Here is a 72089-nt window from a genome sequence, read left to right as displayed (position 1 = left end):
ATTTAATTCCCTGAAACAACAATACGAAGTTTTAAACCAACAACAACATAAAGAAGACCTTGTCATAAACGGTCTTCCAGAAACCGAATTCACAGAAAATCTCAGAGACGTAGTTCTAAAGTTAGGCCATGCAATTGACATCCCCTTACAGCATAATGATATTCAGACCATAAATCGGTTTCCCAGGAAGAACAGAAAACAAAGTTCGCCACGACCGGCACCAGTCATAGTTCGTCTGACAAGCAAGGCTAAAAGAGACAATCTCATAAAAGCCAGCAGACTGAAAAAACCAGTAGTCAAGGATTTAAATACATCGCAAGACAATACGTCAATCTTTCTATCTGAATAATTAACACCTTTCAATCAGAATCTTTTGTACCAAGCAAGAAAGGAAAAAACAGAAAAAAAGTATCAATTTTTATGGATCAAAGACGGCAATATATTCTTGAGAAAGTCACAGACTTCAAAGTCTATACAAATAAAAAGCTCGGAAGATATAGACAGGTTGCCAGAGTGAAACAAAAGACTCTAACTTAGTTCAATAAGATCTCAACACAACAAAAATGAATGTGAACCATCAGATAGATGTAATTACACCAGAATACATCAGTAATTGTACTTTCAAATCTCTTGATGCATGGAAACAAAACACAGTACAAACGATAGGTCTCTCAATCTTGCATATTAACATCAGAAGCATCCGAAAACATTGGTTATTATTACAGGCTTATCTGAGGAATTACACTGATATTATTGATATAATGATTCTTACAGAAGTATCCATAACTAATGAGGAAGCGACTGCTTTCCAAATTCCAGGCTTCCAACAACATAGATGATGCCGCGAAATAAAAAGGAGGGGGTGGAATACTAATATGCATGGGTATCTGATGTGATCTCACAAAAGAACCGTATGAGTTGTTGAAGGGTGTGGGGATGTAGAGAGTTGTTGTAGGTCGTGTTATACGATATGTGTCTCTGTTGTTTCGATAGATGATGTTGAAGTTTTCTTGTTAATGTCATGTAGTGTTTCAGGTTTTTCATGCTCAGAATTCTGTGTATCGCCATGTGCTTGTGGGATATTGGTTGTTACGTGTAAGGTGTCCAGATCACTGTTGACACGATTTTCCTGCGAAGTGTTTCTAATTTTGTTAGGTGGCCGTTTGATGTATTTGTATAGACTATTATTCCGTATCTGAGTAGGTATTCGCAGATACCGTGATATAGGAGCTTTTTTATGTTGGGTGGTATAATGTCTTTAACTTGGAAGAGTTTTGCTGCGATGATCCTGAGTTTGCTGTGTAGGTATTCTATATGTTTTGTCCATTTACAGGGTGTTCGGGATAAATTTGACATATTTATAATTAATTATATTTTTCCGTAAGTTACATGTATTAACACACACCTCTCTTCATTTAAAAGTTTGGACCCTTCTTCATTCATATACAAGATGTCAGAAAGGATGGATAGCTGGAACCCACCTGAATCATGGAAGAGAATAACTTGTATCATGATGATTCGTGCCCGCCATCAAAATAAGGATATTACGACTGCTGCCCAATGCTCCCTGAATACAGTAAAAACAATCAGGCATGAACTAGAGACTTGCAATGGTGACTACGAGGATGTAGCAAGAAGAAAGATCCCTAGCAGGCGATCTGATTGCGTTCGTACAGCAGAATTCCTCGCAAATCTGCAAGAACAGGTGTTGAAGAACCCTGGCATTGGAATTCGGGCTTTGTTCGTGGAGTTGCTAACTGTAGTCAAGCCCTGGATAACAAAGGTAGGCAATGGTAGGCCGTATGTATGGCAGCAGGATTCGGCCCCTTGCCACACCTCTGGGAAAAGTCAAAAATGGTTGTCTGAAAATTTCTACGACTTCACCAGTCCAAATGTTTGGCCTCCAAACTCCCCAGACCTTAACCCCATGGATTATTTTGTATGGGGCGCAGTTGAAAAAGACACCAATCGCACTTCCAGTAATACAAAAGCCCAGTTAATGGATAAAATTAAAACAGTTTTTGCGGCCCTTCCCAGGGAGACTGTAGCATCAGCTTGTTCGAGGTTCCGAAGCAGAATTGAAGCTGTGATCGATGCTAATGGTGGTTATTTTGAGTAAATCTTGTTGATAGTATTGTAATTAACTCTGCCTGTAATGTTTTTTTGTGAATTCATTAAATTTAATAGATACAAAGAAGATTTTCTTTTTCCTTACGAAACTGTCAAATTTATCCCGAACACCCTGTAAGGTGGGAATCTATATAGAGACCGATGTATTTTGCGTGTGTTACAGGTTTGATTTCAGAATATTGGCAGGTATTTTTGTTGTTAATGCAGAGGTATGTGTGACAATGTATCGATAGTGATGCGGGGAGTATGATTCTTGGGTTGTGTATTATCAACATCTGTGTTTTGGTGGAAGTATATTGTGACTTCGTTTAGGTCTTGTTGTGATTTCGTTTAGTTCCTGTTGTGCTTTGCAGAGAGCTGTGTTAATGTCTTTGTGGATTGCTAGTAGTGCAGAATCATCTGTATTGAAATATTTGACTTATTATGGATATGTTATGAACATCGTTAATGTTCATGTTGAATAGAGTTGGTGATAATATGGCACTTTGAGGTACACCGGGTTTTACTTGTATACTCCGAATGTGACATGTGCCTATTTTTGTTACTTGTGTTCTGTTCGAGAGGTAGTTCTCGAACAATGTACACAGTTTCCTCTTATACCTGTTGAGTATAGTTTGGTGAGTAGTATATATAATTTTCAAGTGTGTCAAATGCTTCGGTAAGGTCCAGCAGTATAAGGAAGGCGTACTTGTTTTTGTCGAGAGGCTTTGTTTATTGTGTCGGCGATGTCTTCTACTAAATTAATGGTGCTTTTTGTTTTTTGAAAGCCGTATTGGTTTTGTGATATGATGTCGTGCATCTGTAAATAGTTCTTTAGTCTGGTGTGTGTTATTTTTTCTAGACTTTTTGAGATGCCTGGTAGTGTAGCTAATGGTCTGTAGTTCTGAGTATCGTTTCTTTTGCCGTGTTTGTATATTGGCGTAATTACTGCAGTTTTTAGTTGTTGTGGAATAATGCCTGTGTCAAATATTATATTCACGAGTTTCAAAAGTATTGCATTTATTTGTTTGAAGTTTGTTATAAGGTCCGTGAGTCTAATTTTGTCTATTCCTGGAGTGGTCTTTGATTTTAGTTGTCGGATTGCTTCTTTCAGTTACTGTTTTGTTATGGGTGGAAAATACATCGTTTGTTGTTGGCTTTTTGTCGGGAGTTTTTTGTTTATCGTTGGTAGTTTGTCTTTTTTGAGTTGTGTGATGTTGTTTGTGAAAGCATGGTTGAATGAGTTTGCTAGTTCCTCTTAGTTTGTGTCCTGTACGAAATTGTTTGCAATAAAATCTTGTGCTGACGTTTTCTTTATTCGGGTTACTGATTCGTTGAGTGTAGCCCATGTTTGCTTAATGTTGTCGTTATATCCCATGAATTTATGGAAGTAGAAGCGTCTTTTTGCCCTACGAATTTTTGTTGTTAGTTGATTTCTTGTGTTTTTGTATAAGGTTTGTAAATGTGTGTTATTGGTTGACTTTTTATGTTTTTTCCATAGATTTTCTTTTACAGTAGTAGTATTTAGTATATCGTCATTTATCCATGGATTGTTGTCTGTTTGTCGCCTCGTTTGTGTAGGATTTGTTCCTTTTTTGTATATTTCTGTGAACTTTAGTTGGAAATTCTCGTATAATGTTACAGGATCGTTCATTTTATGTAGGGAATTCCAGTCTGTATCGACAATGCTCTTTAGTATGATCGAGTTTTGTCGACTTTTGTGGTGATGGGAGGGGGAGGGATAGGGAACATAATAAAACGAAGTTGAGACAAAGTAGTGATCGGCAATTTTTACGTTAATTACTGATGATGTATATGTATGGATGGGAGCCCGTATGTTGATATGATGAATACATAATTGTGTTAGTGAGTTATTGAGTATTTCTTCTCTTGTTGGGGAGTTAATGGTAGGGTTTATGTTGTACTGGCTTAGTATATCAAGATATGTGTTAGTGGTTGAAGAAGCGTGGTCAAGTGTATTTATGTTAATGTCTCCTATTAGGATGAGCCTGTGTGTTGTACGCAGTTCGATGCCGCTTAGCCATATTTCTAACTCGTGAAGAAAACTGATTGGATTATTATTTGTGGGTCTGTATATTGTGTTTATTGTGTATTTGATACTATTCTAGCTATTTGTGATTTCCAAAATTAGTGTTTCCGCATGTTCGAAGTGAGTTTATTTTTCTGTCACATGCTACGATGTCACCTCCAATTTTGTTTGGTCTACGTAAGTTGTAGGTATGATAATTATTTATGTTGTATGCGTAAATTTCTGTGTCGTTTATTGCAACTTCGGTCAGTATTAGCGCATCTATGTTTATCATGGTATAATTGAGCTATGTTATCAATGTTAGCCAGTGTTTTTTATACCTCTTATGTTTATGTGTATGATAGTGAAGTTGGTACTGGTGGAAATGTTGTTTGACCATTTCTTCAAAGAGTGAAAGAACTTGAAGTTTATGTTGTCTGACTGGATATGTTCACCTATATTTGAGATCTCCATTATATAGTTTTTAAATGAGTTCTAATCGTATTCTTAAGGATGTAAAGAGTTAGTGTTTTATATTGGTGGGCTGTGTAAGTCGGATTCACTCGTAATTATGTATACTCGAGTGTTTTCATTCTTTCTCAAAAATATCTGGGAATTCTTTGTCCACAGGAACTTATAGTTTTTCTCTGTTTTTGTCTTCTTGCTTGGTATAGAAGATTTTTGAAGTATGGAGTCCAGTGTTCCATTATATAGATTGGTGTTGGGTGTTTTCTATCAGTTAGGATCGTTGTTGTCGGCCTTGTTTTCTTGCTTGCTGTAAGAATGGAGTCGCTCAGATTTCTGTTTGTAAAACGAGCGATGATTGGTGGCGGGCTCTCTTTATATTTTTGTGGGTGGTTGTAGGAGTTAACGAATTTTCTGGTCTGTTTGTTAATTCACTTCTTTGCGATTTACAACTAACACCCTGCTTATTGGAATCCAGAAATAGTTTTAAGAAATATGCTGCATCTCCAAATCAGAAACTGTATGCAATATGAAAACACCATTTGTAAGGTGGGATTAACACGAAATGATTATGGAAGACGGTCAACATTATGATTGTGAACAAAAAGAGTTTTCAAAAATAGAAAACGTTCCTCACGATGTTCCTCCTATAACTCTGGTACAAGTGGCGGAACGCGGGCGGTCAACACAGTTCCTGGCTACTCCGCAATTTGTACAGATTCCGAAGAAAAGACACTCATGCGAAAGTAAATATAAATAATCAAATACTGGAAACTAAATAAATAACTACAAATGGCGAAAGTCAGGCCAAAAGAGTAAAATTTTGATATTTTTTTGAATAAACAAATCAAGATAATTATTATTTTAACTGTGATCTATTTAAAGCGAAACAATTTTATAACTAACTTCTGTTTAGTATTTATTTAATTTTCAAATAATAATAAAAATATTATATAAGTTATTATATAAATAATTATATATATTATAAATAAGTTACCAAGGAAAAGCATTCCAGAAGACTACAAAGCTTTCAGGTTACAAAAACTAAACGAAGCAGTGCAGGAAAAACATCCCTCAAACAAATAGAGAAAGACTTAAATTTTAAACAGTCAATTACACTTGCTTTACAGGATCAAAATGGAGAAAAACATACTAATAGAAAAAGGATAGAAGAAATTGTGCAGAATTTTATAATGATCTTTTTTGCAACTAAGTGTCAAGTCTCAGAACCTATCATTCCATAACCAAGCAATATACCAGATGTACTTCCAGAAGAAATAGAACATGTCCTTAAGTAAAGGTGAAGCCTCGAAAGTTTATCATGATAAGGCTGAAGAAATCCAACAAGGTGGACCAACTATATTCAAAGCCTTGCCTACCAGATTCACGTGGTACTTCAAAGAAAGAAGGATTCTAGAGCAATGGAAGACCTCAAAATATCCTACTTCTATTCAAAAAATAAAACAAGAACGACATAAAAAAATTATCGACCAATCTGTCTACTCTCTCAAATATATCAACTCATGAACAGAATAATACTAACAAGAAACCAAAACACTCACCAAGACAACTCCAGTAGAGAGCAGACAGGATTCAGTATACACAATTCTCTACAATAGTCATATCCAGGTCATTTCATAACTAAAAGAAAAATGCAGAGAATACCGAATCCCCTCAATGTTTCCCCTTTATTGATTTTAAAAAAGCATTTGATATCATAGAACACAATGCACTCACCTTACTTACATCCACATGATAAAAGAAATCGACAAAAATCAGACCACACAAATAACCCTATTTGATCAACCTATAAATATAGATATAAAGAGAGGGGTCTGCCAAGGCGATGTAATCTCCCCCAAATCTATTTCCCAGCACTTTAGAATATATTATGAAAAAAAAAATACTAAATGGGGAACAAGCACAGATGGTGAAAAACTACTAATCCTTATGTTTGCCGATGATCTAGTACTGATAACTCACAACACAAAATATCTAGAAGAAAGGAGTGAAAAGATATACACAAACAGCAGTAAAATAGGCTTAGAAATGAATCTAGAAAAAACAAAATGGATTAAAAACATCTACAAAAGTGACAGTTACCTATGTATTGATAACATCCCTATAGAACAAGTTGACTCATACAAGTACTTAGGACAAACAATAAAAATGAATAACAATTTATCTGAAGATCTAGCAAAAAGAAAGAAAGCTGCATGGCTATCATTGAACAGACTAAAAGAAACGCTTACTGATCCAAACCTTGACATCTCTGCGAAAGCAAAACTATTTAATAGTGACATTCTTCCATCCCTCATATATGAATCAGATACACGGAACACGACAAGAAAAGAAGAAGATGCTCTCAGAATAACTCAGCGTGCAATAGAACGTAGAATTTGTTAGAAACACGGAACTAAGAAAGAGATCAGGCATTAAAGATATAGTAACGAAAGTATACGAAAGCAGGGATGGGCAGGTCACTTAGCCAGACTAAGGGAAACCAAGAATAAAAAGAAAACCAGGAAGACAAGATGGAAATATCCATTTGTGAAATGCATGGGTATAACATGGAAGAGAGAGAGAGACTCAAGATCGAGATCGTTGGAAGCATCTTTGTGACCTGCACTCATGGAGAATTACTGAGTGAAACACAGGTCCCTCAGAGTAATCAAGGCAATAATAAAAAATAATAATATCATAATCAATAATTAAAAAATTAAATGAACTAACGTGATCTGTTTAATCATAAATACACAGAAATACAAAATTGATTGTGGAGTTTTAACTACTAAATTAAATGCTTCAAAATGCTATCCATAACTTACTGCAAACGAATTCAAAACCCTTGCAAACCTTCCATATACAAAATATGACTCAATGACAAGAACAATAAACAAATGTAATCTTCATATTTCTTGTCAGATCTTGCTAAGATAAAATGAATAGACACCAACATGTTCAACAAAGTGCCTGCTTATGTTAATTAAGTACTCCCTTTCAAATGACCATCTATCCCGTTTGAAAAAAATAAAATATTACTTCCTACAAAATGAAATGGATTAATATTATTATCAATAACATGCACATTCGTGAAAACGAAAATTCTCTTTATTTTTTACTTATTTATTTTTTACAGGTTATATAAAAAAGCGGGGATTGTTTTAATTATATTAATTTGCAGCTGATATAATTTTCTGAATCTTCCGGTTTTTGCGCGCCGGAAATCGCTAATTAGCCTAACCATGGGCTGCATAAAGCAGGCAGCACACTTCCTGTGTTTTTTTTTATTTTATTTTTTAACTGCAATCACTTTAAAAAAAAGAAACGGAAGTATGAATTAGTAAGTAATATATTTTACTTCATCTACGTTAATAACTGATGGCAATTATTTATATAAATATACAATATATAAATATATATGTGTGTGTGTGTGTGTGTGTCAAACGATTTTTACCTTGGGGATAATATATATTAAGGATACCTAGTAATTTTATAAACTTGGTTTTTTTTATTCCTTTTCCCAAGTAAGCAAATCAGTTAACTTTGCGCCTGAACGTACTTCAAGTCTAAAGGTAGTGCAACACCAGGGCAACTCGTTGTAAAGGTGGATAAAGATCTTATCACTATTCTTAGTATTTCCCATAATGTAAAACACATCTCACTAAGAGATGTATACTGTTATACATCTCTTAGTGATGTATAACATCTCTTAGTGATGTATAACTCCACCCATAATGTACTGTTGTACATTATGGGTGGAGGTCACTACCCACACCGGTTTCAACCTTTTTTTGAGGTCTCCTCAGTGAGTAGCTAGACCCTGAAATACCAACATTTTAGTAAAACCAACTATTTAAAAAAAAAAAAAACCAAGTTTATAAAATTACTTGGTATCCTTAATATATATATATAAGCCGAAATTTAAAAAGTTGTGTGTGTGTGTGTGTGTGTGTGTGTGTGTGTAATATTTATGATTCTGCTTATAAACCTAGAAACAGGTTATATTCTAACACCTTTAATTCTAAAAAGGAAGTATATGTGAATCTTTCAGAGCAACAAGAATTTTTTTCGATATGAATAAGAAATCAGTTTCATGCACAGACGTCCACAAACGTTGATTTCATAAGACTGCACACTTTGAAGAGTTAGGTAGACAGCTTCTGCTATTTCCTACACCTAAATCTAATTGGTATATTTTTAGCTAATCCAATTCAAGTTCTGCATCCTGTTTGCTAGTGTCAGCCTTGTAATGTGGCAAAATGGCTTATCCTTACATGTGAAATCAGTTTCTTCAAGCACAACCCACCAATATAATACGACATTAGATATCTAATCATATCAATGTGAATGGCTTTACATTTATTGATATTGATATTGAACTGATATCTATATTCATGTATCTACAATTCTAGCCGACTCAAATCACACTGGAAGTACTGCATAACAGTAGGATTCCTGATTATCCTACTTACCCTACTACTCGTATCTTTGTATGATCGGCAAATAGCTGGATGTCGCCTGTCAAATTCTACCTACTATTATTAATATACAGATCGAATAACTGTGCCAGAAGGATTGATGTTTGTGATATACACCACTTTTTACCTTAAATCTTACATACCGACATCTCCCGTATACCTCTTTTGATACCATCCTCTTACACAAGTCAACAATCACTCAACCATCCTCTTACACAAGCTAATATTTATATCTTACATACCGACATCTCCCGTATACCTCTTTTGATACCATCCTCTTACACAAGTCAACAATCACTCAACCATCCTCTTACACAAGCTAATATTTATATCTTACATACCGACATCTCCCGTATACCTCTTTTGATATCTATCAGTCAACCATCCTCTTACACAAGCTAATATTTATAACCCAAACTCATATTCTCCAATTCATGCAAGAGTCTACCCATGAAGTATTCTGTCAAAAGCTTTATCAAAATCCAAAAGTATCATGGTGTATCCATTCCCCATATCGAGTTCAATTATATTATATTATAAACACTATTATAGTATGTGAACATGACCTTCACTTAATAAACCAATACTTTTCATTGAAAAGTAGAGATTCACTGTCAACCCATTTCTATATGAGAGCGTAATCAATTTTTCCAAAATCTTTACCACCACTCCTGACGTACTGATAAGTTAATAGTTTGATACAGCGGTCATTGCAACACTTGTACATTGGGATTACCATTCATTCTTTCCATTCCTACGGAATCCTTCCTGTTTCGAGTCTCAAATTTTATAGATAATAAAACGAATACCCAATTGAGCTTAACACTCTTTTAGCCCCTGTCCTGATATCTTATTCATTCTTATTCAGTCTTTCTTTTACTTGCAGAGTATTGCAGAGTATTGGTAGAATTTTATAACATTGCTATATAGAAATATCCTCTCCTATCCTTCTCATCCGGTTAGGACGGGTTGAGTCCCCTCCTAATGAGAGGTTACTGGCGTATTAATGCAGCCTATTCTTCACTCCTCTGCTGCATCCCCTAAGGGCGATATTCATCACTGTATCCATGTGTATTTACAGTACCGGTTTGCCTTCTTGCGTGATGAAAAACTCCACAGAAACTGGGGGGGGGGGGGGGGAACCCTGCAATCGACGCCTAAGACCGGCTAACTTGGCTATGGCTGAGGAAGATCCTTAAGCTCCTCACGTCGTCGACGAGAATCGAACCTAGGACACTTCTTTCCCATTGTCATATTTCTGTGATAATTTAACAGTGTCATAGAAATATGACAATGATAAATTATAATAGAAGAAGTTAACTCGATAATTCGGCCAAAAATATAATTTGGAAGTCGAATTGCCATTTTGTTCTCATTTTGTTCTCATCTTTAATATGGGTTTAATAATAATTTTAATTTGTATGAAAAAAGCCCTTCACTAATTCAGATCGTATAGAAGAAGCACTTTCGTTGGGAAAAACCTGGGTTCGATTCCGTCCAAAGGTGGGGAACTTTTATTTGGTCTCTTTCGACTAAAACAGGTGAGTTAGGCGGTCTCAATACAAGAAGAGGATGGATTTTTACGCCCTGAAACGTGGGATTTTCGTCCTCGAGAAGAGGGTCATATCTCGGCCATCTAGATGATTCAATGATTCCTGGTTCTCATTCTTAATAATAATAATAAGTTCAATAAATCCAAGTCAAATGAGTTTTTTAAAAAAATTAAATATTTGCTATTTTTCAGTCACCTCATTGTTTGCGTTTGTATTCTTTGTTGAGATCAAAGAAATACAATTCGTCCTTCTTCGAAGAAAACAATCAAGTGATGAAATGTTTTTTGTTTTTTTTACTTTCCTTTTTGTAAAGATGCTTATTCATTACTTAAATAAAAGAGTCAATAGACTTCACTTCGGCGATGTAACATTATTTAAATTAAGAGGATAATAAATCCCACATTATTTCAAAGCCGAATAAGAAACTCAAAGAGGTTAATTTAATATCCCTTAATTGAAATAGGCTTATTCAGATTTTAGGTACCTTTGATGTTATTTGCATTTTCACTTTTGCTTAACTGTTAGTTTTCGAAACTGAACATAATTGCTTTTTGTCAATCATTTCAATTTCATCAGTATTCATTATGGCGACTGTCGATTGTTATATTATCATTCAGACACATGCGAATAGCAAACCCCATAACAAAGATACCACTCGTGACCACAGTAAAAGAAAATGAATGAACCTATCGATATTTTGTTGAAAGCCGGGAGGTTGCAGTCGTTCTGTAAAGAGTCTTGTGAAGAAAGTCGATCCAAAGCATAATTAGATGGAATCAAAGGAAATTAGAGAAAAAGTTTTAAAAAAGTATAATGCTCGTCGGAATACACATTTCTAAGTGGCTGCACGACCTTATTAGAAGAAAGTGAAAACATATCAGACTATATGGAAATGATTCTATTCATCATATTAATAAGGGAGAAAATTATAATTAAGGTAGCTGCAGTCGTTATATCTTTAATGACATAATTAGAAAATCATTCATCATAGCTGCCACTTGTAATGTTTTTATATTTTCTTTTCATGTTATCCAAAATGTTAGATAAGGATAAAACAGCCTCGCCTACTTCCTGTAAAGCAATCAAAGGCGGTAGCGTAGAGAACGTGATTAAGCAATAAGTCGTATACGTAGCTAATAAAAGTACTCTCTCCTTCTAACTCCTGTGTATTCACTTCTTGAAAGCAACATCTAATCTAACATGATGAAGATTGTATTTGTGGTGCTGATCTTGTCCCCATTTCTGTGCTCAGTAAATGGTCAAATGTCGACGATGTTTTGGGAATTCGAGTTTGTGTGCAGTAAGTTGTGAATGCTGCCTTTTAGCCTTTAATTTAGCAATTAAAATAATCCTAACTTCACATTAAATAACCAGCTTTATTCGTATTTCTTCCGGTCTGTATTGAAGTATGATATCATATTCGATTTTATCTTCTTTCAGTATTATTTTTAAGAATAAGATAAAGACCAGTATCAAACTGAACTAAGTATAAACTATTCCCATTGTAATTAGGGCAGAATTAGTTTAATTTTTTTTAAATACATCACTATTCATTCAATTGGCTAAAGTGACTTGAAAAAGTCACATGTTTGATCCTGACAATACGGTTTCAGAATTATTTAAAAATAAATAAAAAAAGAACAAAATAATAATAAATTAATAAAAATAGAACAAAACCTTAGCACAACTATGTGCTAAGGATTTGTTCAACCAGTAAATGCTCAAACGTCTTTTATTTCCACGGAGTACAAAAGACTGTTTTAATCCTATCTAACCTTGGAAGAGTGACGGGCAGTCACCCTCCATGTTTAGCCAATCAAAGATAACTTCCAAATGTATCAATGATTTAAAACGGCAACCGCTAAAGAGAGCAGGACACAACTGTGCCCATCTCGTGCATCCTAACCCTAATGCAAAAATTTTATTGTCTGAAATAGTAATGTACATACAGCAATCCCTCGATTAATGCGTCCCCGATTATTGCGTTTTCGATTAGTGCGTCATTTTTTCTATACCCAAATTCGATTAGTGCGCCTATATACATCTTAAAAATAAATATTACAGATTTTTTTAAAAAAATTCTATGTATATATTTTTTGCCCATAAAAAATGTATAAATAGAAAATTGTAAAAAGAATTACTCACCAGGATGAAATAATTTAGTTACAAATTTAAAACATTATGAACTTATTCTTAAATATAATAATACACTATTTCCATGTACTTTATGTTCCGAATTTAGCGAAAATTTATGTTTCTGCTAATTACATGTCATTTTGCTGATCATATCTCGTGCTTCCTTTGCAATTGTTTTCCTCACTTAGGTTTATTTTAAAGAATTTTTCTAAACTTTCATCATGAGTAAAAGAATTAATAAGCAGAAAAGTGGAAGTGTGAAAATGATTCGAAAAGTAATCTCATTCCAAGAAAATGAACAAGCAAGTCCAGAGCAAAGATAGTACAAGAACACAGAAATGGGTAAATCAACTATAAAAGCAATTTTAAGCAAAGCTACTGAATACCAAGAGAAAGCTAAGGCTGCTCTAAGTTCATCATGCATGCACTTGAAATCAAAGTATCATAATAATTGAATTAGAGTGACTTCTTTCTACATTGATCGAAGATTGTAACCAAACACGAATCCCGCTAAGCGCTGACCTTATTAAATCAAAATATTTTTTATTTTGATTTAATATTTGATTTGAAAAAAGACAAAAAATGTTTTATTGTCTTTCAGCTTCATGGATTTCCTTTAACTAGACCCTGAGACATACCCTAATTCTTTTATAAAAATTAAGGGTTATGAAAGAAATTTGAGGAATGAATTACACTTTTCCCATAGGTTATTATATTCGATTAGTACGTTTTCGATTAATGTGCCTGTTTTAAAGAACGCGTTACGAGCACCAATCGAGAGATTCCTGTGTGTGTCTGTGTGTGTGTGTGTGTGTGTGTGTGTGTGTGTGTGTGGCTTAGTACTCATCTCATTCTCTGCGTAAATCGTCTCGACCCTTGAATCCTTTGCACTTTTTCCGAAGACAGCTTCCTCTCACCACCCTTCGTCACTTGCAAAACAACGTGTGTCACAGCGTAGATCATTAGAAGGATGTAAATCGAATGTATGTTAGTTCCTTGTGAGGATGCGATATGTTAAATAATATGGAAATCCTTCCATGGGTAAGAACGTTTTCATTCAAGCTTTCAATTCTTTCAATTGATACCGAAAGCTTGAACTTCTTCAAGTCAATTCAGGCGTTCAGTAAGCATGGATACATTGTGGCGTCACCCATTGGAAGATGAACATATCACTTATGTTCCAGCCAGTAGCTATTAGATGGAAGGATGAATTGATACTTTCTCCTTTATTAAGACCTGCAGCTGTGTGAATTGCTGAATTAAACAAAAGTCCGTACTTGCTATTTTCTGTTGGTAAAGTGACAATCTTGAGCACGTCATCACTATTTAAACATAATCATGAACTAATAACAATTATCTTCTAAGAAGTCCATTAACTCTCAAGTTTTTGTCACTCCGCAGATTTTCAGATTTTGCTTCTTGAGCTCAAGTATGCCTTGTAGACTCTTGGCAGACCACGGAGTCTACAGGCAAAGGTTTCTCAGATTTCATAAAATTACTTGTTCTTTATTTAAACAGCACCATTCGCTTGTACAATATGCTGTTCCGTTGCAACACAATCAATTCTAAGATATTTGATATTGATCAGAAACTGGTATTTCACACAACGACCGTCAGAGATTCAATGTATTCACTCTTACTGATATGATTTGTTTCTATCATATCTTCAATAATATTTTATCATCTTCAGAACCGGTTTTCTTTATGTTTTCAATTTGTTACTAATTAGATTCGAATAACTTCCCGCCAGTAATTATCCATACGTCCTAGCGACAAAATTATACAACGAACTTGCTTTAGCTCTATTCCTTCAGCATTTCTCATTTGGAACAGCATGTCTGATATTAGTTTCCCAAAGATTGCAAGATCCAGCTGATCAACCAAATATATACATTTTGCTACTTTGCTGTTTCGCAATGAATAAAAATCAATAATCGGGATCATGAATATGGATTATATTGAGATTGTTTACGAAAGAAAGCAAACTCTGTATGCGCCTCTGCATTACAATGTTTCTACAAACTAAGAGTTATGCAAACGTATGCGTCCTACCTTTCAATAAGCACAAATTATATCCTTCTAAAACATTTACATCATTAATGTGTTAGTGTAAACCTAACACTTCAGAGTACTTTCAATGAATCAATGTGAGTAGCCGGTTTCTTGCTCCGAGAAGAGCTCAACTCCTAAGGGATAAAAAAAAAAAGCTTCAGAGCCTCCTTCTTCTAAATCGCGTTTATGATTTTATGCAAGCTCCTTAATACTCAATTGCAGTTGATATTATTGTAGTTATTATACTTAATGCTACTATTTCTGTTATAAGTAGTAATTGTAACTAGTTAAGAAAACCAACAAACATTAATAATAATAAGCATTATTATTTTCATGATGATGATGATATTCAGCCTATATTTTCACACACTATAAGGTAAACACTTCTCCCATCGCGGTAGAATTGGGTCTACTTTTCCCGTAGTAACACGGTACATCTAAGACGAGTGTATATATGTTTGTATGAATAACGTATGAAGTTGAAAGGCAATCACAAACGCCAAGCCCTAAGTAAGGTTCGAACCCGCAGCCTCTTGGCTGTAGAGCAGATATGATAATATAAAATAATATTACAATGAAATATATGAAGATATAATGTAATAGAAGCATTATTATTATTATTATTATTATTATTATTATTATTATTATTATTATTATTATTATTATTATTATTAATGCTGGATAGGAGCGAAAATACCGGAGGCAAGGTTGAGATGATTTGGTCATGTGATGGGGAGGGAGGACGAATATGTGGGAAGAAGGGTCATGCAGATGGATGTGCAAGGAAGGCGGAAGCGTGGGCGGCCAAAGTACTGGTAGAAGAGGACTTGAGGATCAAGAACTTGGATGTGGTGGCAGCCCAAGACAGGAAGGTGTGGAGGAGACTCATTATCAACAGTGACCCCACTTAAGTGGGAGAAGAAGAAGAAGAAGAAGATTATTAATGCCGGTCTGGTTTTCCGAGCGGTTAGAGGTTATTATTCAATAACCAAAGAATACGATGAGCTGCTTTAGCGAAATTTGCAATGTGTCCTCTAAACGGTAACTAACACCCACAAAGAGTAACCTATCCACTAACACCCCCAAACCTCTGACTTCATCAATTCTCCAATAACTTGGCAACAACTCTTGATATGCTGATCAGTCGGTAATTTGCTACATTAATCTTGGAGCCTCCTTTCTGGAATAGAACGATTTTCCCCCTCTTTCATCCCCCCCTTGGAAGTAATTCCCAGCCGAGATTTTGATTAAACAATATGGTCAAAGGCACTGCCAGATCCCTTGCATCTTCTCATAAAACTCGAGCTAGTATACCATTTAATCCCATAGTGCGTTCCTATCAAGTTTCTCTAATATGTTTTGTACCTCCATACTCTATAGGTTTGGTTCAGTTTCGATATAAATCTTTGTCTCTCTCGTTAATGCAATATATTCAACTTGGTGATATGCTCTTTCAAATTGTTTACTTAGTAATTCTACTATTATGTCTGATTTTAAGTCAATCTACCATAAGCATTCATTCAAAGGATTCTGCTATAAACATTCTTTCCTTTACTTGCAACATGCCATACCGAAAGAACACTTTGAGATTACCTTTGACCTGGACAGCTAGTTTCATAACATACTTTTTATACTTTTCTTTTCATAATTTAGCCTTTCTTACTACACTAATTACCTTTCTGGCCTGAGTATTCGAGGAAAAAAGTAATAAGGTTACATTTCTCCTAAAATAATCTGCACAAATTTTCTTTCTTTACTTTTTTTTTTTTTTTGAAGTCCAGCTTAATTATGATATTCATCTACATAACTGTTGGTATGCAGTCTGCTATTATTTCCCTCAAAATACTCCTTTACCACTTTCTATGCACTACCAAAATCCAGCCGTTGTAATTTAACATGCCAAAGCAATTATCTAAGCCATAGGTGGCCAACAGCAGACCCACGGGCTGCATGCGGCCTGTGCTTCTGTAACGTGATTTTGTTCGGCAGGATAAATACTATATTAAATTATATGTCTTATCAATTTAGCTATTAGTTTCGACCTCAGATTTTCTGATTGATATGCTAGTTATATTCATCATTTCTGATGACGGAAACAATTTATATTCTCAACATGGAATCAAAATTGCTTTTAAAAGATTACTCAATTTATAAAATCCACTGCTTCTTTGTGCGAGTTGTATTAGTGGGAATGGTAGATTTCAATTCACTCCAGAGTAAAACATCATTGAAAATCACTTGCTCTGCTCTGGTTATAGTGATTAGTTTCAGAGACTCAGTTTCACAGTTAACAGTGTTATTGTTGCAGTTTGTGTCCCCTGGTCAGTTACTTCAGCCTTTGTGTACTATGAGTAAGAAACATAAGATCTGTGAAAAAAACAGGTCATTTCAGGAAAAATGGGAAAATGAATTTCTGTTTATAAACAATAACGACAACAAACCACAGTGCCTTGTGTGTTTGCAAGTATTGTCTGTGCACAAGGAATATAACCTCAAACGCCACTACATGCAGCACCATGCCGCTAAATACCAAGAATACGTTCTAAAGTACGTACTAAAATTGTACGTCATTTGGAGAGAAAGGTTAGTGCTCAGAAATCTATTTTTACTAAACCAACATCAATACAATAACGCCCACTCTTGGCATCGTTTGTTGTAAGCGCAGAGATAGCAAAAGCAAAAACAAATCATTATCTGATGGTGAATTTGTAAAACACTGTTCTGTGAAAATGGCACGTGTATTTGGGGAAGATAAAATTGCCTGTGAGTTTGAAAGCATCCTACTATCAAAATATATTTTAACAAAAAAGAGTCGAGGAAACAGTTTCTCTCATATTAAATTAAATTAAAAAGTGTTATTACAGATTCAGCTTACTTCTCGGTGGCTCTGGATGAATCAACTGACATAACAGATACAGCTCAACTTCTAATTTTCATTCGAACTGTTTCCAAAGACTGTTATTAAGGAAGAGCTACTAGCATTAGAGTCCTTGCATAACACAGCCAAAGGTCCAGACATTTATGACGCAGTTATGATGGTTGTAAATGGTACTGGTGACATCAACAATCTCACAACTATTGTGACAAATGGCGCCAAATCAATGCGTGGTACTCAAACAGGCTTAGTTGGCTTACTAAGGAAGGCTGGAATCAATAGCCCTGTATTGCACTGCATTATACATCAGGAGGCTCTGTGTGGTAAAATTCTGGACATAGAGGATGTTATGAAAACTAATGAAGCGTGTAAATCTAATTAAGGGAGAAACTCGCGCTTTGACACAGCTCAAAGTTTCTTTCTTTTCTAACAGAAATGGAGGCAGAATTTAACGATTTAGTGTTGTACACAGAAGTTCGTTGGCTAAGCAGGGGGAACTGTTTGAAACGGTTTTTTTTGCTTCGAGAAAGGAAATAAAACATTTCCTTTAGAGGAAATGTTTTATTTCCTCTAAAGAGGAAATAAAACATTTTATTTCCTCTTTAGAGGAAATAAAGGAACACGAGAAGACATAGAAAGAACTAATCACAAAACTATATTATTCTCATTTTAGCACTTACTCAACTTTCTAACACACACACACACACACACACACACACACACACACACACACACACACACACACACACACACACACACACACACACACACACACACACACACACACACACACACACACACACGCACGCACGCACGCACGCACGCACGCATGCACACAGACACACACCACAAAAGAACTCAACGTAAAGATTGTATGGTTACAGGGACGTAACCATACAATCTGAGATTTAGTTGGAACACCTAGATGGGTTCATAAGTCGACTGAAGGTTTTTAAATTCACCCTAGTCAGAGGAAAGTTGGTACATTTCCCTTCCTGCAGGGAGTTGATGGAGGAGAGCCATGACATTGACTTCAAGTTTATTGTGCCACTGTTAGACCAACTTTTGGAGAAATTCACTAAGCGATTTTCTGACTTCAGTGATATGCGGCCACAACTGACATTATTTAATAACCCAATGAAATGCGACATTTCAGAGCAGAATGACACTATTCAATTGGAGTGTGACCTTCAAAGTGACCCCTTTTTCCACTCAAAGGTGGAGATAGGCATTGACGTTTGGAAATTAGTAACAAGGGAAAAATATCCTGTATTGAGTGATTTCAGCTTGAGAATTGCATCTATGTTTGGAAGCACATACATATGTGAATGTACTTTATCAACTATGACGGCAGTTAAATCGTCACAAAGAAGCCGACTGACTGACTGATGACCACCTTCAGAATTTGTTGCGAATATCGTCATCATCTTTGAAAATCGACTTTGATGAACTTCGTTGCCGCACATAAACGCCCACAGTGTCCTCATTAATGAGAACATTTAATGAGAATGCCCACAGTGTTCTTATTAAGTTGTGTTACTTTAGAAAAACAGAAATATGTAATTAAATTTAATTTAACAACTTATATTTAAATCAATTAAGTATTTTATATTGTTCTCCCAGTAATAAAATGATTTAACAAATATAGTAATTCAATATATATAACTACTGCCTTGAAAAAAATGCAGAATTTATATTTAAGTTCTGTCTAAAAGTGTACGGCCAATGACGCTACTACTCAACATACATTGACCGTCGTATAGAATGAAATTGGCCACGCCTGATCTAAGCAATCTTTTAATCTTGTGATACTTACCAGTCCTGTAATTCCATAATTCCACATATATCCACCCCCTCTTAAGTGAAATTACACAGATCACATTTAGCGACCTCCATCGACAAGACCATATAATTACTCTCACCGTTTGGTTGCAACCTGGTGATATTGTTTATAGAAAAATTTTCTGACGCAATTACTAGAACTAGAACTTTAAAACCTCTAGTGTATTCCATCAGATGTGCCTCAGGAAATTATTTCTTTGTATCTGCACAAATTCTATTTCCTTCCTTCCATGTGTTCTTTATTCCTTTCAATCTATGTTCACGTTGTTGAAATTCTCCATAATAATTATCCGCCCACCCATCATTGAGCTCACTCGCCGATGCATAATATCCCTATCATGTTTTTATACCCTGGTCTACAGAAAAATCCAAGTATATATTTTGTTCTGCTGGTCATTGTCACACACCAGATTGTCTTACTGTGCTATTTTCACTGGTCTGGTTGATCTTCTACTCTCTTTGGTTGCAGCTCTTCAGCAATTGTCAATAATATTCTGCCCCCATTCTTTTCTTTCTCTGCTCTCTGACCTCCTGATATTCTATCTCAGTGGCTATGGAAATTATATCATATTATATGCAGATATATATTGTGTGTGTGTGTGCGCGCGCGCACGCGCGCGCGGGCGAACGTGCTTGTGATACATTTTACCTTGGTTTCTATTTCTCAGAGGAAATTGTGTCAGATCTATATTTTCTGTTAATAATGTATTTTACTTTTGTTTTTGTTAACAATGATTTCCAACACATTTGTATTTTGCCACCATCAAATTCTTTTTCATGCGATATAATCTTAATGACGTCCATTCTGCTGTTCCCCCACACATTTTTGTTTCGTCTGCTCCAGGTGCAGTGTTAAAAAACTGTTAATATTATATGCACGAACTTCGTATTTCAAGAACTTTTCATCAGAATAATTATGTCGGCAAATTATTGAGCAATGATAAGGTCAACCACTTCAAGATAGTTCAATCGAATGGATTAATATTACATATTCTGGACTTCGATCGATCATCTCTTTTTATAAATATCTAAGAACCTTAAATCCACTAGGTTTCTCAAATATTTTTCTGTATTACTGGCTGTGAACAGTAGTGGGTCCAATAGTGGATTACGAATATCCGTGATATGTATTTGTTTCAATAAGCATCGTTATTGTTATTCCGATGGATCGTCAGACACCAATATGATTAATGGAGGCGCTGGTGTTCTCCTTCTACTCTCGAAAACTGAAAAACTTTCAATAAAAGTTGGATCTGGGAGAATTGCTTCCAATTTTACCAGCGAGCTTTATGCAATAAATAAAGCACTCGAAGCCTACTTAAAATGATCATCATCTCAACAATCTGAGGAAATTATAATTTACAGTGATTCAAGAGCAGCTATGAAGGCAATCAAAAATGGCAATACTAAGTTCAAACAAGACACCCATAAACTCTTAAATCAACTAAAGTTTTTTAAGAAAAAGTGGTGTTTTACAATGAATTCCTGCTTATGTAGGTATTGATTACAATGAAGCAGCTGATAGATTAGCAAAAGAGGCAAGAGAACTCAACCAAGCAACTCACATGATAACTCTTGCTGGTGCTAACGCACTAGCAAAGGCTAAACTAATTCCACTGAAATCAGTGATAGAACATCAAATTCCCGAAATCAATTGCGACAGAAAGACCTCCACCATCATAGCAAAAATACGAACAGGACATTATAGAGGAATGAAGATCAATACAGATGATAGGAGATCATATAGAAACTGCAACAACTGCCCCAATACCGAACTGATATCCACTCACACCTTTACCTGCCCAGCAATTACAGAAGCCTCTCAAGTAATAGATCCTGATCCTGAACAACAGCTCTGTACAAAAAATTCATCGACATAGCCAAAGCAGTTCAAGGAGCACATGTAAACATCTAAGACTCTTCAAAGGACAAGACAACAACAACAGCAACAACATTGTTGGCTCAGGTTTTTCATTGTGTAAAACCATGAACCTCACTGGTTTTGGATTTTTAAATGTGTAATTATTTAAGCCTATAATTATTTATTAAGTTGTAGTCCTCAGCTGATTGAAATGATAATTGTTCAAGTTATGGGAATTACAGAAAGTCTGGCAATGTCTTGTGCCGTCTTACTTGGGATGTTTTATATTTATAATTCTTTTTTCTTCGTTTTTGTGTATCGTATATTTGTATATTATATATTTGTGTTTTTAGAATATTTACTTCATTTCTGTTTTGAAGTGATAATTATTCCTGCTATTATTCTACACTACTGCTATTAAATGTTAAAATACCTCTCATATGGGATGTTTTTATTTATCCCTTCCCTGTGGAAATTCAACAAATCTCCTGTCATGGTTTTCACCACATTTGTGTTATTAGCGTAGAGTAAATCAGAAAAGCGTCTTAAATTGTGGTTATGAACCAGACTGACTTTCCCGGAATGCGCTTTGCTTACTGTTTTTCCATGCAATGGCGTGTGCCACTACATATATATGTTTGTATCTTTAAGCTAACACGGTGATTCCCAAAATACAGAATATTAGGTGGAATTTACGTTTAGAGCCATATCAATATATTCCAACATTTTCACTGAGAAGCAATCACTGCACATGTTGCAAGACATCGTTTGATATTTTAAAGTGCCCTTGGTTGAACGTTTTGTAGAAAGAATTAACTTTCTTGTCTTAGATTCCATTGTAAGAAAGGGTCCACGCACAAAGCAGCCAAGCGCTAGTTGTTGTGTAGCTCTAAAAAGTAAGAACTGATACTAGTACAGCACCATGTTCACCAGTATGGAAAGTTATTTCATTCAACTGGAGCTTCAAAAAATCCAGTTACATGCTGTGTTCCTTTTTTGAGTTACATCTCGATAAAAGCATTTTACTAGAGAACAGTAAAATTTAATAGGAACCATCGATTCTGTTGTGTTTCACTTGCGCTGACTGCAGCTCAACATCCTAAATTTCCTCAGGTATTTTTTATCCACTTTCTTTGATAATGAGAGAAGGTTTCTATTAAATAAGTGTTGCTTTATTATATCACTGAATTTATGTAGAGTGTCGAATCTATGACTTGGCAGAAAATTACCGCTGAGACGATTAACCTCCATTAGTGGGTAATCGTCTCAGCGATAATAATCGCTGAGACGATTATCGTACCCTTCATGTTAATTGTGGAAATTCCCATAAAAGGTATACGCTTACTCTCAGCAACTTCTTCCTATGAAACATTTCATTTCGGTGCATCATACGTGTAAGACGTAATAAGCTCTGCCAATCTTTATCAAATAATTTTAGTTATTTACTTGAAATATTCGGTTACTTTATCAAAATAAGTATTTAAACATTTACTGATTAACAAATTTATAATAAGCATACGAGTTGTCAATAATAACATTTCTCATTTTGCCTTAGGCAACACAGATCTGAAGTCACGATTTGCTCAATGTTTCAATTTACTGACTGGAGAGGTGAGTATCAGAAGACGTTCGGATTTAGTTTCCATATTAAGAGCAATTACATCACTGTTCTACTGTCTAGTATATTCTCATTTTCCATATTTGGTGTATGATAATTCCTTTCTGCCATTTCTCATGTTTACATGTATAATAACAATAATACAGGAAAAGGGGATTAGGAAATCACTGAGTTCATTTTTTGATGGATCATTATTAAAATAGTGAAACCATATCCATATGTTTTGATCAGAAAATAGAGAGTGTGTTTTACACGAAACTACAAAACTTGGCCAATGCAATATCCTTTTCTGTCATTTCAATATGTAGTTATTAAGAGATGAATGAATGAATGTTCGTAGGCAATGCAGACGATACGAGAGCTGTGAAAGCATATACCCGTTTTCAGGGTATATGCTTCCCCAAGGCAAGGATTGTTGTGTCGTCCATTTATAAATTCAAGGAAATATATACAATTAAAAAAAAGGTTGTTTATGGTTGTTATACTTCGCCGTTTTTGCTGCTTTCTGAACTTGCTGCTCGTAATCATTGCCTTGGTTGATTCAAGTGGAAATCATGATAAATGTGTTCACTTGTGTGAAGAAGAGGTAGCTTAAAAAAATTGAAAGGATGTCTGATGTAAGACGATCAACAAGCGTGAGAATTTATGCGAATGAGTGGAGGAGAATAAATAGAAAAAGTAGGAAAATAAAGGGGAGTTAGCGAAAGTCGAGAGCGAACAGGAGCAAAAGAGAGCTACATGAGAGGCAACAGATGATGGGATTTTCTTTCTTTTGGAATTTGTTGTACATTGACTTGTTTCCATGCTGAAAGATGAATATTGAATATAATATTATGAATACATGATAACGAATAGGAATACATGACATGAGCATTATAACGGGAAATTCCTTAGGGATTCCCTAAGGAATCCCTAAGGAATTCCCGTTTTTGGAGTCCAATTTGTAGATTACTTCTGATATTCTTGGGAAAACAGGAGGGATTCGATGCAATTCTAGACAAAGAAAGAAAATATTTTAGGTGTGGCGATCTTTCAAAGAATGAAGGACAAAAATCAGGCAAGAACGCTATCTTATCTGTAGTTTAAAACGCAATGCTACTGTTAGGGTTAAATAGAGGGGGAGAAGTGCAGATTCACAATGTTGCACCCAGTAGCTTGGCTCTATAGGAATGCACTACTGCCATTCAAATAGGCCTTTATTTTTCGACATTTTTCCCTGTCAAAGTCAAACTTCGCTCATTTTATTGTGGTTTTACAAGTGTTGTCGGCAAAAATGAAGGCTATAAACAAGGCTAGGTTATTTTTTCTTTTGACATTACTTATAGGCTGTTTTCTTTTTTAGACCGTCCTGGCACACTTCGATGAAAAATCTGTCATAGATATACGGCAAAAGTATTGAACAGTGATGAATGAAAGCCTTCATTCCCATATCAATTATTTCTGAAAGAAGATAATAAGAATATCTGAATATCTAAAGAATGAAACCAGTTTATTACCTTTATACATATTATATATATATATAAATAAATAAATAAATAAATAAATAAATATATATATATATATATATATATATATATATAGTATATATATATATATATATATATACAGTATATATATATATATATATATATAGTATATATATATATATATATATATATATATATATATATACAGTATATATATATATATATATATATATATATATATATATATATATATATATATATATATATATATATATATATATATATATATATATATATATATATATATATATATATATATATATATACAGTATATATATATATAGATCCAGAGTAAAGAGGATTACCAGGAATTCTGGTATGAAGGTGAATGATATGTTTTAGGTCAGTACTTAGAGCCAAAATCACTGACTCTGATCCAGCTGAGGTAGTGAAATTAGAGAAAGTGAGTCATTTACAGTTGCTATATTTATATCACCAATAGAGGTTAGTTTTTCGACTTTGAACAGAATGAAATTGAGCTTGAAAGACAAAAACGTCCGGGAACTGAGGAAAACGCATTACAGCATAGGGACGATCAAAAAAGAAATTCCAAATTATGCACCCTTTGGAAAGAATACCAAATAACACGAAGCAAAAACATCTACCATGATGGAAAGAATCTTGAATCATTCTGGTTGTAAATTGGACAAAATTGGGCTATGGTTTTGTTGTTCTGGTGGAAGAGATTTAGCGTCTGTAAGAAACAGAACACATGTTTTGAATCTTTGAAATTCATAATGCATGACAGTGAATCTAGAACTGAAGTCACAAATGTTGGTAATGGATATGAAAGCTTTGAAGAAAGATTTTTTGTTGTTATTTAAGCTTCTTTTGTGGGCGAGAGGTTGGAGAGAGATTTATTTTACACTTATTCGCATTGATTTTTATTTTTATTTTTATTGTTTGGTTTAATTCCATTCTAGTTTTAGTTGTATAACTGCCGTCATTCTAGATTCATTCTAAATAGCACAATCTAGTCCAGCCTTATAATTTGTTTTTAACTTAAGTTAAATAGCCTATGCCTATTATTTGAGCAAATCTTTTTTTTGAAAAATAATTTTGAATTTTTATTAAATATATAGATTTCTTTTTTCAGGTGAAAAACATTGTTCAAGATTGTGCAGCTCGGTTTTATCCGGATGAAGAAAATAAGGCAATGGCATACGTAAATGGATTTTGCGGTTATGATTGCAATTATGTACTGGTAAGTTCTTTAATCCAAACAATTTCATGCAGAATATAAAAAATAACAATGAATATGAAAATTTTGAAAGCGTCTTTCTTATTTTTGTAAGCCAACATTCGCTACGGAAATGTGGCATAAAATATTAAAGGGATTTCAATAATGATTTCTTCAGATAGATTCAAAGGTGTATCCTAAATATGCGCTCCAACCACATGATGGCTAATTAGTTTCCTTTACAAACAACCTATTTTACTAAAAGTGTTCTACAGTGATCATCGATTTGTATTCTCTTTTGCTATTCATTCATCTAAATTTCTATTAATTCAATACTTCACTGTGTGATTACTTCTCGTAATGCTATTTTATGTAATGCTAATCTGCTGTTTTGAAATCCAGTGAACTTTGATATACAGAAGCTGCTTCAGACAGGTTCAACATAATCCTCTTAATATTTTGACCAAAGTTTCTTCAAAATAGTACCATTATTAATAGACTATCGGTATATGAATTTGGTGAGGTTGATTGGGGAACATACGTATATAGATGATCAGCAAAATTCTGAAATTTATTGCACCTAAGGAAACGTTTGACATCATATCCGCCAATGAGAAACTCGACAGATATATCGCAAAGTTCGGTACGAATTGTGAGTTTTGAATTTTGATTTCTCTATGATTGCGGAGGGCTACGAACCAACTTTAAGAATATTTCATCAAACGAAATGTAGACACATCGAACACTACATGTATTTCAAAAATCTGAACAAAGAAAACCAACTGTTTATCTATTATAAAGAAATACTTCTGATTACAATAGTTTTGTTTGAATCCACAAAGCCATCGTAATATGCCAGTTTTGTGTAATTGTAAGGGCACAAGGGATTTTGATCATGATCACCAAAATGAATTCAGTATCAAAATTTCAAATCAAGTTTAGGCCAGATCTCAAAATGCGCAGTGGTTATTTTTCAATAACTTCAACCAGGGTTAACGTATGCACCAGTAATGAAGCATTAGCGCTCTTCACTAATTGAGAGCAAGTGATAATCAAGAATTGCATATGGCGATTTGATTTTACCAACATAATTCAATATGAATGTCCTCTTATTGTTACCCTTCCTGAGATGTGACTATATATGTACAGTGAGGGCTTCACCTAGATTATTAGAATTTCTCAACTGCAGGGCCAAGTCTGCTCTTATAAGAGAAATGATGCTCTTTTATGAATAGAAATATTCACACAACAGAATATAAATGGTTTATCTTTGCTGATTAGTGTGTTTCGTTTAACTCGGTTAACTGTCAAAAACAGATAGTTGAGAGCTGACCTAAATATAACCTGAAAGGTATACAGAAATATGTTTGTGCTGAATTTATGACCTTATCAGAAGGCTAATAGAAGTTAGATGGTGTGCTTTTGGTTATTAAATGGGTTATAGAAAGGGAAGTAGTGAATGTGAGAGAATACCTTACCTGATTTTGTCTAGCAACTCATTTGTAGGCAGCATAGATAGTTTTCGTATCCTTCTGCTGCTTCACACGGTCCCGATCAATGTTTGTTCGGAGGATAGAGAAGTCGGAATGAATTTCACATTCATTTTCTAGTATTGCATCTACCTGTTCAGGTGTTTTGGAAGGGGGACAGAAAAACATCTATGAGGTACTTTGTTTTTGCTTCAACGAATCTAGTAGGATCTCGTTTCCTTTGTTGTGTTTGTATCCTGATGGAAGGTGCATTTTCAACATTTAATGCATATATATATTTAATGCATATATATGTTAAAAATACCAAGCAATGTTAAACTTGATTTTACTCCATGTCCCAAGTAAGCAAACAGACAAACAAGTCAAGTTTGCGCCTGCAAGTGATGCAAGTCTAGCTGATCCTACAGGCAGTGCAAGACCAAGGCATCTCGTGGTAAAGGTGGTATAAGCTCTGATCACTAATCTTAATATTTACCCTTAATGCCAAAACACATCTCCAAAAAGGGGATGCATAATGTTTGTATTAAAGGCAAGAGGCCACTACCCAGACCGGTTTCGACCTTCATTGAGGTTTCGTCAGTGGGAGATGGTGTAGATTAAAGGTTTTTGATTTTTGTAAGAAATCAGACAAAAGCTTAACGTTTATTGGAATTTCAGACGAACTAATGTCTCCAGAAGGCCTGTAATTTTAATTTGATTTGCTTCTTCTTGCCAAAAAATATATAAAATAAATCATATCTGGTACACAATCTAAGATTTAATTTTAAGTGTTTTATTAAAAACACTTAAAATTAAATGAAACAGAATTTAATGCAAATATTAGTAAAAAGTTCATATTTTGTTCATATTTATTTACAGACTGAACGTTGTTCCTTTTCTAAACTGAAAGAGGTAAGTATAAATTTCTTTATTTTTGAAAAATACTTTTGAAAAATAAGACTTGAGTGTCTCAGTGGAAATCGTGAGTGATTCTAAATTAAATACAACAAGAAACAAACTGAAACACACATTACATCAGTCAAATCTTCCCATATACACATTTACTCTCCCCACAAAGTAGGGAAAACCAGATGAAAAACTCAGTAAAATAGCATAGTAAAGGTTTTGTGCAAATTTCTGTAAGTCCTTACTAAACCCTATAAAATCTTCTCAAAGACACCAAACATACTGATATCAGGATAGTAAGACAAATCAGTCTTTCCCTCATCCTTGTTCAATATGATACCCATAAAAATCTTCCAATTCATGTGGGGTCTTTCCTGAGTTAATAATCAATAGTACACAGGTGTCAAATGTCTAGTGATATCGTCATAACATTTCGTTTATGTGCTGGTATAGTGATTTCCTTTAGCATATGTGCTGGTACACTGTTTGGTGATAATCGGAATTAATTCAAGTTTTGCAATAGCTCTTAGTCCACCTCCTCATGCACCTCTAACTTTTCATCACATGTTGGGCAACACTATAAACTAATGTTACATACACCAGGTTGGTAGGTCTTAACGAACAGAACACGCTTTATTTCAATAGTCGCTTTAAGATCTGAAACAAAGAATATAGGATATCCTTAACAAACGCACTTTGTTAAGGATATCCTTCTATATTCACTCATTCTTTTATTTGGAGCTTAATTATAAAGTTATATTTTGTTGCTTCGCAACTCCTCTCACTCTTATTCAGATATATATTCCTTCATATCATCTTTTTATGAATCTCTTGATATGAAAAGATTCAAATATCCTCATACAAGTATTATATCAAAGCTTAACATGCGCTGCTATATCCTTTTCATTCAACAAATGATGTCTCGATAGCAAAGATAGTGTTCTCCTGAGTCTGTTCTATTTTCTAGCTTTGTAGTTCACAATTTAGAGTGTCCTGATTGGATTATCCAAAATCTCGCCTATTGCCCAGTTCAACATGATTATTTCGCTATTTGCCATCCGCTATCACTGTTGCCAAGTGATGGCAAAACAGTTACATGCGCAACTGAGATACCTCATGACTCGATGATCAGATGTAGCAATATTTGGCCTCTAGTTGCTTCTTTCACATTCTCCTTGAGAAAGGTATGACGCAACAGCTCAGGAAATTGCCTTTCCATCCTATTATGCTTTTCATTTCTCTGCTATCCAAAGCGTCTTTGAATAACTTAACTCGCTATATAATAATTACTTGGTTAGAAGATCATGTGGATAATTTTGCAATAAGTTTCGTCTTCACTAACAACTAAACCATCAGGTATGTAGCAACCTCCAACCATATATATCATCCTGTTGACCTCGACTTCACACTAAATAGCCTCACATCAAATAAAGACACTACAAGTAACCTCTTCCTTTTACCTTTTCAAGTTACCTTTTCCTGATCTTACATCTGCGGTATGCTTTGCTAGGTTGGTCATCTTTCTCTTTTCCTTTTCCAGACACTCAAAATGGCCTAACCCAATCCGTACTCTTTCCCTTCACCACGTTTATATCCATGCTTACATAAATGTTTATCACTATTTTTATCTGCATGAATTATCTAACTTACTCTCTCTTTCAGCCTTTATCCGATGATCTAATTTCCCTTAATTCACACATACTTTGTTATTTTTATTTTATAAAGTTAATTAAGCTATTTAAGCAATTCATCAGTATAAAACAGTATCAAACTAATCAGTATGAAAAAAAGTAATTACGTAAAGAAATATTTAGTTTATAGTTATGTATATTGTGCTTTATTTCTTTCGATGAAGAAACAGAAAAAGTACTTCTGTTTAGTTAATCTAATTAATTCAAAAGAATTAAATATTTCTAAATTATTCATTTCACTAACTTAGTATTAAGGTAGGTCCGCGTGGTTAGCCAAGTAGCTATGCGCCTCGCAACCATATGCCTGGGAAAGGAGTGTCGATTCCCGTCGTTGACGTGAGGTGCTTAAGGATCTTTCTCAGCCAAGTTAACCGGTCTTGAGAGTGGACAGTAGGGTTTTTCTCCCCACTTTATCTGGGGTTTTTCATCCCGCGAAGGAGGCAAACCGGCCTTGAGAACTCAACACCTACGGACATAGATACGCCGGGGCATACGGCTGACTACCTTATCCTGAGAACGGTTTAGGTTCATTGATAAATAAACCCTCGACACCGCAATGTAAAAAAGGGAAAGGAAATCGAACGAGCAAAGTATAGCGGTAATTCATTTCAGAAATGAAATAAAAACTAACAGTATATCACGTGAAAAAATAAATTCAACTTATAAAGACATTTCCAGTAACGCGTCCTGTTTTCACTTTGGGATTTACTTGAACGAAAATAAAAGTAGATGTCCATTTCACGAGTTATTCCTAAAGCAAAAACTAATAAAGTTGGAATTTATTTCCCTTAGACATAATGCGTCCGCCCGGTTAGCCTATTGGCAATGCGCTTCGTATCCATATGCCTGCGGAAGAAGTGTCTTAGGTTCGATACCCCTCGACGGCATGAGGAGCTCAAGGATCTTCCCCAGACATAGCCAAGTTAGCCCGTCTTCAGCGTGGACAGCAGGTTTTGTTTTCCTCAGTTTATCCCGGGTTTTCCTCCAACAAGCAAGCAAACTGTCCCCATGAACACACACGGATTACGGTCATGAATATCACCTTAGAGGATGCAGCAGAGGAGTGGCAACTCGGCTGCATTAATACTCCATTAACCCCCTCATTAGGAGGGGGCTCATCCCATCCTAGATGGAAGAGAAAGACAGGATACACATCCTATCTTTCTCATCCAAAAACAGGTATTGAGTTTTTATCAATCAAATTTTTGCACAGTTATGTTAAATAATGATTCCGAGAAATAGTTTAATAGTAAAAACATTCCAATAATAACATTGACATAATTAATGTCATTTGTTCATTTGAACTATTAAGAATAATTAAATAGTAAACTTTGTTCTGGGATTACTGCTGGGAATACTAACAATGTCAATATAATAATATATTTTTGTTAGTATATAAATATAACTCGTGAATCGGGAGTTTAAATGTACAGACGGAGAAAAAGAAAATTAAGAAGGAAAATAAGAAACAAAAAAGCACGGAAACAGGTATCATACCTTAGCAACACGCTGACGACCTTTCCTACCACACTGTTATCTTTTACTTCCCCTAATAATCTCCTTATCTGGCATTTTACTTGTTCCTCTCCAAAGCAATCATTTGTCCCTACTACAACTACCAACCCTTGTGTTCTCTTATTCCTCATGTCCAACGCTTCAATCACTCTCTCCATTCTATCACCAGGAAAACAAACCTTATGCATATTCTCATTTACCACACCTCCAATAATGGAATCCGTATCGAAAGCCTCTCTCGAATCATTCGTTACATCATTCGCCTGGCCATTTTTCCTTCTACTCTTTTTCATTCTTCCATGTATGTCTGTAATTCTTTTCATTTCATTTCGAATGCAGTTCAACTCTTGCCTCATCACTATCAGCTCTGCTTTCATGTCCGGATCGAATATGTATTCATGTCTGATATTTTCATGTAGTTTCATATTATGTCTTTGAATATTTTTGGTTGTGCAGAGTTTGCAGCAGAAATCATACTGATAACTGGTAATTAATTTACGGAATTGACAACGCATATAAAGTAAATTAATTAAAGATAACTTTAATGAATCACTTCTATATTTCGGCAATGTCACATTGCCATCTTCGGGAACATAAAGATATGGTATGTGCACTAAGGAACTAACAAAGCAAATGAGGAAGAAATTAAGAACTAATTTTGTTCCTAAAGTCCTAATGGTGCCCTCTTGCGGGATAATTTGGTAGTCTTGGCAATTGGGCTGAAGTTCTCAAAATGAAAGTCTCCCAAATTTGGGGCAGTTTCATGCACCCAAATTTGTTGAGGTTAGGAACGTTTTTTAGAGCTGCTGAAGATTCTTTGAATAGTCTTTCGTATTTAAACTTGCTGCGATGGATTATTTTTGTCTTCTTCCAACGAATTTTATGGTGGGTATCTAAGGCATGGTCTGCCAGCCCAGAGCGGCTGTACTGGTGAAACCGGATGTAGTCTTGGTGTTCTGAAATCCTGATATTTGTTGTTCTGCCTGTTTGGCCAAAGTAGGACAATTTGCAGCTGCAAGGGACCTGGTATACACCAGGTAGGTCTAGGGGAAGTGGTTGGTCTTTGGTAGAGCGGATAAGGGATGCCAACTTTTTATATGGTCTGTAACAGGAAGTAAGGTCATATTTTTTGAGGATATTAGTTATTTTTTCAGAGGTGCCCTGGATGTAGGGGATAGTGATAGACTTGGTGTAGTCTTTATTGTGGAGGGGGGGAGGGGGGTTGTGGTTTATAGGTTTTAGTATTTTTTGGATTTTTTTGGGGTTGTAGCCATTGGCTAAGAAAGTGTTGAGGATGTGGTTTAGTTCCATAGTCAGGGCCTTGTCATCTGAGCAGATTAATTTTGCCCTGTTATATAGTGTTTTTATCACCCCATATTGTTGTGAGGGGGGGGGATTGTGGTGAATGTATCTGCCAGTGTGGGTGGGTTTTCTGTAAACAGAGAAAACCAAAGTTCCATCAAGCTGGCGGGTGATTAAAGTGTCTAGGAAGGGGAGGGTGTTGTTTTCCTCTTTTTCTAAGGTGAACTGGACTCTGGGATGTTGGTTGTTTAAGTGTGTTAGGAAGGAGTGGAGTGTATCTGAGCCATGTGGCCAAATAGCAAACACATCATCCACGCTCACACACTACACTGGCAACACACCATCACACATAAAAAACTCGGCCCACTTTAAAGCCAGTATAGAAAACCTCACACTCCAACACACTGACATAATGGTCAGTTTTGACGTCTCCTCCCTATTCACTAATGTCCCACTCAAAGAAACCTTTGAGCTCATCCAAGCCAAGTTTCCTCCCGATATCTCAGCCCTATTTCAGTTCACAATGAACTCAGGCTATTTCGTTTGGCAAGGAAAGTTCTACAAACAGATAGAGGGGACAGCCATGGGTTCACCACTTTCCCCACCCTTGGCCAATTTCTTTATGGAGACATTTGAAGAGAAAGCCTTAAACTCCGCCCCACAAAAACCCACTATTTGGCTTCGTTATGTGGATGATATGTTTGCTATTTGGCCACATGGCTCAGATACACTCCACTCCTTCCTAACACACTTAAACAACCAACATCCCAGAGTCCAGTTCACCTTAGAAAAAGAGGAAAACAACACCCTCCCCTTCCTAGACACTTTAATCACCCGCCAGCTTGATGGAACTTTGGTTTTCTCTGTTTACAGAAAACCCACCCACACTGGCAGATACATTCACCAGCAATCCCCCCCCTCACAACAATATGGGGTGATAAAAACACTATATAACAGGGCAAAATTAATCTGCTCAGATGACAAGGCCCTGACTATGGAACTAAACCACATCCTCAACACTTTCTTAGCCAATGGCTACAACCCCAAAAAAATCCAAAAAATACTAAAACCTATAAACCACAACCCCCCTCCCCCCCTCCACAATAAAGACTACACCAAGTCTATCACTATCCCCTACATCCAGGGCACCTCTGAAAAAATAACTAATATCCTCAAAAAATATGACCTTACTTCCTGTTACAGACCATATAAAAAGTTGGCATCCCTTATCCGCTCTACCAAAGACCAACCACTTCCCCTAGACCTACCTGGTGTATACCAGGTCCCTTGCAGCTGCAAATTGTCCTACTTTGGCCAAACAGGCAGAACAACAAATATCAGGATTTCAGAACACCAAGACTACATCCGGTTTCACCAGTACAGCCGCTCTGGGCTGGCAGACCATGCCTTAGATACCCACCATAAAATTCGTTGGAAGAAGACAAAAATAATCCATCGCAGCAAGTTTAAATACGAAAGACTATTCAAAGAATCTTCAGCAGCTCTAAAATACGTTCCTAACCTCAACAAATTTGGGTGCATGAAACTGCCCCAAATTTGGGAGACTTTCATTTTGAGAACTTCAGCCCAACTGCCAAGACTACCAAATTATCCCGCAAGAGGGCACCATTAGGACTTTAGGAACAAAATTAGTTCTTAATTTCTTCCTCATTTGCTTTGTTAGTTCCTTAGTGCACATACCATATCTTTATGTTCCCGAAGATGGCAATGTGACATTGCCGAAATATAGAAGTGATTCATTAAAGTTATCTTTAATTAATTTACTTTATATGCGTTGTCAATTCCGTAAATTAATTACCAGTTATGTCTAACCAACGTATAAGTCTTACTACTAGAAAAATCATGCTGATGTTCTGCCAAGGATATCCAAGGATTATTTAATTGACTCATTTTTCTTCGTCTGAGTGGCATTCTGATCGTGTAGTGGAAGATGCAGATCGTGTATTTTATAAATGTTTGACGTAACAGCATTATGCCTGGATGTATCCCAAGACTTCATCATGGAACTACTAACTTGATGTGAAGAAATGGCAAAAGTTGAAACTGCAACTCTAGGTAATAAGAGTGAGACACCATCTTCCATATCTTTTATCATACTTGACAAAGATCAAGGAAATAATATTTGGACATCTGCACTTGGCCCTGATTCGACGTTATTTGAGTGAGTTTCAACTAACTCAACAGTATTAAGAATAGGTGTCTTATTCTTTACTGGGATTAACATTGAATCTTGGAACAAACTGTCAAAAGATGTTGCCACCGCCTATGATTGCTCCATTTCTATTATTGTGTCTTCACTTTGTTTGATGCTTTTACCAACATTGAACTCTGTACAGATGGAAATAAGTTTGGAGTTGAACTAGGATGTATATTTGAATGAGAAACAGAAATCGCATTTAATGGATAATCAGTTCCTGACAGTTCTGACCTTCCTTCACTTGTGAACGATTTTATTGGCCTACTGGTATCTTCTGGTGTGCCTAATTCATTTATTTTTGATAACACATTGGCCTTTATGCCTTTAATGTTAGAACCAAAGATATCTACTCAGAGAACTTCCTATTTTCCTCTTAATTAACTGAGGTAATTCTAGATCACGATAGGATTTGTGTGTATAATGGTTAATAAGGATTGCTAAACTGTGAATGAAACTATGTTGTGTACTTTGTTTTTTTTTCATTCACATTTAACATTATTTATTATATATTAATCATGACTTGTATAAAAGTTACTTATTAATCCTTATTTAAGAATTATTATTTACGTGTTTATTCTGAATTTAATCTGAATATTATTATAGTTATCTGTATACGAAATGTAAGAGTTAATTAAGTAGCACTAATATTCTATTTATTGTGTTTTTATTAACTCAATGTAGTGGTAGAGCCTTATGTAACATTAACAAAATGTTTACGTTTATTTGTTGTCATGGAAACGCATGAAGAAGCGAGCGCGAGTGGAACAGAGGGTGAGCTAGCTAGGAGAAGGATAATAAAAAAATTATATAGAGGTAACAAGAGAGAATTGGAAGGGAAATTTTGAAGTGAAAGGAAGCAAGGGTATAAACTAGAGAGGTGGGAGTAAATAAACAGTTCTCAAGGGCAAAAGTTAAAAGGGATAATAATTACAAGCAAGTAAAGACGAAGTGAATTTTATAGTTAGCTGAAGGTAAAGTCAGCAGTAATAATCAAAGGAATTTAATGCTGCAATCAGATAATATGAAGAAATTGGACGTTCAGTGAAGAATTCTGATTAAACCCAGTTAATCTAGATTTGCGACTTAATTCCAAATCGCCCTAAGGAGAACTGCACAGTGTTTAATTATCTAATGAGTGGTAACAAGGATAATCAAAGTACCTTACAGTTGATATCCATAGTTGTGAAACGTGATTAATAGTGTTTTAGTTATAACTGCGGAGAAGTCTTATAAATGTGTTCTTAAGTGTAACAAATATATTCTGAAAGTTATTCGCAACGTAATTAATGTACTAGGAACTGTTTCTGGTAAGCACTGACATATTGATCATTTTCAATGTATGAAGAATTGAATGTTAGTTAAGCTACGTTTAACCTAACCTTAACTCTGGAAATTCTTTGCGAACGAGAATTTGAAAATAAGAATTGTTGAGAGATATTTACAGCAATTAGTGCCTGCGGTGTTCTTTAAGCGTATAACATAGCTGAGAACTGTGTGGAAACCATTCAGTTAGGAAGTTCTATTGTATTTAATTAAGTGTAGGAACTTTGTGACTCAGAAACTGAGAAAGTGTATGTGATGGTTTGGAAGATTGAACTAATGCGATTGACTTGACCTAAAGTTTAACTTGCTCCAATTGTTTGAAATTAGAAGTGAAATGTACAGGGTGTTCGGGATAAATTTGACAGTTTCGCAAGGAAAAAGAAAATCTTCTTTGTATCTATTAAATTTAATGAATTGACAAAAAAACATTACAGGCAGAGTTAATTACAATACTATCAACAAGATTTACTCAAAATAACCACCATTAGCATCGATCACAGCTTCAATTCTGCTTCGGAACCTCGAACAAGCTGATGCTACAGTCTCCCTGGGAAGGGCCGCAAAAACTGTTTTAATTTTATCCATTAACTGGGCTTTTGTATTACTGGAAGTGCGATTTGTGTCTTTTTCAACTGCGCCCCATACAAAATAATCCATGGGGTTAAGGTCTGGGGAGTTTGGAGGCCAAACATTTGGACTGGTGAAGTCGTAGAAATTTTCAGACAACCATTTTTGACTTTTCCCAGAGGTGTGGCAAGGGGCCGAATCCTGCTGCCATACATACGGCCTACCATTGGCTACCCTTGTTATCCAGGGCTTGACTACAGTTAGCAACTCCACGAACAAAGCCCGAATTCCAATGCCAGGGTTCTTCAACACCTGTTCCTGCAGATTTGCGAGGAATTCTGCTGTACGAACGCAATCAGATCGTCTGCTAGGGATCTTTCTTCTTGCTACATCCTCGTAGTCACCATTGCAAGTCTCTAGTTCATGCCTGATTGTTTTTACTGTATTCAGGGAGCATTGGGCAGCAGTCGTAATATCCTTATTTTGATGGCGGGCACGAATCATCATGATACAAGTTATTCTCTTCCATGATTCAGGTGGGTTCCAGCTATCCATCCTTTCTGACATCTTGTATATGAATGAAGAAGGTTCCAACTTTTAAATGAAGAGAAGTGTGTGTTAATACATGTAACTTACGGAAAAATATAATTAATTATAAATATGTCAAATTTATCCCGAACGCCCTGTATGTATGTATTATATAACTTATATTAAATGTTTTATTTTGTTAATCTAATTATAGTGTTTGCCTGAATTCCTTTTTATTGCACCGTTCATAAAAATTCGAATCCTGCGGGAATCCCAAGTGGAAAACAAATACTTCGGCCAGAATGAATGAGGAGACTGCTAACTAACTATCTGTGAATTGATCCTGCTATTTTATATAGACTAATGTAAGGATAGAGTGGCGCAGTATAATAGAAATTTCTCTACCTTGGATTGGTGACCAATTCATAATTAGTTGTTTTCTTTTAATGAAAGTAACTTATAACAAGATGGCGGATTCGAACATTGGAAAAAAAAAGAGAACGTCACGACGCTTAAAGAACACCGCAGGCACTAATTGCTGTAAATATCTCTCAAACTGAATGAAACTGTGTTGTGCACTTTGTTTTTTTTTCATTCACATTTAACATTGTTTATTATATATTAATCATGACTTGTATAAAAGTTACTTATTAATCCTTATTTAAGAATTATTATTGAAGTGTTTATTCTGAATTTAATCAACTATTAATTATTTGAACAATAATATGTGTTTAATTTATTGTAACTTATATATGTATATTGTAACGTAAATATTATTATAGTTATCTGTATACGAAATGTAAGAGTTAATTAAGTAGCTCTAATATTCTATTTATTGTGTTTTTATTAACTCAATGTAGTGGTAGAGCCTTATGTAACATTAACGAAAATGTTTACGTTCATTTGTTGTCATGGAAACGCATGAAGAAGCGAGCGCGAGTGGAGCAGAGCGTGAACTAGGAGAAGGATAATAAAAAAGTATATAGAGGTAACAAGAGAGAGTTGGAAGGGAAATTTTGAAGTGAAAGGAATCAAGGGTATAAACTAGATAGGTGGAAGTAAATAAAAAGTTCTCAAGGGCAGAAGTTAAAGGGGATAATAATTATAAGCGAAAAAAGACGAAGTGAATTTTATAGTTAGCTGAAAGTAAAGTCAACAGTGATAATTAAAGGAATTTAATGCTGCAATTAGATAATATGAAGAAACTGGACGTTCAGTGAAGAATTCTGATTAAACCCAGTTAATCTAGAAATGCGACTTAATTCCAAATCGCCATAAGGAGAACTGCCCAATGTTTAATTATTTAATGAGTGGTAACAAGGATAATCAAAGTACCTTACAGTTGATATCCATAGTTGTGAAACGTGATTAATAGTGTTTTAGTTATAACTGCGGAGAAGTCTTATAAATGTGTTCTTAAGTGTAACAAATATATTTTGAAAGTTATTCGCAACGTAATTGATGTACTAGGAACTGTTTCTGGTAAGCACTGACATATTGATCATTTTCAATGTATGAAGAATTGAATGTTAGTTAAGCTACGTTTAACCTAACCTTAACTCTGGAAATTCTTTGCGAACGAGAATTTGAAAATAAGAATTGTTGAGAGATATTTACAGCAATTAGTGCCTGCGGTGTTCTTTAAGCGTATTTGATAGGATTTGTGTGTATAATGGTTAATAAGGATCTCCAACAATGAGCTTCAGGACTCCATGCAGATGCCATAATATATATATATATATATATATTATTAAGTTCGAAATTATTTATACATATACAATAATCATCTTGAGTTACATTCTAACTTATGATTTTACAAAATTTAGCACTAAGTGCTGCATTTTCTACATTGTATTTCAATTAAAATGTAATAATACTTTTTTACCTAAATATTATGTAATTACAACACATGCTCTTCTAATATTAACAATGAAGTTATGCAGAATTTTTTGCATGATGAATAACTAATATATGTTTTTGTAAAAAGGATGAAAAAAAAAAGGAGTGTTGGGATTAGATATGGCGTGTTAGTGTCCTGGTAAAGGTGTTTGAGAGGATTTGTTTGTGTGAGCGTGTGTGAGAGAGAGTAATTTCTGTCTAATTTTCTGTCTTGTTATAATAATTATATAGCGCCAGTTTCAGTTTTCTGTAGGTCCCTAGGTTTCTGTCGTCGAACGGCAGTTTGCTTATCCTGTCTGGTACGCAGAACTTTCTGGTGGTTTTATCGTATTGATTATTATACTTGCATGTTATGTAGTTTGTTGACTATTGTCTTATCTCATACGTTGTTCTCATTACCGTATAGGTTGGACTGAAGTAATGTTTTAACATGACTGTATAGTAGCTTAAGTGCTTCACTTTAAATATTATGTTTTCCGTCCTTACTGCCAGTGTGTTTGTTCTCTTTGATCACAGAACATCAGTTTTAGCATTTTATTTTGCGACGATTTGTAATCTATTAAGTTTGCAGTCTTTGCAGAATGCGTATGATGTAACTGCGATATGAAAATGTTTTCGCATAATGTTTTATAGAATAGTATTTTTATGTATGTCGGTACAATGTCTTATAATCGATATAGTTTGCTTGTTATTATCCTGAGTTTGTTTTGTAGGTAGCTTGTATAGCTATCACAACTTTGATCAGCATCGAAGTGAAGTCCGAGACAGCGTGTTGTTTTTGCCCGGTTGTGGTTTTGGGATCAGCGATATGTGTAGACGAAGTTTGATGTTCGACTGGAAATATTAATATTTTATGAGTGGGATCTCAGAGTTTTTGACTAATACTTTTCTGTTTTTATCTAATGCAGCGTTTATTATGTCTGTGAAATTTTCCAGGAGTGTTGCGGTTCCTTACTTTTTTTTAAAAAGCCATATTTTGTTTTGGGGATGATTTGGAATTTTTCAATGTATGTGGAGAGTTTGCAATGCGCAATGCGCTACATGATTTCGTTCGTTACAGACGATGTGGTGATGGGTCTGTAATTACTTATATTGTTTCTTTTTCAAAGTTTATGTATTGGAGCGATAAATGTAGTCTTTAGTGTTTCAGGTATGTGTCCCGTTTCGAAGATTTTATTTAAGTTTCAGTATAAATGGAAATAGGTTAGTTGAATGTTTTTTGATGTTTTTTGTTCTATTTCAATCTATTCCTGGTCCTTTCTTAGGGTTAATTTGTTGGATTACAAGTCACAGTGCTTAATTTTTAATGTGGGAACCATATTGTCCTGGTTGCTTGTAGACCTAGTGGAGAATACTTTTTTGTGTGAGGAGATCATGATTACTGTATTTTTCGAACAGAGTTCGCGAAGTGCTGAATAAAGTTGTTTGCCAACTGTTTCAGTGATTGCTCTCACAAGCGGAGTTCTGTTTTATTCTTTCTGAGGCAGTAGGTTTGTGTGTATTGGACAGCATCTCATTGATCAAGTGGCAGGTTTCCGTTAAGAGCTGTTGTGAATTTGTTTCTAAAATGGTTTCGTTTTGCAGTTCTAATCGGTGTTGTTAACAGATTCCGTTTCCTTCGGCATTCATTTTGCAAAACGGTATTGTTAGGTGACCTCTTAAGTTCTTTCCAGAGGGCATACTTTCTTTGTATGTTTATTAATATATTGTCTGTTATCCATGGATTCCCTCTGGTTTAGGAAATTATTTCTATTCTTATTAATTCTTTGTTATATTTTATTAAATGTACGTTTAAGATTGCTATATACAGTGTCAGCAGAGTCTAAAGATACTATCTGCATCCAGCCTGTTTTTCTGATTTCGTTTTCTATAGTTTCGTTTATGAAGGGTTTTAGGTTTTAGGGTTTAGGTTTTTTTTCGCTAGTTTATCTGGTGTTTTTCATCCAGCAAGCAGGCAAACCGGCCCCGTGAACATACGCTTCTACAGTCAAGAATATATCCCCCCCCCAATCCAGCGGTAGACTAGGCGACAGGTCGGTTGGGAGTGGTACTAACAAGAAGTCGCATCTAGGTAACACGCGGATCCTGCACAGGAAGTGGGAATAACGCGTAGTGAAAGAAGGAGTTTCGTTTATGAAGCTAATATACTGTTTTGTAGTCTCAGTGAGTTTTAAGGTTCTGAATCAGTATGTTACTGTAGTTTAGTGACATAATGGTCTGCCAGTTTGCAGGTTATGACAGCTGCTGTATAGCTGTTTGGAGAGGTTCGTATATTTGTGTGGTCAATACAGGATGAGGTGGTTGTATTTCCGACTATCTATTCTCATGTATGCGACTGTATGGATGGGGTTATGTTATATGCTTATAAAAGGTCTAGGTATTGTTCTGTGTTGTTACTTATGTTCCTAATGTTGATATTCATGTCATCTATTATTATTGGGTATGTATTCTGAAACGCCTTCTTCCGTGCCAGAAAGATATCTGTTTAATTCATTTAGAATTTTTGTGGTGCTTAAATTGGGTGGTCTGTATATTGCCTTTATTACCAAGGAATGCTCTCGTTTGATACTTTTAACTTCGATGCATATATTTTCTGCAAATTCTAATTTATAGTATATTTCTATAAACTATACAGTAGCTTATAGAAATAAACTGAATATAATAATATACTGAAATATAAATATATTCTGAATATAATGATATTCATTATGTATACTGAATCGGGTTTGATTTTGAAAAAAAAAAAATAATAATAACAATAGTTTAAATGTGTACAGTACTATAGACAGTTGATATTATTAAATAATATTTATTTAACATGAGAAATTGGTTAGTGATCCTACAATAAGTTTGCTTATGAACTCATTAATTCCTATAGTATTATTTCGATTTGGCGTACTTTACTGTATTAATAAGATTGATAAATTTGAAATTAGAGAAGAAATTTGTGAAGCAAAACTGAAAAGCACCACAATCACGTCAGCATCGTATTTGTTAACTGTTATGTAAGTAAGTAAGAAAACAAACGCATGCACTGTGCGTTTGTTTTTCTGTCTGTTTGTCCGCGATTACCTGTTTGGAAATTCAATATTTTTCAATATACATAATTTATTTATGGCAATGAAATTACATATTTTCGATACTGTTGATACCCTTAACTAAACTAGTAAACCCAGAAACTCATAAAGCGAGAAATGCCTGTATTTAAAACGTGATCATCATTTTTTTTTTTTTTGATTGGTACATAACTGTTTAATTCCATGAATTTAATTTACTTCATTTTATATTTATTTTTGTCTAAATTTCAGCAAAATCTGTGGGAATCCCATCAACCTGATTATCAAGTAAGTATTTTAACTGGTTTTTAATTTATTAAAATTATACTATTACGACACACACACACACACACACACACACACACACACACACACACACACACACACACACACACACACACACACACACACACACACACACACACACACACACACACACACACACACACACACACACACACACACACACACACACACACACACACACACACACACACACACTTGCAGTCACATTAAAACTAATTATGACTACAGTTAAAGTCATTGAAATCAATAACGCTTTAATAGGCAAAACATTGATCAATATAGTTATGAGTTATGTCAACATTTAGTAATGCACCCTTCACTACATATCACTCCTATATTTATGCTTAACAAGAATTCTTCCACAGAAAAAATAAGAGCTATTTTAATACAGTTTCCGACTACATTCCATTTTTCCACATTAAAATTTAAATGTGGGAGGAAGCCACATTCTCTTTTAGTGTGACCTATACACACATATATATTCCATCGTTTTTTAATTTATTTAAGAAAATGTATACAATATGAATAAACAAAATACATTTACATGTTCATTAGTTCAGTAAAAAAGTAACCTCAACTGATACACTCATTTATTTTTATGCACAACTCTGAAACTCTTGAAAGCTAGGAAAAGTCATCATGCATATCAAGGATTTAGGCCTAGCGTGGTCTGTTCTGGCATTAGAAGTCATCGTTGAATCGTTTAACAGGACTTCCTGGTTTTCTTTTTCCTTCCTTGTTTTGGTAATCTTTCTATTTTCATTCTTTGAACGTGTTCCAACCATTTATGTTTATATTTTTTAAGTTTTTCTATTACTGATTCTTGGTTTAATTCTTTCATAATTTCATCGTTTCTTTTGTGATCAAATAGGATATACTTTGCAGTTTTTCTCATAAACTTCATTTCTGCTGTTGCCAATCTTTGTTTGTCTTTTAGTTTTATTGTCCAGATTGTCCAGATTTCACTTCCATACAATAAGGCTGGTAGGTTTTTGAACTAGGTTTGGTTTAAATTTAGAGTTAATTACACCTGCTATTTTTAAATATTTTGCAATTTTTACGTTTATATCTTTTTCATTTTCATATGTGATCATACATCCTAGGTAGTTAAATGAATTCACCTGTTCCAAGATCTTGTTATCTAAAGCTAGGAAAAGTACACAGCTGAATCATAATGATTATGATTCAGCTATGCATTTTAGAAGTTTCATAACGTAAGGAATAACAATAAACTGTGAAGCAGTTATCTTAGAAATATGGACAAATATTTGTTTACAAATCTTAAGTTAAATTTAAAAAAATAAAAACTCTTCATGAGTTAATTAATATGGAATTATCTGGCCATTTTAATTTGACTTTTATTTTAATTCAATCAATTAAAATTATAAATAAAATAATTTAAACTATATTTTCTTTTACAGCAATGCCTGAGGACGTTGTATACTGACTACATATCTAATCTATCCTACCAATTAGGAGACAATCAGTAATATATACAGAATCATCGTTTAAAGATGCGAATAATTTAGTATATGACTAAATATTGCATAGTAATACCATATATACAAATTTTGCTTACTGTACTGCATTACTCAAACCATTCATCGTGCTAATTGTAGAGGCTTATTGGCTTTTGCTCTTCTTTAAAAATGGTTGTTTTGCTTATTAATTTGAAAGTATTATTTATGTTTTTTTTTAATAAACAAAAAAGGAGAACATAGTTTTTGTGGAAATACTTATTGTTCGATGCGCCTTTTACATATAAAAAAATTAAAAATTAAATGATGCTCTATGAACTAACTTACTGAAATAATATCTTTTGTCGAATATTTCATCCAAGATTGTTGGTTAGGATCGCATCATGTAGAAATACGGTATAATAAAGATGCAAGATTGTCTGAAATCCGAATACATATAATATCTTTGAAGGTTTCGAAATTTTGATCACAGAGCTTATTGTGAATTTTTTACATGTGTTCGGCTTTGAAATAATTGGATCATGAATATATCCCTTTTCTATATATTATTAATATAAAATAATACGCCTTATTGAATCATTGCACATATCCTCTTAAATTATGGTTGAAATTTACGGAAATTATAGCACTTTTTCTCCAAGGTTGCGATAAGTAAGAGGGGAGTGCGAAGTATCACGGATGTTATTTAACTACTTCCTCGAATATGTAAATGAATACTTATAGAATTGTGATATTGGAGAGATGAGCAGAAGAAAATAGAATAGCACATCTAATGTTTGATGATAAATTGATCTTCTACCGGAAAACAGAGCAGATAATCAGTAAATTACAACAGACTTAGATTATACTCTTAAAAATATACCTTAATCATAACTACCCCTAAGTTCAAAATAAAAATAAATAGCTGTAATTATATCTGTAGTGCTATAGTGGATAATAAAAAATGAAATTCTACTGAAGTTACCCTTACAGAAGTTTACAAGCTTAAATACCTAGGCAATATCTGTAATGAACATGGGAGATAAGAATAACAATTGCAAAATCATAAACAGAACTGCAAAAATTAAAACCAATTTGGACAGATAACTAGCCAACAAGTACAACCAGATTAAGCCTTATTGACACAGCAGTTTATTCAGTATATACGGAAATGAAAGTTGGACCCTCCTAAAAGGAGATTGAAAACGTTTGCTGGCATTTGAAATGAGGTGATATTGACGAATCCTAAAGTCTCTATTCACTGATCTCATCACATATTTGGAAGTAAGACAAAAATGTCACTTATTTTGATAACAGATAATATCATAACTAAGTTTCGAAGGAATCAACGTTTTGCTTTTTTACATATTTAAAAAATACAAAAAATACTACATTCACCAAAACCTTCATATCACCCCCATGAAAAAAACAGGGGATTTATCTGAACCCGAAAAATACGAAAAAAAAAAGAATAAATCAATAAATTAGGCATGGCATTCCACACAACTACTGCCATCAAATGCTCTAACAACAATCAAAAATGTCATATATAGATAACAACTGTTCGCACGAAAATTTAAAGAAGCCTCACAAATTATTAGAATCCCAACACAATGCAATAAAAATTAAGTCTTAATTTTATATCAAGTATTGTCTGCTTACATTACTAGTGATACCAAAGAACCAGATATGAACAACTATCAATGTTCCAACACGTATATGGTAATGAATTTATCATTTGTATTCTGGTTTATCAATTATATTTAACAGTTTTCACGTGAAGTTAACAAAAAAACATCTACTATGTGTAAATAATTCATAATAGGCAGTTTTTGTAAAATTTTATACCTTTACCCCTAATGATGTAAGTTCTACGACGCACGATATTTGTCTAGGTAAAATTGCTTATTTTTAATAAACTTCTAATTTGTATTAAATTACGATCTTAATACCAAAAACATCCCACAGAATAATGGGTTTATAGTGAAACTGCTGGATGTTGCAAACGCCTTGCACAGGTATCACACGAATGGACTTACATTATTGTAGTTTATTCAGGATTAGGCGCCAAATGTAGCTCAGTCAGTACAGACGAAGCGTTTTGGTCGGAAAGAGCTGGGGTCGATTCCCGTCAGTCACGTGAGGAACCTTTATCCGATCTCTTTCGATTAAAGGTGAGTTAGCCGGTCTCTAACGGAAGTAGGGGTTATTTCACCAGGAAACTCGGGTTTGTTCTTCCCCACAACAGGCAATTCCTCCCCATGAACACATATGGATACGATCCTCCCAACCGTAGGTCTGATTCATCAGCTATATGTCGGTAACGAGCCCAGATAAAATGTGGGGAAGGGTTGGGGGAAAAGAATGGTGAACTACCCTGCAAAAATATTACCAGGAGCCCTCTGTCAGCAAGACAACGTGTTCCTCTATCATGCAACAAGTACCCTGCGTCGTAGGACTTACATCATCAGACGTAAAGTTATAAAAATGTGTGCAACAAAAGCCTACTAACAATTAGTTACACATATCAAATGTTTTTGATAAATTCACAAGTGTTAAATGTAATTGATAAACCAGAATTGATGCCTACAGAGTCACCTAGAGTTGGAAACAACTGAGGGATAAATCATCGTCGTCAGAGGCCAAATGGCATGTGACTAGTATCGTGCTACACGGCTCTGTTCTTGGGCCGCTTCTGTTTAATTTGAAAGTTAATAATACAGGATACAGGAAAGAATCTAAGCAGCTGTCCATTCTGTTTGCCGATGATACAAATTTGTCTTAGGCAATAATAAAACAGATGATGTCAAAATTTTGCAGGGTAATTGGGATTGACTGGAAGTCTGGTAAAGGAGAACAGTTGTAATTTTAACCTGGAAAAGTGAAGGTTATGCCTTTTGAGGTGAAAAGATTATTACCAGCCATATATCACACAGATGGAATTATACTCCATTAAATTGAGGAAGCCAGAGATTTGGGAGTGCTGGTGGATAGGGAGTTGAAGTTTAGATGGCAAATTACAAAATTGGCTAAAGCTCATCGGATTATTAGGTTATTGAAGAATACTTTTGGCGAATAGAGAAAAGCAAATTATTATTCCTCTTTATGGAGACTTAGTAAGACCCCATCTTGAATACTCCGCACAGATTTGGTCATCTGGGTTCCTTGGCGATTAGGAAGAGGCAGAGATGATCCAGAGGCGAGTGATCAAGTGTACCAGGTCTATAGAATGAATCTTACGAAAACATGGGCCATCCTTGGAAACTGTGAAAGAGTGTAATTAGCAAGGAAGTCAGAACTAGATTTTTTTTTGTTTGGAGAGTGGTGCATGAGTGGAATAGGATTGCAGAATCTGTTGTGGGTGAAATGGCTGTGAATCAGTTCAAAACAAGGTAGGATAGATACTGCACAAATGTTGTATAGTGCTTGGCATAATGTCTAGGGCTTCCCGAGATGAATCTATGGACTCCATAGAGTAGCCTGTATAATCCTGTTCTAGAGACCAAAGGCGGAATTTTTGAATCCACTTTTGCTGAAGAGAACGTGGTAGGAATAGGTTTCGCAAGATCGTTTTCCACTGGTCGGAAAAATGTTTCTGACTTCAGGACAATCGCAAATATGCATGACATATTTGTGACAATCATAAATAGTTACATGCATAACAACCGCATAACAAATGGTTGTCATGCATGTGAAAGTTTGATTAAATTCCTGGAGAAAATCATTATGAGTATTTCATAATCAGATGGACTCTGAAGAGCAGCAAACCTGAATCTCATTAACGAAAAAAATGTAAACCTATAGCAGATTAATAACGTGGTTAGAATAAATGTATGAAAACAATGGTACCCTTGTCTAGCGATAACAGGCAAAAAATTTCGTAAGTGATTTTCAAGTCTCTAATAAGGAAGTGGGATGTCTTCAATTGTACGAACAGACACTTATCAATATCTATACTTCAGTGAAACAGAAATTGTAGGATTCTACGATTTGTGGCTCTTGGTACACGTACGATTTCTGTCGTTTCCTTTAACTCAGCTGCTGCTATCCGCACTTCAATGATCACACATTTTGGGAGGTCACTAAGATCTGACATTTTGGTATACAAATAATAGAGACAACGTCATCCTGCAAGTGAGTATTACTGAGCAGTATGATATCGGCTATCACGTGCCAGTGCCATAGTCGAAACTAAATTAACTGTTGTGCAGTTAGCGTGCAAAATATCAGACCTCAGTGACCTCCAAAAAGGTACGTTAATTGTAGATCGGTTTGCAGAAGTTGCCATAACCAAAACGGCAGAAATCGTAGGTGTATCAAATGAAAATCTATTATTTCACTGAATGCCCGCGAATTTCCAGATTACCCCATTCAAAATAGAACACATATACTACATCACCCATCGCCAGAAATGTGCCATAAAATTACATTAAATCCATACTGAGTCTGTTCGTTATCTTCACTGAAATTTACCTTTAATTTTCCTTGGCCCAAAGTACTCGTGCAATTAATAACAGCACAGATCGTCTACTCAAACATTTCTGCATAGCCTAAAATAACACTAACTGTAACCACACACTACCATCTACATTTGAAATGCTCATCTACTGAAACTGCTTATCCCACTTCTCTATCACTCTTGCTATCTCGCTTCTCTGGACTAGTTTTCCCTTATAATTTATATCAATCTCCTTTAAAAGTTGGTAATAATAATAATGATAATAATAATAATAATAATATTTGTAAATAAATATGACGGAGATATAACTCCAATCCCGCCACTCAGGAAAACCGCGAGAAAACCTATACGAAGGAGCTCGTGAAGAAACTATCCAGGAAAAAGCCCTGTGTGTTGGGGGGAGGGTTCTAACCCTTTTATACCTTGACTCCTAACGGCACCTTCTTTAATTTCTTTTCTCCGCCCCTTACTTGATTCGATTTCACCGACCAATTAGGGTGGCGTTTTTCTACCAAACATCCTTTGGTCGGCGAACCGTCCCTCGCACGTGACGACGTCTCAATTCGGGAATTGACCCTGAGCTATTGTTTTTCTTTTGCTAGCCTCTGAATTAATCCCCTTTCCAAATTTTTATGAATTTACTTAATATTTTAATCTCTAGCCTCTCACATACAATTTCTTATGACTAATCCTTTTCTGTCTTACTTAGTTAAAATTTTTTATATCATATCACAACACTAATATATTCCTTCTTTTATTAGTTAGTTCAGCAAACACCTTTTTTTGTTGTTGTATATTTTACTTGGATGCAAGAATATTTTTCTTTCTTTTAAATAATTCATGTATTAGCTTTTATACAGGGGCTTTATTTTATTTGCTCTTCATGTAACACCATGATAACTGGGAATTCTACATTCTTAAGGTATCAGGGCGTTACAAAATCTTTATCCTTTTTGTCAGCATGTATTTTAGTCAAATGCTCTTGTAGCCTAGAAAGCTTCATTGCTTCATTTGAAAACCCTTTTTGGCAAATCAAGCACATGGGTAATAATTGTTTCATAGGAGACTGAATAAAACCATATTTCAAATACTCAATACTGTATTGTTGACATTTCTTCTTATATTCAGATATAATGTAGCAATAAAATTTGCAAAAATATTCACAAAATAAAAGATTTAATTTACACTTTTAAGACTCCACTTATCTATCACACTTTCGACTGATGATTGTTGGCATAGCACACAAAAAATAATGAAACTTATTCTTAAACCACTGGTATTTATAGATTTGAAATACAGCCCGAATCGAACTGAAACACTGCACTGAAACTAGTCAGTGCATGCATTGACTTGTTTGCGATACTATCGTACTCGTGCTTTGAACAAGTCACTGCAAGCACCCATATTCCTGTCAAAACATGCTGAATTGAGTGAATTACCTACGTAATAGTTGACCGACATACTACTAGTTAAGACTCGTCTGCTGTGTGGATAGACTAAAGCCTGTATGGCACGATCAATTTATACAATAGCAAAAAATGAATAAATTTTTTAAGAATACAAAAAACAGAAATTAAAATATCTTGTATGACACATTCAATTTTTTATTTTGCACGCAAGCGCATTTTGTTCGTCCGACCACGACATTGTCCGAATAATTATAAATAATAATTAATATATAAAATAATTACACAAGATATAAACAACAAGCCTACAAAACATAACCACAGAAAACAGTATAATACGTTTCGAATAATATTTGCTTTGTTTTTTCCCTCTAGTTAGCAATATAAGTTAGTACTAACTAGGCTGACTAAAATTTACGATTTTATTTCTTTCTTGCCATTATTATTTTTACTCGTAATATTAAATTATATAAAATCGGGTTTATTTTTGCCCAAATCAATTAGAAAAGTGGTTTTATATATTTTATATATATTTTGAAATGAAATATATCTGCTACTGTAAACATTACCTATTATACACACATATGTATGCTCTATTTTCTCAATGACATAGAAAATTGACATCTATTTCTATCTGACATGGTAAATTTTCAAATGATTAAATAATTGAAATAGAAAATTGATAAAAAAATTGATCGTGTAAGACGGGCATAAGATGAATTAAAATGCAAAATTTACATTTTAAATGATTATCTAATCGCAAAATCACAAAAATAATTAATTTTTAAATATATATTATTAATTTCTTCAATAAAGAAGAAATTAATAATAATTATTTAACCACCGACCCCTAGACCGCCTTCTGATCCCACTATAGTCCCCATAGAAGGCTTCAGCGTCCCCTGGGATGCGGTACCGTCCACTTTGGGAACCTATGGTCTATACTGACTGAGCTACATTTGAACTCTAATTCCTGAATAAACTACTCTGATATATCTACATCATCACCTCGTCTCCACCTCATCAACCCTATATCATTCCCATGTGCTGCAGTTTGTTGATGAGAATTTCGTTGATATCCTGCGAAAGGCTTTTGCAACGTCCAGCAGTGTCACTGTAAACCCATTACTTTATGGGGAGTTTTCAGTATTGAGATCATATTTTAATATATATTAAATTTTGTAATAAAATTTTAATTTATATTAAAATTATATTTTTAAAAATAAAAAAATATTAAAAGTAAGCAATTAAATCCCTACAAGTATCGCGCGTAGTAGGACTTACATGATTACGGGTAAAGGTATAAAATTTTACGCAACAACCGCCTATTAACAATTAATTAATTACATATATTAGATGTTTTGATAACTTCACAACTGTTAAATATAACTGATAAACCAGAATACAAATGACAAATTCATTACTATATGTGTTTTGGAACATTGCGAGTTGTTACTATCACGTTCTTTAGTATCAGGCATAATGTAAGCAGACAACACTTTCTGGATAATTGAGCCTTAATTTTAATTGCATGCTATTCTAATAAATTGCAAAGCTTCTTTAAATTTTCTTGTGAAACAGTTGTTATCTATATATGACGTTTTTTTTTTGTTGCCAGAGTAGTTGATAGCAGTGGTTGTTTGGGATGCCATGCCTGATTTATGATGTATTCCTTTTTTTTCCAGGTCTTGTACGGTTCAGTCAAATCCCCGACCTCGCTGTCTGGCCTACATAACAAATGCCACAAGACAAACGAATCTCATAAACTCCTGGTTTTTTCACAGGATGAGGTGAAGGTTTTGGTGAATGCAGGAATCTAGATATTTTTTGTAAAGGTAATGAAACCACTGTTATGATGTACTCGCTGAGCAAGGCAGCCACTTTGTATGGGACATTCGTGATGTAGGGCAGCGTGATTGCATTCCTGAAATGGTGTTTAAGTAAAGGAGTTGCAGGAGATGTATAAAGAATTTTCTGATCGTTATGGGTTTAAATCAATTAAGTGCGAGGTTCTGTTTCGCGTAGTACACTCTTTCATTACTTTTTGTTGAAGTGATATATTTTAATTTATAATATTTTAATTATTTTATAAATTTTAATTATGCCTATTTTTTACAATGGAGGATGGTGTGAAGTATCATTTAAAAATGTTCCCGTTGTAGTAGGTTTTCTATACACAGAGAAGGATATATCCTTTTCCCCTTGGTTTACGTCAACAAGAATATCAAGGAACGGTAATTTTTTGTGTTGTTCTAAATCAAGAATGAATTTTTTATTGGAATGCGAGTTATTCAGATAATTTTTGAAAGTAATCAGATCATCTACCATTCCGATCAAATGACAAAAATAATATTGACGTAATGTAACCAAATATTTGGTATCTTCTGGTAGATTTTTAAATAATTACTTCAAAACAAATACTGGGAACAAAAAGAAACTCATGGACTTGCCATGAGTTTCCTCCTTTCTCCAGCCATAACTAAGCTGTTTAGTGAAACGAATTTCAAAAAGGATCCAAAAGACGGCCCACAATTAGATGGATAGACAAAATAAAAGAGGACATGAAAACCTAATCAAATCCCACAACCAGCGACACCAAACTGGACAGAATTGTTCGGAATATCTTCGGACGGGACAGACAGAAGTGGAAAGAGTTCATTAGGCCTCATCATCATGCACATACCTAATGTAAGAGAGAGAAAGAAGAAACACTAGTGAAATACTATAATGCACTATATCGACATTAGGTTGTGGATATATTGCATGCTTCATAAGCCTACGAAACAAACCCCATGCAGCAATTATAATTATGTTTTAATTCCAACAAAACGAAGTATTGTATCGAAGAAAGAAAGAAAGGGCCATAGTGGCTAGGCTTTATTTCCGCGATGTTGGTCTTCTTTTTTATCCTTTACTCCCAAAAGGCCAGTAGAGCATATGTTAAGAAATCTTCATCACAGAAATCTTCCACGCAATCCTTGATTGACACTTTGTTTTCGTCTCTGTATATGAAGCACTTGTCCAATTTTAATGTAATATATTCTTAGTATTCCAGGTCTGCGTCTATTTCGAATTCCTGGAATAAGACCTTCAAGAACTTAAACTGGTAGACCATTTGATAGATCGTATAACCTGGATACATATGTTGATTCCTTCTAATCATAGATATGAGGTTATATTTATTCAAAGAACAGATTCTTTTTCTTACTTCAAAATGTCTGATGAGATCAGTGAATGTAATCTTTAGGAATCGTCAATAGCATCTCATTTCAAATGCCAGCAAGCGTTTTCAATCTCCTTTTAGGAGACTCCAACTTTCGCTTCCTTATAGATATACATATACTGAATTAAAAAGTGTGTCAAAAATAAGGAGTAATCCGTTAGTAATTGTTAGCTAATTATCTATCGAAAATGGTTTAAATATTTGGAGTGCTGTTTTTGCTTTTGCAATTGTTGTTCTAATCTATCATGTCATCTCCCATGTTCATTACAGAAATTGGCTAGTCTGATCAACTTCTATAGGGATACCTTCAGTAGGATTTTATTTTTTTATTTTCTTTTATGGCACTTTCTTCTTGCTCAGAATCAAAGATATTCGTCTTTAAAAGACATATTTCGGTGATTACCCCACATTTTTTTATTATTCAGTTCTATAAAACACTGAAATAATAGTTCCCGACAAGTTTCGTAAATCGTAGGATTTACATCTTCAGGGGGTAAATAGTATAACTTAAAGTTTAAACAAGAGAATTAATAAATACAAATCATAACCGTCTGGCTATTCATAAAACTCAACTAGCAGAATGCAGATATATAACGTTATTAACGTTGAACAATACTGGATGATGTCACGTGTGCTTGTTCTCGTTCATACAGTCCAAGCTCAGATTGAGGTAGATTTTTTATTAGAGCTGAACACACTTGATGGAGAATTAAACCTTGATTTTTATTGCATTGGGTTGGGTTTTTTAGCATATTAGCAGCTTCTTTAAATTTTCTTATATAACTGTTGTTTTCTATGTATCACATCGTCGTTTTTTGCCAGAGTACATCGTGTTCAGTGGAAGTGGTATGGAAAGCAAGACCCGTTTTTTGTTCTCTTTTGTATTGTACGTCTTTTTGGTGTTCAGCCATGCGTATTTCTCCAGATCTTGCTGTCTGTCCTACGTAGCAAATCCCGCAAGAGCAATGGATTTTGTAGACTCCTGGTTTTTTAAGAGGATGATGAGGTGGTTTTGGTGGATGTAGGAATCTTGAGATTTTCTCCATAGGAAGGAAGGCTACTTTTATGTTGTGTTTGTTCATTAATTTGGCTAGCTTGTCTGTAACATTTTTGATATAAGGAAGCGAGATTGCATTTTTGTAATCCGGTTTTATTGTGTTGTTAGCTGGAGGAATTTTAAGGATTCTCTTGGTGGTTTTGTTTCATATCCATTCTGTTGGAGGATTTGTGTTAAGTATTTTAGTTCTTCATTACATCTTTCTTGTGTGATGGAGATATTGTATGCTCTGTCTCGAAGAGTTTTAATTAAGCTTATTTTTTGTGAAGGATGGTGGTGTGAGGTTGCATTTAGAAATCGTCCAGTGTTTGTAGGCTTCCTATATACTGAGAAGGAGAGTTTACTTTCTTCATTAACTTCTAATAGAATATCCAGAAAAGGAAGGTTTTTATTTTTTTCTTGTTCTAAAGTGAATTTTATGGTTTTGTGCAAATTGTTGAGATAAACTTTGAAATTTATACGTTCATCTGTTGTTCCACTGAATATGATGAAAATATCGTCCACATAGCGTAGCCATATTTTTGGTTTTTTATGGTAATTCTTAAGAGCATTGTTTTCAAATTTTTCCATAAATAGGTTTGTTAATACCGGTGATAATGATGAACCCATGGCCAGCGCTTCTTTTTGTTCCCATATTCTATCTTTATAGGTGAAAAAAGTATTGTTTATACAATGTTTAAAAAGATTCAAGATGTCCGGAGGGAAGAGGTCTACTAGGAGATTCAAAATTTCTTGTCTCGGGACGTTTGTAAACAAGCTGATAATGTCGAGACTTGCTAGGATGTCTGTTGGACCAATATGTATATCTTTCACTTTTTCTATGAAATATTTACTATATTTTATGAAGGAAGATGTTTTTTCTATATGTTATGAGATCATGTTGGTGAGGTATTTCGCCAAGTTGGAAGTCGGTGAATCTCTTCCATCTACTATTGGTCTTAAAGGTATATCTGTCTTGTGGATCTTTGGAACACCATATATTCTTGGTATCAAAGGATGTTTTGATTGTAAGCATTTTTTAAATTCTTCCGTCCAGAGAGGCACTTTTTTATTAGATCGTTTGTTTTTTTGTGTGTAGGCTTACAAAAATGCAATCTCGCTTCCTTATATCAAAATATATAAGATATATAACGTTATTCAACGTGAATAACGTTATATATCTGCATTCTGCTAGTTGAGTTTTATGAATAGCCAGACGGTTATGATTTGTATTTATTAATTCTCTTGTTTAAACTTTAAGTTATACTATTTATCCCCCGAAGATGTAAATCCTACGATTTACGAAACTTGTCGGGAACTATTATTTCAGTGTTTTATAGAACTGAATAATAAAAAAATGTGGTGTAATCACCGAAATATGTCTTTTGAACCAATTAGCCACAGAAGTTTACGCCTGCAATATTCGGCTTTGTTTTTGATCTATGGGGGGCTTATGTTTAAGCCATATTTTTAAGGGAATAATTTGATTCTCTAATAATTTATTGATGATCTGATTTGTTTTCCGCTAGGAGAGCAATGTCATCAGAAAATCGTAGGTGGGCTTTTCCTCTTTCTTCTACCATCTCTCCAATATCACAAATCTATAAGTCTTCATTTAAAAGAGATTCGAGGAAGTATTTGGTGATAATTTGCACTCCTCTTTTAATTAACGCTCAATTGAAAAGAAAGTGCTATCATTTCCGTGAATTTCCACCATAGTTTAAGAAGATGGGTGCAGTGACTCAATCAGTTATTATTTTACATTAATAATATACAGAAATTGTGTATATTAATTGTCCAACGTTATTTCAAAACCGAAACCGAACATGCGTAGAAAATTCACAATCAGCTTTGTGATCAAAATTTCGAAACATTCAGAGTTTTTATATATATTCGGATTTCAAATAATGTTGTGTCTTTATTTTACCATATTTTCAAATGATGCGATCATAACCTACAATTTTAGATTATGATCAGAAATTACATAGAACAATCTTAGAAGTATTTTCACAAAAAGTATGTTTTTCATTTTTCATTTATTAAAAAATTAAATAATACCTTTTTAAGTTATTAATCAAAAATCTTTATTTTTTGAAGAATAGCAAAAGTAAATAAGCCTCTACAATTGGAACACTGAATGTTTTGATTAATATAGTACAGTAAGCATAATTTGTATATTGTATTACTATGCAAATTTAGCCAGAATATTAGTCATATTCTAGTAGTCGCATCTTCAAACGATGAGTCTGTAGATATTACCGCCTGTTTCCTGATTTTTTGAGTAAATATTCAGTGATCAACTTGTTCATGCAACCCTGTGAAAGAAAACATAATTTAAATTATTTTTTGTAATATAATTTTAAAAAAAAAAGCCAAATTAAGATGGCCAGATAATTCCATATTAAATAATCCATGAAGCGGTTTTATTCTTTTTTATTTAACATAAGATTTGTAAAAAAATATTTGTCCACATTTCTAAGATAACTGCTTCACAATTTATAGTTATTCGCTACGTTATAAAACTTCTGAAGTCCACAGATCAATCATAATAATTATGATTCAGCTGTGTAATTTTCATAGCTTTCGAGAGTTTAATGGGTGTGCGTAAAATATAATATAATGGTGAGATTATTCTTTAATGAATTAATTTAAAAGCGCTTTGTTTTTTAATATTCTATACATTTTTTTTATAAATTAAAACAATGATGGAATATATATGTGTGTGTGGAGATCGCATTAAAAGGGAATTTGGCTTCTGCCGACATTCTTTCAATTTTAATGGGATAAAATGGAATGTAGTCGTAAACCATATTAAAATAACTCTTACATTCGATCTGGAAGAATTCTTGTTAAGCACAACCATAGCAGTGATTTATAGTGAAGAGTGAATTTCTCAATGTTTTGTCCATTAAAGGGTTATTGATTTCAATGACTTTAACAGTAGCATTATTAGAACACAGAAGCAATATAATTTAATGTGCCTGCACGTGAATATAAAAACAGTTAAAATACTTACATCATAATCAGGTTGAGGGGTCCCCCATAGATTTTGCTGAAATTTAAACAAAAAGAAACATAAAAATGAAGAATGAGTTAATTTCATGGAATAAAACATTTATGCACCGATAAAAAAAAATGAAATAATCAAATTTTAAATACAGGCATTTCTAGCTTTATGAGTTCCTGGGTTTACTAGTTTACTTAAGAGTATCAACCATATCGAAAATATGTAATTTAATTGCAATAAATAAATGTTCCATATTCAAAAATTGCGCATTTCAAAACAACGTGTTTAGTTATACAATACAATGTGGGCGTTTGTTTTTCTTACTGACTTATATAACAGATAACAATTACGATGCTGACGTGATTGTGGTACTGTTGAGTTTTGCTGACTTCAATAATTTTAAATTTATCAAACTTATTATTAGAGTACAGTAAGCCAAATCGAAGAAATACTATAAGGATTAATGATAATAAAAAAAAAAAAGACAGCGCGAAGCAAATTAATATTGGAAATAAAATACGAGTTCAAAAGCAAACTTGTTGTAGGATGAGTAAGCAACATCACATGTTGGATGCAACATAAAAATAGAAATAAAGTGAGGAGGTGGAAATTGCGTAAATATCTTTGATTAAAATATTATTTAAAACATTCACTACTATACACGTTTAAACAATTTATTTTATTTTTTTTAATTCAAACCCGAAACTCATGCAGAATATCTTGTCCTTTACAAAGATTGTCACCTTAAATAGACGAAACATATATAATTCCTACATACTAAACTCCGTATTATCGCAGCAAAACTCTTTCAAGTAAAAGCCTTGATTCCATCTAACATTGAAATCTCCTATATCCCGCTATTTTCGAATCTCTACCCAAGGACGGTATAACGGTCTACGCAAACACATTAGCCACCTATATATATATATATATATATATATATATATATATATATATATATATATATATATATATATATATATATATATATATATATATATATATATATATATATAGGCCTCTTTTTTGTAAAACGTTTCTGAATTGTTTTGAAACTCAGGGCTACACTGAGTGTCGAGTCTTCAAAATTCAGGTCATCGGAATTCAAGGTGAACCGGCCTACCCGCCCGGTACACGGGGGAATGGGTGCCGTAGGTGCCAGGGGGTAACCCCCCCTCTTTCGAGTCTTCAAAATTCGAGTCATCAGAATTCAAGGAGAAATGACCTACCCGTCTAGAACTCGGGGGGGGGGGGGCACTGTAGGCGTCATGGGGGGATCCCTCTAGTATGAGATATAAAAGAGTAAGTATCTCTTAAGTAATAAGTAAGTTCAATGTTTTCAACTTTCGAAGTATACGGTGATCAACCACGCGAGAGCAGAGGAAGGAAGTCGCCATCTTAGAACTCACACCAGAATTCGCCAAAATCAGAAATATGAAGTGCTATGCCAGGAAGATTTAACGGGGAAGAAGGCCTCCAGGTAGTCAAAGACTCATCGAAGGAGGCCACTTACCACACATACCAGCTATCATACTTATTTTTGAATTTATTCACATTGCTCCCATTCACAACATCCAATGGTCATTCATTCCAATCACTCACCACCCTATGAGAGAAAAATCTAGATTTCATCCCCTTCTAAGCGTCATTCATTCTCAGCTTCCAAGGATGCCCTCTCGTCCATTATCCATCCTTCATAAATTTAAAAATTCTATCAGTTGAAATCCTATTTGAATCTTTCAGAAGTTTGTAAGTCTGAATCATATCACACTTATTTCTCCTGTTTGCTAATGTCTGCAGTGTAAAAATTTTCAATCTGTCTTCATAATCAGTATTCCACAATCCTGATATCATTTTACCACTCTACTTTGCACTCTCTCCAGAACATCAGAATCACAAGAGAAACCAGGAGACGAGACCTGCGCACAATATTCCAAGCGAGGTCTTACCTAGGCCTCATAAAGTAGCCAAATTGCATCCTTATATTTACATGTGAACTTTGTTTCAGCATTGCAATTATCTTTTGGATGTATTTGCAAACCTTTTCCACATGAACTTCAACTTCCCATCTACTAACACTCCAAGAATTCTACCTTATCCGTTTCTTCAAGCATAATCCGACCAATTAAATACGACATTGGATGTATAATCACGCTGAAATGAATAAGTTTACATTTAATGATATTGAACTGATATACACATTCCATGCCCACAGTTCCAGCCTATTCAAATCATTCTGCAAGTCTTGCATATCAGCAACATTCCTGATTAAACTACCTATCTCTGCATCATCAGCAAATAGCTGTATGTGGCTTGTCAAATCCTTCCCAATATCATTAATGTATAGATTGAATCAAAGTAGCCCAAGCACTAATCCTTGAGGTACACCATTTGTTATCTTAAATATTGTAGACTCCCTTCCACCATATACAAATTTTTGATATCTGCCTGTCATCCATTCCTCTTATCTTTCATGATAAGAGACTTTCATGCTGGTTTCTGTCAAAAGCCTTAGCAAAATCCTAGAATATCATGGTGGATCCATTCACCTTGTGTAGTTTAATGATAACATGATTATAGAATGTGAACAAGTTGTTAAAACATGACACCTTCCCATAGAAAACCCATGTTTTTCATTGCAAAGTTGCAATTCACTGTCAGCAAATTTCTGATTGCGAGCCCCTAACCAATATTCACAAAACGTTCACCACCTCTAATGAGATACTAATTGGTCGATAGTTGGATACATCGGTTTTTACACCAGCCTTTTGCAAAGGAATTACCTCAAATTCTTTCTTCCTGTGGGATCTTCTCTGTTCTGAGACTCACATTAAACAGCCTATTCCTTTGAACAGACTGTTTAATATGAGTTCAGATGAACACTCTTTTTGCACATGTGATGATATTCCATCAGTCCCTACTACTAAATTCTTATTCAGTTTCTGCAACAGCTCCAATACCTCGTCCGCATACAGCTGAGTATCTTCTTCCAGTGAAGTAGCAGTGAGCTCAATATTGCGTACACCAGGTTGATAGCTTTTAACAAAATGGCACTCATTAGGTGAACAACATCTTCTCCGTCTGTAACCTTTACACCATCTGCATTTAGATGAGTTATTCTTTCATATTCATTTTTTTTACTTGCATCATATCGATAAAATTCTTATGAATCGTTTTTAACACGCAGAACAAGTTTCTGTTCATGCTCACACTTTGCCTTCCGTACAATAGTTGTGACTATTCTAGCCTGCTGCTTATAACTTTCATAACGGATGTCATTTTTATGCACACGGTATTCCTTTCACATCAACATTTTCTTACGAATCTTTGGATTAAGAAGATTACGCATCCATTTGGCTCTTACCCTATTTATTCTTCGAACTCACGGGACTCAATCTAATATCGCATCATTTAAATATTTCTTAAATGATCCCCAAGCACTGTCGATATTCTTCCCATCTAGCAAACGATCCAATTCCACTGAACTCAGGATACTCCTCAGTTGGTCTTAATTTTCTGCTTTGTACTTCAGGTAATCTTTTTTGAATGGAACATTCATACTAGCCATTACCCAAGTGAGTACTTCCTCATCAATATCACCAACACGAGGCAGAATAGTTACGTTTTTAACTGAAATGCCTATGGCTCTATAATAAAGTCTGTCACTTTTTCACCTCGATTTAATTCTGTCACTTTTGGCTTGAGGAAGTTCTCCCGCAACAGCTCAATAAATGCATTTTCATTCTTCTTATGAGAATCTACTACTACAAAATCAATATTTGGAAATGTAAAATCGACTATTATGATTACTCTTTTTGCGTTCAGCTTTTCTATTTAGTGACACATTTCTTCATCACCAGCAACCGATCCACCAGGTCTGTAACAACACTCCACTATGTAATTGATCTTGTTGTATTCCTTCTCACAATAGATGGATTCAAACTCACTGCTACATGTAAAATTGTTTCTAGTGTTGCAGTCATAGTTACCAACTCTAACTGGATTTAAGACATCTGATATCATTAGCAGCACACAACCCTCCTCTTTTATTCTCCATCCTTCCAAAATATACTGTACCCTTGACACTCGATACCAGTTAGTATGCCTGATTTTTTTTAATCAGGTCTCAGTAATGCCTATAATCTGAGGTCCCAACATATCGAATAAGGCAACAAATCTCTACTCCTTTGTTTTCGATACTCCTAGCATTCGTGTAGAAACATAATAATCTACTTGCATGTTCTTCTGTATATTCTTGTCAACAGTCTGCATTACACAGTTGGACAAGTTGCAGATCTCGATTCTTCTCTAGTGCTTTATACATCTTTGCAAACTTTTGATGGGTCCAAACCGGACGGACACAAAGTCGAAATCTTTCTCTCCTCGTCCACATTTTCATAAAAAAGCTAATTGCTGTGATTAACACAGTTATACAACATTGCCGCTGTTATAATTATAAAAAATCACATTCATACTATTCTTCCCTTTATAATTTAGTTTCCTTGACTCCCTGAGTTAGGTCTAATACCAGATATAAATTTTTCTAGACTCCTGAGACCAAACGCATCCAGCTGTAGGTCATCCCTCTTACACAAATCCAATCTTCCCTTCAAACTAACTCCATACATTAAACACCTCTCATCATTTCCTTCTATACAGCGTTCGCATTGAATCGTTTGCCATTTTAGTCGTTTTCATGTCTTCTCTCTCATACTGAACTTATCGCCAGTTAAGTCGTAGTACCTACTACAATTACAATGTCATATACTTTTCTTTTCTGTTTTTCAATAGCTTCCTTTATATTGTGTTTCGCTCCGTTATAGCTCTATCATCAATAGCATGTTTTATTAAAGAGTCACCATATCAAATAATTTCTTTCATTTTACAAACAACGTCACTTACTTGGTTTTTGTTATTTCCTGACTTACATGTTTGCGTGCTTTTTTGTGTCTTATTTTCCTGCTTAATTTTCTTTTCCTACTTCTATTCATTTAAAGGCCTCTTGACGTTTTGCAATCCCGTGTTGTCTATCTGATGATCTTCAATTTTAGTATTCTGGAGGTTAATTCCTTTTCATTAACCTCCAGCACAACTGCAACAGCCTCAGTAATGGGGCTAGTCTTATTGTTCACGCTGCGGTACTTTTTTTAGCATTTCATTTCTTGCCTTTCTTTTAAGCCATTTTAAACACAAATTATTGAAATATATTAATAAAAATATGTTATAAAATACTAAATACACTAAAACACTAAAATCTACACTAATATACTCGTACCACAAAAACGATAATTTTCTACGGGAAAAACACAACAAATCAGAAAAAAATCACAAATTTTACAGGAGCTCTAAATTCACCGACGAACCCCATTTACCCTCGAACAAATTCGATTATGCTGAGTGATTGATTATTCCGATTACTTTTGTCTTTATATTTCCTCAACAATATTTTCTTCTTATTGCATCTCTTGATTTATATTCCTACTCAATCAGTTAATTCCAAACTGGCCTATCCTCCTGATTATGAATATGTAGTTTGATACTATTACTTTCAAGCAATCTCTGACCACTTTCATGCATTACTGATATTCTTCCCTTGTAGCTTCTCACGTCTCTCATAATCACTAGCCTTATAGTTGAACATAAACCTTTTCTTTACAGGGAACTCCACGTTTGGCAACTTCCGAGAACAAGAACGTTTATATAATTACATCACCTATGTTACATTAACTCGCTTATATTAACTTTAATTGTTATATTGACATAGTTACTATTCCAATCCAGAACCAAAAATAGTTTACTAGTTTACGATTTAATTATTCTTAGTAATTGGAATAAAAAAAATACTATTAACCATGTCAATGTTATTTGTTTATTTGAACTGTTAAGAGCAATTAAATAGTAAACTAATAAACTATTTCTCAGGGACTTTTATTTAACATTACTCTGTAAAAATTTAATTAATAACGTAATATCTGTCTTTAGAATTATGTCTATGGACATAACGTTTACGAGTTTGCGGTTTAGGAATGAATTAACTAGACAAGTGGAAAACTACCTACTTTCCTGCAATCAAATCTATCGTGAAAACAAGACGAGTTATTGGAAATGTGTTTATAAGCTGAATTTATTTTTTCATATGATATACTGTTAGATTTTAATTCATTTCTAAAACGAATAACATTAATACTGAGATAGTGAAATGAATAATTTAGAAATAATTAATTCTATTGAATTAATTAAAATAACTGAACAGATGTACATTTTCTGTTCCTTCATCGAAAGAAATAAAATACAATTACGTAACTATTAACTAACTATTTCTTTACTTAATCGCTTTACTTTTCCTTCATACTGATTAGTTTGATTAATTGTTTAAATACCTGAATTAACTTTATAAAATGATGATAACTACAAAGTATGTGTCAATTAAGGGTAACTAGATCATTGGATAAAGGCTGAGTGAGTGTGAGAGAGAGAGAGAGAGATTTGTATTAAAGTATTGAAAGAGTATTGAAAAGCATAATAGGATGAGAAGAAAACTTCCTGGGCTGTTGCGTCATACCTTTCTCAGGCAGAATGTGAAAGAAGCAACTAGAGGCCAAAGACTGATAATTTTCCTGATCGCTAATCAGGAGAACACTATCTTTGCCATCACGGCATCATTTGTTGAATGAAATGGATATAGCAGCGCATGTTAAGCTTTAAAATAGTACTTGCATGAAAATATTTAAATGTTTTCATGGAATTCAAAGAATAAATGAATAGTGTGTGAAATGGATGTGCGATCTTATTAAACAAGAGATTCATAAGAAGATATAGAGAAATATATTCGGAATAAGTGTGAGAGGCGTTGCGAAGCAACAAAGCATAATTTTATTTCAGCTGAAAATAAAAGAAAGAGCGAAATATAGAAGGATATCCTTAATAAACCCAGTTTACTACTTTTGTATGATCCTAAAGAAGCTTTCAAATAATGAGTGTCCTCTTTGCTAAGACCAATAAACCTAGTGTATATAACTTTAGTGTGGAGTGTTACCCAACATTTTATGAAGAGTTACAGGAGGAGGTGAATTAAGAGCTATTGCATGGATAAACCAGGATAAATTCCGAATTATCACCAAAACGAATATCAGCATATATGCTAAACGAATGTTATGCCAAAATGATTAGACACTTTACACATGCGTATAATTTGATTCTTAACTCAGGAAAGACCCCACATGCATAGAAAACATTTATGGATATCATATTGAACAAGCAGGCAGGAAAAACTCATTTTTCTTAGTATACTAATATCAGTTCGTTGGTGTCTTTGTGAACATTTTAGAGAGTTTAGTAAGGACTTACAGAAATTTGTACAAAAATTTCAGAATGACATTTACTGAGTTTTTGTTCTGGTTCATCCTATTTTGTGGGATGCGTAAATGTCTATATGGGAAGGTTGCATTGATGTAATATGTGGTTCACGTTGATCCTTGGCGTATTTAATTTAGAAAAACTCGCAATTTCCACTGAGACACACAAGCCTTATACTTAAAGTATATTTAATTTATAGAAATAATTTTTAAAAATAAAGAAATTCATACTTACCTCTTTCAGTTCAGAATAGGAACAACGTTCAGTCTGTAAATAACATAAAAAAGTATTTGTTGCAATATATAAACTTATTATTCATATTTGTATTAAATCCAGTTTTAATTAATAAAATACTTAAAAATAATGTTAGGTTGTGTAGCAGCACAGATGATACAGATGCAAAAAATTCAAGTGTATCATCTGTGCTGAAAACAAAATGACATTTAATTAAAAATTCAAGTATGATTTATATTATATATTTATTTATATAAAAAATCATAGGCTTTCTGGAGACATTCGTTTAGTCTGAAATTCCGAGAAGGATTTACGTTTTCTCTGATTTCTTACAAAATCCAAAAACTGGAATCTACCCTCTTCAGATTGCATCATGGAGGTTACATCAATGATGTATCATTTTCCTTCGTAGGAAAACACCATATCACTTGTTAATAACCTTCACAGATCAGAGTTGCGTAGCTTTCCTACTAGTATTACTCTTATTACATGTACTTATATAATGGCTGGAAAAGCAGATGGCAGTTTCAAAGTACCATGTTTAAGCAGTGATGTCCATCGATTATCGACATTAGGAGATTTGGCAATTTTACACACTTAGTAGTGCTTTATACTGTATCAAATCTCATCCATTTATATTTCCATAGTAGAGAGAGAGAGAGAGAAATACTGAAAATTATAAAACACTGCAATTCACTGCCTATCTGTGATTTTAAATTGCTTTATTACTACATGAAATATATATCATAAAATAAACAGAAATAAACAAAGTGGATCTCCAGCAATGATTATTTTCACTCTATTAATTAAACATATAAATAATTATATGGGTACTTCATGTATGTCGGTTCTCAAAATACTAGTATAAATAATAATAATAATAATAATAATAATAATAATAATAATAATAATACGTTTCCAAAATCAGTAGCAGAGACCATTTAGACCTGACTACATGTTCTGTAACCCTAGTGGGTAGCTAATTTCCATCCTTAGCCAAACACAGTCTAGTTATGTAAGGACATTGAATGATTTTCAATTGATATCCAGGACATTGAGTACGCAGAGAACTGCCACCATCTAGTGTTAACTAGCCCTAACACTCAATATTACCGACTAAAAGTGTCTGAAGAGTACTATCAATTTTCTAGAGATTACACGATGAATCACAATAGTTTCCCATAGGAAAGGGGGAAAAGGTTTTGGTTGTTCAACGGCGACTAGATAGAAATACAAAAACCAAAGAATATGGAATGCTAGAAAAAGAAGGTGAAATTTACTCCACTTCTCTGCCCTCCGAACATAACTTAATTTCTTCAGAAACATGCTATTACGTAATTTCAAAAACAGGGAAAAAATACTCGCCCCTTCCAGAGATCGGGAACCCTGTGAAGCAGCAGAAGGATATGAATGCTTTCTGCTGTAGACAAACTATTTGCAAGTGAAAATCAGGAAAGGGAATATGTACAAAGAAAATTAAATGTAGAAACATTTAATTTTCTTTGTACAAGCAGTAAATTTCAGAATTTTGCTGATCATGTACATATATAACTAACCGAATCCACGTCACAAAAAATTCATATACCGATAGTCTATTACTAATGGCATTATTTTGACCAAAATTTGTCTTCGAGGGGATTATGTCATCCGAACCTGTTTGAAGCTGCGTTTGTGTACACGAGCTTTCTGGATTTCATAAAATCATATTATAAAATACCATTACGAGAAGTAATCAAACAGTGAAATAATCACGTCACAGAAATTTATATGAATAGCTAAGACAATACTTAAAAGGATGATCACTGTAGAACACATTTAGTAAAATAGGTTGTTTGTAAAGGAAACTAATTATTCATCACGAGGTTGGAAGGCATATTTAGAATACTCCACAGAACTATCTGAAGAAATCATTATTAAAATTCTTTTCATATTTTATCCCACATTTTCGTAATGACTGTCAACTTATAAAAACAAGAAAATAACTTTGAAAAATTTCACATGATTGTTGTTTTTACTATTCTGCATGAACTTGTTTGGATTAAAGAACTTACCAGTACATAATTGCAGTCGTAACTGCAAAATCCATTTACGTATGCCATTGCCGTATTTTCTTCATCCGGATAAAAACGAGCTGCACAATCCTGAACAATGTTTTTCACCTGAAATAAACTGCACTTATTTAATAAAAATTCAAATTTCCCTAAAAAAAGATTTGCTCAAATACTATACAGGCATACTCTATTTAACGTGAGTTAAAACACATTATAAGGATGGGCTACATTCTTTTATTTAGAATGAATCTAGAGTAACTGTAGTTATACGTTGGAATCTAGAATCATAGCTCTAGAGTGGAATTAAACCTAAAAATAAAAATAAAAATCAATGAGGATAATTTTAAAATAATCCTATCTCCAACTATTTTCCCAAAAAAGAAACTTAAATAATAACAAAAAATCTTCCTTGAAAACTCATATTCACTTCCAACATTTGTGATTTGAGTGCTAGATTAAGATCATTATGAATTTGAAAGATTCAAAGCATGTGTTATGTTTCTTACAGACCCCAAACCTCTTCCACCACAACAACAAAACCACAGCCCAATTGAACTGTCCAATTTACAGCCAGAATGATTATTTTCGGAGATGGTAGATAATTTTGCCTCTTATAATTCAGTAATCCTTTCCAAAGGGGTGCATACTTTGGAATTTCTTTTTACATTTTCCCTATGCTATAATAGTTTATCCTAACTTCTTGAACGTCTTTGACTTCTTATCTTTCATGTTCCATTTCATTCTGTTCAAGTTCGAAAACTATAAAATAAAACAAATTTCTCTTGGCGATATAAATAAAGCAACTGTACATGTTAAATGGTTGATGATTTGTTGAATTTATAAAGGGATGACACAACATTCCTTGCCTTGGGGAAGCAAAGACCCTGGCAAAAGCACCATCTCTCCTATCATCTGTATCGCATATGAACATTCATTCTTTGGCCTCTTAATAACTACATTTTGAAATGAAAGGAAGTGGACACTGGGAGGGCGAAGATTTGTAGTTTCGTGGAAAAACACACTTTACTGTCTGCTGCAAAATGTACCGATATTCTTTAATTATTTTAATAGTGATCCATCCAAAAATTAAATAAGTGATTTTCCAATCCACTGATATTGCTGCCCCGTTTTTTATAGATTTAGAGTGGTTTCAACTCTAGTTTTAAATTTGAAAGTGTTCCCAGGTAACTCTACCAGTGACGTCGAAGACAGTGATATAAATTCACCGAAATCTGTTGAGAAGAAACCAAATTGTGAAGTGTTGAAAAGTGAACAGAGAGGAACGCGGTCAACAACGAGTGAAAAACAAAGTACGTCGCCATCTTTACAATCACGCCACAATTGCTCAAGAGAAGAAGGGTAAGTCATGAAGTGTATCAAATTCCTGGATGATTTATCGTCCGACGGAAATTAAATAACCTGTATGAAATGCAGTAGGATTCTACAAATTAAAATGTGCCGACTTTTCAGAAACAACATTGCAAAGTAAATTCAATGCAACATGCAAAGAATAAAAGTGCATAATCTGCAGGTGGAACAAAGAAACGCAACTAAGGCAGCCACTTACGACGCGTCAGATTATAGCTGAGGCAAACTCAAACGATGAACTGAGCAAACAAAAAAAATGCAGGTGAGTCCTATAATTTCATCTCTTTAAATATACTAATAGAAAAGGTCTAGAGATTATAAAAGTCAGCTTAATAGATCTTGTGTAAGATCTCCTTGACAAACAGAACGAACAAATAACAAAAAAATCTAGCGAATATCAAGATTTGGTCAAGCATTATAATTTAGCAGTGATGGTAGTGCTGCAAACGTAGAAGATATCAAAATCAGCATTAATGCACTAAATGACTGGAAACACAATTTGATGAAAGAAACATCTGAACTCCATCAAAAACTTCATTCTCTAAAACTACAATACGAACGTTTAAATCAGCAACAAAATAAAGAATATTTTATCATAAACGGTCTTCCTGAAACTACACTAACAGAAAACCTTAGTTTTAAAATTAGGTCATGCAATTGACATCCCCTGCAGCTTAATGACATTCAGGCCATAAATCGGATTCCTAGGAAGAGCAAAAAACAAGCTTTGCCACGACCTGCACCAGTAATAGTTTGTCTTACAAGCATGTTCCTCAAGAGACAATTTCATAAAAGCCAGCATACAGAAAAAAAATCAGTTGCCATTCAACCAGAATCTGTTGTACCAAGCAAGACAATGCAAAAACAGAAAAAATTACCAATTTTTGTGGATCAGAAATGCCAAGATATTCTTGTGTAAGTCACAAACTTCAAAATCGATACAAATTAAAAACTCAGATGACAGAAAGGCTGCCACAGTGAAAAAAAAAAGGCTCCTAATTAGTTCAAAAAGAAGACCACAATAAAAATGAATGTGAACCACCAAGACAGATGCAATAGCACGAGAACATACCGGCAATTTCACTTTGATCAGATCTTTGAGTTTATTCATTTGACCTCCCAAACATCAGCCAACTTCCAACACAGAAATCAAATCAATAGAAAAAATAAAAAAAAAATACATATATACAGATAAGCTCATTAAAAATCTTCGAGGATGCAAGTTGAGACATTATATCTCAATTGAGATCAACAGAAAGAAAAAAAAAGAATTATTTATTACATTGAAGTGCTGTAGTTACAGCGGTTGGAAACATTAAAAAGCAAAAATTATAAAATACATATAACTTACTGCTATACTATAAATGCCGTTAAAAATGTAACCTTATCCAATTGCAAACTATAAATTACGCATTTTAGAATACAAAAAACAGAAAAAATTGTATGAAATTCACTCTAAAAAACGTATATGTAATTTGTAAATATATGTAAATATATGTATTTATGTAAATGCGCTGTAAGATGATAACTAAAATGTTAATGTTATTGTTAAAAAATTTACATATATGTAATTTTTAGAATTTTTAAATATGTTATTTCTATAATTTTATAATGTAATTGTTATATGTATGCAAAACAGAATAAAATGTTTTAAAAAATATATTATGATCATTATACATATTGATGTATATTATAAAACAAAATAGGTTCATGTCACAGCCGAGGTATACAAATAAAGGACGGTGTTCCTCAAGGTTCCATATTATCACCCACACTATTTAACATATACATTAATGATGTTAATAACATGGCCATAAGAAGTAAAATATTTCAGAATGCAGATAACAACGCACTACTAGCAATCCACACAGACATCAACACGGCTCTCTACAAAGCACAACAAGACCTAAATGAAATCATAACATACTTCCAGCAAATCGCAATTCTAATCAACGGCACCAAATCAAAGATGTTAGTAATAACTAAAGAATCATGCGCCCCACACTACTATCGATACACTATCACATATACCGCTGCATTAACAACAAAAATACCTAACATAATATCATAACATACCATGTCCGGAAATAAAACCTGCAACACATGCAAAATACCTTGTTTTCTATATAGATTGCCACCTTAAATGGACAAAACATATAGAATACCTACATACCAAACTCCGGATCAACGCAGCAAAACTCTTCCAAGTTAAAGACATTATTCAGTCCAATATAAAAAATCTCCTATATCACGGTATCTGCGAATCCCTACTCAGATACGGTATAACGGTCTATGTAATTAACAAGGAATTACTTCAACATCACCTATCGAAACACATATCGTATAACACGACCTACAACAACTCTTTACATCACTACACCCTTCAACAACTCATACGGTTCTTTGGTGAGATCACATCAGATACCCACGCAACTCAACAATCTACTGAGAAATTTAAAACACATAGATAACTACAGTACATTAAAAATGAACTCTGGAAAATATACCAACAAAGTTAATATACCATTAACACTTATATACACATCACAAATCACCAGCATCCAATGCCTACAGCCCATGCATAAACAATAACAACAACATAAATAGTGAAGGCTAAATCCCACTCCCTTCATAAAAGCTAACCCAAGCTTCGAAGTAGGTGAGATTAACTTCCCTCAGTCATCTACACGTAATCCTTATAATCAAATTCAGAAATGTAACAAAATAGTCAGTAAATTACATAACAATAAAGAAGATACTGAAGATACTGATTATTATGTGATAATGACATTAAAATAACATTACTATATAATATGAAAAAAAATAATCTAAGAAATTATTCTTCTTATTAAAAAAATGTGTAAATAATGAGTTCACATTGTATGTTTGTGAGAAATAGGAAATATAATATTTTAGTTGTATATTTGTAAATACTCTTGTATAATCACACTTTCTCAAACTTTGAAGAAAAAAAATTGTAAACTTCGTGCAGTATTATATAACTTGTGTAACTCTGAACTACATAATTGTAAATTATTACTGTGATTGTTATTTTAAAAGATAGCAAAAAAAAACTATATTTTCATCATTATTATTATTGAAATTTCATTATATGTAGCACTTAGTGCTGAACCTTGTAAAATAATATACTGAATGTTACTCAAGAAGAGCATTCATTATATATATGTAAATACTTGAGAGATTAATAAAAAAAAAAAAATATATATATATTATTATTATTCCGAGAATGATTTCTCGGAATAATAATAATTATAGAAATTCCCGTTTCTCTCTCTCTCTCTCTCTCTCTCTCTCACACACACACACACACACACACACACACACACACACACACACACACACACAAAAAAAAAAACTTATGACTACCCTCCCTCAAGAAACACCACTATAAGGATACAAACAATAAACACACCATGTCCAGATCCAACCCTACTTGCAAAAAAAAATGTTAAACTGTGTAATAAGCAGTTGAAGTCTTCCAAGCACGTATCAACAAAAAGCAAAATCAACACCTGGCTTGCGACCAGTATAGAAACATAACCGCGATAGCACCTCCATCTATTATCTTCCTCAGATGATCTCTTCAAAGCTTCGAGGAAGAAATCAGAAATACCTCCCAAAGAAAGAAATTAATACATTATACGGAAAAAGAGAAAGAAAGAAAAATCTGTACGAACTGCACTGTTACAAAAAAAAAGTAATATTATGTGTTGTAAATATGTAATCAGAATATTTAATCATAATTTCAAAAATAAGAAAAGGATTGATTTTTCAAATGTAATCAATGTATGTATCACATGTAATCAAATGCATGTAATGTAAAGTAATGTACGGATCATATGGCAAACGCACGTAATGTATGTGTGATATGTAATCAAATGTATGTATGTACGCAATGCGTGCATCATATGTAATTTATACATGTAAATTACATATGAATTACACATTTTTCATTAAAATCATA

At 34.0% G+C, this 72089-nt stretch overlaps 2 protein-coding genes across 2 annotated transcripts in view; one reads left to right on the top strand and one right to left on the bottom strand.

Annotated features, from left to right (window-relative positions):
* Positions 1–11764: 11764 nt before the first annotated feature.
* On the top strand, positions 11765–44404 carry LOC150099605 (uncharacterized). Its single transcript, XM_090404159.1, has 6 exons — positions 11765–11937; positions 22959–23014; positions 25644–25751; positions 28076–28108; positions 42454–42489; positions 43929–44404. The coding sequence occupies exons 1-6, from the start codon at positions 11838–11840 to the stop codon at positions 43995–43997; spliced, it is 402 nt and encodes a 133-aa protein (XP_090260285.1). The 5' UTR covers positions 11765–11837; the 3' UTR covers positions 43998–44404.
* An 11743-nt stretch (positions 44405–56147) lies between these two features.
* LOC150099604 (uncharacterized) overlaps positions 56148–72089 on the bottom strand; it is a 37706-nt gene continuing 21764 nt past the window's right edge. Inside the window, exons 3-6 of the mRNA XM_090404233.1 lie at positions 66737–66844; positions 64686–64718; positions 57105–57140; positions 56148–56403 (exon numbers count right to left, since the gene is read on the bottom strand). Coding sequence (XP_090260359.1) covers positions 56344–56403; positions 57105–57140; positions 64686–64718; positions 66737–66844 — 237 coding nt within the window. The 3' untranslated portion in view covers positions 56148–56343. The remainder of the gene's footprint in view (positions 56404–57104; positions 57141–64685; positions 64719–66736; positions 66845–72089) is intronic.

This window comes from Typopeltis vanoorti, chromosome 14, assembly GCF_054136105.1.
Source record: "Typopeltis vanoorti isolate ZY-2024b chromosome 14, IOZ_Tvanoo_1.0, whole genome shotgun sequence".
Taxonomy (NCBI): domain Eukaryota; kingdom Metazoa; phylum Arthropoda; class Arachnida; order Uropygi; family Thelyphonidae; genus Typopeltis; species Typopeltis vanoorti.
The sequence above is the reverse complement of the archived record's forward strand: the minus strand, read 5'-3'. Positions and strand labels throughout refer to the sequence as shown.

What these genes read in the sequence shown, in the direction of transcription:
- LOC150099605 (XM_090404159.1), top strand. Translation starts at nt 11,838, where the DNA reads ATGATGAAGATTGTATTTGTGGTGCTGATCTTGTCCCCATTTCTGTGC. An exon ending in ATGATTGCAATTATGTACTG is followed by an intron (nt 25,752 to 28,075) that starts GTAAGTTCTTTA and finishes ATTTATTTACAG; the next exon opens with ACTGAACGTTGTTCCTTTTC. An exon ending in CCTTTTCTAAACTGAAAGAG is followed by an intron (nt 28,109 to 42,453) that starts GTAAGTATAAAT and finishes TCTAAATTTCAG; the next exon opens with CAAAATCTGTGGGAATCCCA.